General features: G+C 34.7%; 6 protein-coding genes and 1 long non-coding RNA gene across 10 annotated transcripts; 2 read left to right on the plus strand and 5 right to left on the minus strand.

Moving 5' to 3' along the window:
* Nucleotides 1-15,507: 15,507 nt before the first annotated feature.
* On the plus strand, nt 15,508-16,638 carry LOC116023359. Its single transcript, XM_031264355.1, has one exon. It carries the CDS (start codon nt 15,508-15,510, stop codon nt 16,636-16,638), a length of 1,131 nt encoding a protein of 376 aa, XP_031120215.1.
* Nucleotides 16,639-17,821: 1,183 nt separating this feature from the next.
* LOC116022350 (carbon catabolite repressor protein 4 homolog 6) lies at nt 17,822-30,514 on the minus strand. Its single transcript, XM_031263034.1, has 15 exons — nt 30,356-30,514; nt 29,816-30,269; nt 29,187-29,353; nt 28,326-28,391; nt 25,309-25,361; nt 24,414-24,495; nt 24,265-24,311; nt 22,936-23,017; nt 22,402-22,494; nt 22,271-22,303; nt 22,070-22,158; nt 19,799-20,861; nt 19,572-19,657; nt 19,168-19,252; nt 17,822-18,316 (listed from the first exon to the last, which is right to left on the minus strand). Exons 1-15 carry the CDS (start codon nt 30,476-30,478, stop codon nt 18,233-18,235), a joined length of 2,607 nt encoding a protein of 868 aa, XP_031118894.1. The 5' UTR covers nt 30,479-30,514; the 3' UTR covers nt 17,822-18,232.
* On the plus strand, nt 27,204-27,655 carry LOC116022351. The gene is made up of 3 exons (XR_004099171.1): nt 27,204-27,292; nt 27,435-27,498; nt 27,608-27,655. It is a non-coding gene; the product is annotated as an uncharacterized LOC116022351 (long non-coding RNA).
* A 214-nt stretch (nt 30,515-30,728) lies between the features above and the next one.
* LOC116021798 (E3 ubiquitin-protein ligase DA2-like) lies at nt 30,729-35,325 on the minus strand. Of its 4 annotated transcripts, XR_004099069.1 has the most exons (7): nt 34,999-35,325; nt 34,873-34,905; nt 34,525-34,687; nt 33,974-34,193; nt 33,718-33,859; nt 32,224-32,290; nt 30,729-31,555 (listed from the first exon to the last, which is right to left on the minus strand). XR_004099069.1 is itself a non-coding variant. In XM_031262278.1 (6 exons), exons 3-6 carry the CDS (start codon nt 34,556-34,558, stop codon nt 33,629-33,631), a joined length of 393 nt encoding a protein of 130 aa, XP_031118138.1. In that variant the 5' UTR covers nt 34,559-34,687; nt 34,873-34,905; nt 34,999-35,321; the 3' UTR covers nt 33,424-33,628. The 4 variants fall into 4 exon arrangements, 1 of the variants encoding a protein (XP_031118138.1); XR_004099067.1 differs by lacking the exon at nt 33,974-34,193 and having other exon boundaries at nt 34,999-35,315; XM_031262278.1 differs by lacking the exons at nt 30,729-31,555; nt 32,224-32,290 and having other exon boundaries at nt 33,424-33,859; nt 33,974-34,055; nt 34,148-34,193; nt 34,999-35,321.
* Nucleotides 35,326-35,558: 233 nt separating this feature from the next.
* Nucleotides 35,559-37,304, minus strand: LOC116023360. The gene is made up of 2 exons (XM_031264356.1): nt 36,356-37,304; nt 35,559-35,716 (listed from the first exon to the last, which is right to left on the minus strand). Exons 1-2 carry the CDS (start codon nt 37,302-37,304, stop codon nt 35,559-35,561), a joined length of 1,107 nt encoding a protein of 368 aa, XP_031120216.1.
* Nucleotides 37,305-49,807: 12,503 nt separating this feature from the next.
* On the minus strand, nt 49,808-54,453 carry LOC116023805 (DNA-directed RNA polymerase III subunit RPC8-like). The gene is made up of 8 exons (XM_031264823.1): nt 54,199-54,453; nt 52,672-52,928; nt 52,486-52,581; nt 51,427-51,514; nt 50,558-50,642; nt 50,375-50,438; nt 50,197-50,286; nt 49,808-49,994 (listed from the first exon to the last, which is right to left on the minus strand). The coding sequence occupies exons 2-8, from the start codon at nt 52,780-52,782 to the stop codon at nt 49,947-49,949; spliced, it is 582 nt and encodes a 193-aa protein (XP_031120683.1). The 5' UTR covers nt 52,783-52,928; nt 54,199-54,453; the 3' UTR covers nt 49,808-49,946.
* A 14,811-nt stretch (nt 54,454-69,264) lies between these two features.
* LOC116021588 (agamous-like MADS-box protein AGL61) lies at nt 69,265-69,906 on the minus strand. The gene has a single exon (XM_031262020.1). The coding sequence runs from the start codon at nt 69,904-69,906 to the stop codon at nt 69,265-69,267; it is 642 nt and encodes a 213-aa protein (XP_031117880.1).
* Nucleotides 69,907-72,089: the final 2,183 nt, after the last annotated feature.

The following is a 72,089-nucleotide window of genomic DNA, read 5'->3' on the forward strand; positions in this document are numbered from 1 at the left end:
ATTTCATGACCATTTAATTGCCAGCAGTTGACTTAGTTCCAATTTTAGTATAGTTATTGTGTTTTTTCAACTTTACTCTTCCACTTTGTGCGATAGAAAGTTTCTAAATTAGTGAATAGAAAGTAGGGATGGCAACATGGCAGGGGCCGGGAAATAGGGTCCCCGTCCCCGTCCTCGAAATTCCTCTCCATTCTCCGTCCCCGTCTCGTTCTCCGGTGGGGATTTTTCGGGGACGGAGAATCCCCATGGAAATTTTTTTGAATTATGTCAATTTAAAAAAAAAAAAACTAATATTATGAAAAAGAAACTAAGCATTGAATCCTTAAACAAAGTCTAAATTCAACATACATAGATTAATAAAATTAAAATATCCAAACTCTAAAATTACTACAAATATCCAAAGTTTCAAACTTTCAAACAAAAATACATAATCATAAAATGTCCAAACACTTTAAATTGTTTCAAACCCCATCAAAGTCCAAAGTCCAAATATAAGTACATAACAAAACAAATGAACTTCTAGGGTTTTAACTTTTAATTTCTTATATATTTTGTATACATATAATATATAATATATAATACAATATAATATAATATAATAATATACGGGAAATCAGGGACGGGGCAGGGAGCGGGGATCGGGGTCAGGCCGGGGAATACCCTCCCCGTCCCCGGCGGGGATTAGGAGTTTATCCCCATCCCCGCCCCCGTCTGGGCGGACATCGATTTTTCCCGTCGGGGGCGAATTGAATTGTCATCCCTAATAGAAAGGCCCTATATACATGCTAGAAGACCTCTGAAAAGGAAACAAGACAAATTATTTCCTTATGACCACCTACATATATATATATATATATATATATATATATATATATATATATATATATATATATGGGATGAGTTCTGGTGCGGTAACTTGCTCAGGTGCGAAGGTGCAGTTAGATTTGAGTCGTTGATCAAATCTAGATCAACGGTTCAAATCATTAAAAATTTTTTTAAAAAAACACGCGTATAACAACTAGTACTCAAACCTATACTCAATTTTGTACTCAACCCTATACTCAATCTTAAACTCTTTCTATGTTACTTTCTTTCACTATTCCTTCAACAATTGACGCACCTTAAGCATACAAATTACGCAACTTAAGAAGTAAAACAACACACCTAAAACTTTAGACTAACGCACTTAAGTTTTCACAACTGACACACCTTAAGCACACAAATCACGCACCTTAAGAAGTAAAACAACGCACCTAAAACTTTATACCGACGCACTTTAAGTTTCAACAAAATACGCACCGCACCTTAAGTTCTTAACTGCATGCACCTTAAGCACAGAACCCACACACTTAAAGAAGGAACACGACGCACCTTAAGCACAAACCCTACGCACCTTAAGTTTGACCCATATGAAAAATTACCAAATTGCCACTGTGTTTTTTTTTTTTTACGTTTTTAATCTTGGACGTTGATTTTGGCAAGATCATTGACTTTCCTCTCACCGCACAACCGCACCTGAGAAGCCCTACCGCACGCGAACTGAATTTATCTTTTTAGAGAGTAATTAGGCGGTTATTGTCCAAGACTAGATCAAACAACGAAGAGGTGGTCTGAGGGCATTGGGCCGGTGGTACTAAGTCAGGAAGATAAATAAGAGGCAAAGCCAAAACGGGTGCATCAAGATGAGGTCGACGAGAATACACCTGGAAGATAGGAGGAGTAGGAATACAGGACATGATCGTATACATCATGATATCATCTTCCTCCCCCTGACGGATAATGTCTGGAGATGAAGGAAAGAAAAGAACGTCTTCATGAAAAGTAGCATCACTAGATACAAAGTATCTACCAAGCTTAGGAGAGTAACATATACACCCCCTTTGCACACGAGAATAACCAACAAAAACACACTTTAAAGCTTTTGAATCTAACTTGGTGACATTGGGACGGACTGTAACACCCCCAGATTTTCCATCATACTAAAAGGCATAATTAATCATAATTACTAATTTCTCAAAACGGAAGCGCATAAAATCCAGAGGTGCTACTCCACAGCTAAGTTTATTACAAACTTAGATGTTATGGTAGTCTTTACATCTACTATCCTTATTAATACATACTATTACTGTCTTACATCCCAGTAATATACAACCCAAAAACCATAGTAATTTCTATCATCAAGAGTAGATCCATTTTCTCTTCTATCGCTCTCGGATAACAAGATCTACTCCATACCTGAAATTCATTTGGAAAACAGAATTAGCACATAGTGCTAAGTAATCCCTACTCCACCCTGTAAAATCATGGTTTTGGAAAATAGTTTTATTCTTTGTTTTCGAAAAGCAGTTATTTCACATGATAACAAATTTTCAACAAGATTTCTCATATAAGAGATATTCATTTCCTCATTATTGCTTCAAAGAAAAAATATGTATCAATAATCACAATTTCCACATGTATGCACATAATCATACTCATACTCATACTCATACTCATACTCATAATTATCCTCATAAACATATAAGCATTTAAATAGAAATAACTAGCTTTTACCATAATGAAGTTAAAGATATTCCAATTAACACCACAATTTCCTTCTCATTTCCATCATCTCACCACAACCTAGTTATTCCAACTAGGGGAAGCAGATCTAGGACCTTTAGTGTGCACACCCCTTGTCGGGATTCCAAGCCCGTAGGTTAGTCACTAGCTCTAGTAATCCTGGATCTGTTTCTACAAGGTTACTCAAGTGGTTAATACCAATCATTTTGGGGCCCAATGTTTGTGATTCCATTATGAATGTTAAAAAGGAATATCCTCCAACTTCACACCGTGATTTCATTTTGTCTCATTCTTTACTTTCTCACTTTATGCACTTTGAACAGTATAAGTCTACTTTTGCATATATATATATATATATATACCTTCATATATCCATACACATATAAGGTTACACCCACTTATACATATATAGTATTCTCACATACCACTTACACGCATATAGTACCAAATATGTATATATATATGGTAATATAAATACATATACGATAGTGTATATATACACGGTATTAATGTATGTATATAAATAATAATAATAATAATATGCGTATATATGTATTTCTACGGTATAAATATATGTAAGTATATATAATAATCATGACAAGAATATCATCAATATAACTAAATGTATAGGGATGTATATATGTATATATATATATACAATTTATATACGTATATATATATAAGGTTGTAAACACATATACATGTCTACTACATATATTCATCACAACATAATCGTATACTAGTTACTTCATATAATCATCCACATATCTACATATGTTCATGATATACCACAATCACACCAATCTTTCATCTACTAAAATCTTTATATCCATACTTTATCAAGAAATTCATGAATATGATGGTGGAAAAAAGGTTTTGGTGGACATAAAGATTACCTTATCTTCTTGAAAATCTCACTAACTTCCTCTAGATGCTCACTCTTCCACTTCCTTTGGTTCTTCTACACAATCCATAATTTATCCACAATATACATAATATTAGATCCTTGAGAACACTAACTATACTAAAATAATTAGTAAAATAGGATTTTCTTACCCAAAATTTTCCTACAAATCCTAGGAAGTATATAACATCCTAACCACATATTTTAAGAAAACTATACTTGGATTCAAGATCTAGGAAGGAAAATAAAGCTTTTGAACCGATTAGAATAGAAATTTACCGAATATTTGTGATCTTGATGAAGAAATTGGCTAGGGAAGCTCTTTGAACTCAAGGAAGAAGATGAAATATTTTTTTCTTTCTTTTCCCTCTCTCTCTCTCTCTCTCTCTCAGTGAAGAGGAATGGAAGAAATGAAATTGTTCTTCCCTTCTTAACATATATACATATATACGTAATATGATATAATAATAATAATAATAATAATAATAATAATAATAATAATAATATAATATGTGGAATGCTTATCCATCCATATATATAATAATAATATTAATAATAATAATAAAATATGGATGAAGAAATGTGGTAGAGAAAGTGACACTTGTCAAAATCTTGTGGTTCCAAAAATAAAAATCTTCCAACTTATCAGTTGTGGTCCAAACAGATAAAGTTTCGGTGGAAAATAATTTAAATAGGAAGAATTTTGAAACCAAAAATTTACCTCAGACTAAAACTCAAAATTGGGCCAGGTTCGGTACACCGCGAAATTTAGCGATGTACGATCAAAATAAATTTTCGCTGCTATGGGCTGATTTAATTAAATAGGAAATTCAAGAATAATAATATGGTGTCTAATAATCCATTTCCTAGGACAAACGGGTCCGAACACCAGCTTCCAAAAATTTTACGGTTCGTGACCGGTACGTACGATCGCAGCATATTGGGAATATTTATTAAAATAATAATGTTAGGAAAATACGGGGTATTACACTCTACCCCCCTTAAAAAGAGTTTCGTCCTCGAAACTAAGGTTATCATTATTTCGGAGACAAAAGTTTAGCTGGAAAGGAAAGGGGTTGGATTTGATAAAAGGAAAGAGAGATGATGACTATTTCCCAAATACTAAACTCCCCATTTTAATAACGAGCACACCTAGGTTATCTTTTACCTTGCTCAAATAAGGTTGGATATCGTCTTCTCATTTCCTCTTCCAACTCCCATGTGGCTTCTTCCACCAAATGGTTTGACCATAACACTTTTACCATCTTTATGGACTTTCTGCGGGTATCTCGGGTCTTAGTATCCAAGATTTTTACCGGTTTCTCTTCATATGATAAGTTCTCATCCAAAGTCACATCCTATAAGAATTATAATATACTCATTATAACATAACTTTGACAACCTTTATAGTTTAATCCAAAGATCTTATTTACCTCAGGTTGAAGTACATGCGATGCATCATGTACGTACTTCCTTAATTGAGACACATGAAATACGTTATGAACTCGATCTAGCACAGCTGGTAGCGCCAATCGGTAAGCTAATTTCCCAATTCTTTCAAGGACTTCATACGGTCCAATATATCTCGGACTCAACTTTCCTTTCTTCCCGAATCGCATTATTCCTTTTGTAGGAGATATTTTCAGCAATACCTTATCACCTTCTTGAAATTCAACCGATTGCCTTCTTAAATCAGCATAAGACTTTTGTCGGTCCTGTGCAGCTTTCATCCTTTCTTGGATCAACTTGACCTTTTCTGTCATATCTTGAAGATATTCAGGTCCTAGTATCACAGGATTAACTAGATCTTCCCAACATAGAGGGCTTCTACACTTCTGTCCATATAAAGCTTCATACGGTGACATTTGGATACTTGCATGATAACTATTATTGTAAGAAAACTCAATTAGATCCAAATGTTCATCCCATGATCCTTGAAAATCCAATGCACAAGCCCTTAACATATCTTCCAGAGTTTGTATAGTCCTCTCAGTTTGCCCATCCGTCATAGGATGAAAAGCAGTACTAAGTTTCAACGTTGTACCCATAGCTGCTTGTAAAGCTTGCCAGAATTGAGATAAGAATCGGGAATCTCTGTCAGAAACTATATCCTTAGGTACTCCATGGTACTTAACAACTTGGTTTACATAAGCTTTTGCCAATTGAGTCATGGTCCAAGTGTCTTTCATGGCAATAAACCTTGCTGTTTTGGTAAGCCTGTCCACTACTACCCATATTTTATCTTTCCTTGACCTTGTCAAGGGTAATCCCCCCACGAAGTCCATAGAAATAGAATCCCATTTGCCACCGGGTATCTCCAGTGGTTGCACCAATCCCTTAGGTTTACATCTTTCAGCTTTGACCTTTTGGCAGTTTAAACATTTACTCACAAATTCTGCCACTTCCTTCTTCATGTTAGGCCACCAAAAATGTTTCTTGATATCTTTATACAACTTGGCTCCCCCAGGATGTACTGAATAAGGGGTATTGTGTCCTTCTTCTAAAATTTGCTGTTTGATCTCTGTACATGCCTTTGGAATACACCATCGACCATTATAGCGCAGGCTTCCGTCATTGTGNTTGGAATACACCATCGACCATTATAGCGCAGGCTTCCGTCATTGTGTAGTACAAATGGTCCTTTCTTTCCATCAACCAATTCAGTCTTTACTTTGCTCAACTCTTGATCCTTAAGTTGTTCTTTCTTTATTTCTTCAAATATGTTGGGAATAATTCTCATGTGGTATAACTCAATTTCAGCTTTGCTCCCACCTTGCTCTCTTACCTCCAAATTTAGTCTTTGAAATCCCTTGCATAAGTCGTCTGGCAGTACCCAAATAGCATTAAGAGTATGACTCGTCTTCCTACTCAAAGCATCTGCTACTACATTTGCCTTTCCTTCATGATACTGGATTACCAAGTCATAGTCCTTAATGAGTTCCAACCACCTCCTCTGCCTCATGTTCAATTCTTTTTGAGTAAAGATATACTTTAAGCTCTTATGGTCCGTGAAGATCTTGCACTGCACTCCATAAAGATAATGTCTCCGAATCTTTAAAGCAAACACAACTGCTGCTAATTCCAAGTCATGGGTGGGATAATTTATCTCATGTTTCTTTAGTTGTCTTGATGCGTATGCTACCACTCTCCCATTTTGCATTAGTACACACCCAAGACCTTTCTTTGATGCATCACTATATATTTCAAATCCCTCAGTTCCTGATGGTAGAGTCAATACAGGAGCAGTGGTTAACTTTTCCTCTGATGGTAGAGTCAATACAGGAGCAGTGGTTAACTTTTCCTTTAACTCCTGGAAAGCTTTAGGAGCAGTGGTTAACTTTTCCTTTAACTCCTGGAAAGCTTTCTCACAACTTTCTTCCCAACGAAATACATCCTGGAAAGCTTTCTCACAACTTTCTTCCCAACGAAATACAGTAGTCTTCCTCATGAAATTTGTGATAGGTTGGGCTATCCGAGAAAAATTTGGCACAAACCTTCGATAATACCCTGCTAATCCCAGAAAACTTCGGACCTCCGTAACTGTCGTAGGAGTAGGCCAATTCATCACAGCTTGAATTTTGGCTGGATCTACTGAGATTCCTTCCTTAGTCACGATATGGCCTAGAAATGCCACACTATCCTTCCAGAAATCACACTTAGACAACTTGACATATAATTGATTTTCCCTTAGTGTTTGCAACACGATCCGAAGATGATCCTCATGTTCTTTCGGATTCCGGGAGTAGACTAAAATGTCATCGATGAATACAATGACAAACTCATCCAAGTAAGGTCTAAACACCCTATTCATGAGATCCATGAATACTGCTGGTGCATTTGTTAACCCAAACGGCATCACCATAAACTCATAGTGGTCGTACCTTGTCCGAAAGGCTGTCTTAGATATATCTTTCTCAGTCACTCTCACTTGATGATATCCCGACCTCAAATCTATCTTTGAGAAAGTACCAGCCTCCTTTAATTGATCGAACAGATCATCAATCCGAGGGAGTGGGTACTTATTCTTGACAGTCACCCGGTTCAACTCGCGGTAGTCAACGCAGAGTCGCAACCCACCATCCTTCTTTTTCACGAACAATACTAGAGCTCCCCATGGCGATACACTCGGACGAATGTATCCCTTATCTAGCAAGTCTTGAAGCTGTTCCTTCAATTCTTGTAATTCTATTGGGGCCATTCGGTACGGGGTCTTTGAAATAGGAGTAGTGCCCGGTACCAGATCAATGGTGAACTCTACTTCCCGTTGTGGAGGGAAGCCTGGAATCTCTTTAGGGAATATGTCAGGAAACTCCCTTACGACAGGGATTTGCTCAATTCCCTTCTTATCCACATTCAAATCTTCCACCATGCATAAGAATACTTCACACCTTTTTCCCACATACTTCNCTCCTGGAAAGCTTTCTCACAACTTTCTTCCCAACGAAATACAGTAGTCTTCCTCATGAAATTTGTGATAGGTTGGGCTATCCGAGAAAAATTTGGCACAAACCTTCGATAATACCCTGCTAATCCCAGAAAACTTCGGACCTCCGTAACTGTCGTAGGAGTAGGCCAATTCATCACAGCTTGAATTTTGGCTGGATCTACTGAGATTCCTTCCTTAGTCACGATATGGCCTAGAAATGCCACACTATCCTTCCAGAAATCACACTTAGACAACTTGACATATAATTGATTTTCCCTTAGTGTTTGCAACACGATCCGAAGATGATCCTCATGTTCTTTCGGATTCCGGGAGTAGACTAAAATGTCATCGATGAATACAATGACAAACTCATCCAAGTAAGGTCTAAACACCCTATTCATGAGATCCATGAATACTGCTGGTGCATTTGTTAACCCAAACGGCATCACCATAAACTCATAGTGGTCGTACCTTGTCCGAAAGGCTGTCTTAGATATATCTTTCTCAGTCACTCTCACTTGATGATATCCCGACCTCAAATCTATCTTTGAGAAAGTACCAGCCTCCTTTAATTGATCGAACAGATCATCAATCCGAGGGAGTGGGTACTTATTCTTGACAGTCACCCGGTTCAACTCGCGGTAGTCAACGCAGAGTCGCAACCCACCATCCTTCTTTTTCACGAACAATACTAGAGCTCCCCATGGCGATACACTCGGACGAATGTATCCCTTATCTAGCAAGTCTTGAAGCTGTTCCTTCAATTCTTGTAATTCTATTGGGGCCATTCGGTACGGGGTCTTTGAAATAGGAGTAGTGCCCGGTACCAGATCAATGGTGAACTCTACTTCCCGTTGTGGAGGGAAGCCTGGAATCTCTTTAGGGAATATGTCAGGAAACTCCCTTACGACAGGGATTTGCTCAATTCCCTTCTTATCCACATTCAAATCTTCCACCATGCATAAGAATACTTCACACCTCACATTCAAATCTTCCACCATGCATAAGAATACTTCACACCTTTTTTTCAAATCTTCCACCATGCATAAGAATACTTCACACCTTTTTCCCACATACTTCCTCATCTTGGCCATTGATACTAATCTCACATCGGGCTGACTTGCAGCTCCCTTATAGGACACACGTTTTCCTTTTGGGCTCCTCAGTACCACTTTTTGTTTGCTACAAAAGATCTGAGCCCTATATTTTCCTAACCAATCCATCCCTAATATTATATCAAAGTCGTCTAATCCAAACTGTATTAAGGTACAAGGGAAACTTTCCCCTTCTATGCTTATAGGTATATTCTCAAAAACATTACTACAGGTCACCACCTTCCCCGATGCAAGGTTCACTTTAAATTGTACTTGGGAACTAGGTACTAACTTTAATTTCTCTATAAACCTTGAGGATATAAAAGAATGAGATGCTCCAGAGTCAAATAATACATAAGCAGGTATATCACGAAGCAGAAAAGTACCTGCCACCACATCGCTCACATCCGCCTGAGCTTTACTCATCACAAAGATCCTTCCTTGCTGGGGTCCACTCCTGCTGGTTGGTGCCTTGCTTGTGCTCTCAGTGTTACTATTTGCCATATTCACTCCATTCCTAGCCTTCACTTGGATTCCAGATTGTTGGGTCTTTCCTTGACTCTGGCTAGGACGGAATGACCCTTCCCTCGTGCTAGTTTGACACTCAAATGAGCGATGGCCCTTCTTCCTCGTGCTAGTTTGACACTCAAATGAGCGATGGCCCTTCTTCCCACAGCTAGTTTGACACTCAAATGAGCGATGGCCCTTCTTCCCACAATTGAAGCACTCTATCGGCATCCCTATACAATCGACACCGGGATGATCCTTCCCACATCTCTTACAATGGAAATGCCTCTCCTTCATCCATCCTCTACCAGTCATCCCCGCACTTTGAGTTGGGTAATCCCTCCTAGGTCTGGGAATCCCACTTCTTTGGTACTCCTGAACAGTCTCTCCTTGACTCATCTTAGATTTCTTCTCTCCCCCTTTGCTACTACTTTCAAATCTCCTCTTACCCTTCTCACGAACCTCCTTCTGCATCTACTGGATTCGATAATGTTTAGCAGCCTTACTATAAGCCTCTCCAAGAGTCTGACACTCAAACACACAAACGGCTTTTTGAGTCTCGAAATTTAATCCACTTACAAACTTCCTAGCCTTGCTTGGCTCATCCGGGGCTAGGGCAGGAGCAAATCGTGCCAGCTCAAGATATTTAGCATAGTAGTCCTGAATAGATGCCGTCCCTTGACGTAGATGCAGAAATTCCTCATACTTGGCGGACTTAACATGCTCGGGATAAAAACGATCCCGCATTCGAGCCTTAAGGTCAGTCCATTGAAATTCTCCCTCTTGCAGATACATGGGTCCCATCATACTCCACCAATTGTCAGCTTCTTGCTGGAGATAGAATGTAGCTATCTCCACCCTCCTTTCTTCAGGACAATCTACAGCCTCAAACATTTTGTCGAAAGTCCTTATCCAATCTTCTAACACCAGCGGATCTTCCTTGCCGGTGAAGAATGGCGGACGATGCCCGGCTATGATCTTAGCCACATCTGGCCCTCCCCGTTGATTATTGAGAAGCGCATTTCCCAAAGTTTGAGTCAGTTGGGTCAATTGCTGCAAATTCTGCGCTAGCAGTTCCTCGGTAGGAGTTCCACGAGGTTCGGATCTCCTTCCAGACGGAGCCATTATAAACTACTGCAGAATCAATACGAGGTTCAGACAAGCACAAATCACTATCTAACTTACACAGGTGCACACCAAATTGGGTGCAATAGTGACAGTTCTAAGTATCAAACATAATCTTAACCAAGTAAAATAATATCACACCCTCACCACGAGTCCTAAAAAAAAATTTCCTCCCTAGAATTTCATCTTTACCTTCTTAAGATCCAATACTTATTTCTTAAAGTTCCACCCTAAAGTTCATGCCTAGGTCTCAACCTAGTGCTCTGATACCAACTGTAACACCCCCAGATTTTCCATCATACTAAAAGGCATAATTAATCATAATTACTAATTTCTCAAAACGGAAGCGCATAAAATCCAGAGGTGCTACTCCACAGCTAAGTTTATTACAAACTTAGATGCTATGGTAGTCTTTACATCTACTATCCTTATTAATACATACTATTACTGCCTTACATCCCAGTAATATACAACCCAAAAACCATAGTAATTTCTATCATCAAGAGTAGATCCATTTTCTCTTCTATCGCTCTTGGATAACAAGATCTACTCCATACCTGAAATTCATTTGGAAAACAGAATTAGCACATAGTGCTAAGTAATCCCTACTCCACCCTGTAAAATCATGGTTTTGGAAAATAGTTTTATTCTTTGTTTTCGAAAAGCAGTTATTTCACATGATAACAAATTTTCAACAAGATTTCTCATATAAGAGATATTCATTTCCTCATTATTGCTTCAAAGAAAAAATATGTATCAATAATCACAATTTCCACATGTATGCACATAATCATACTCATACTCATACTCATACTCATAATTATCCTCATAAACATATAAGCATTTAAATAGAAATAACTAGCTTTTACCATAATGAAGTTAAAGATATTCCAATTAACACCACAATTTCCTTCTCATTTCCATCATCTCACCACAACCTAGTTATTCCAACTAGGGGAAGCAGATCTAGGACCTTTAGTGTGCACACCCCTTGTCGGGATTCCAAGCCCGTAGGTTAGTCACTAGCTCTAGTAACCCTGGATCTGTTTCTACAAGGTTACTCAAGTGGTTAATACCAATCATTTTGGGGCCCAATGTTTGTGATTCCATTATGAATGTTAAAAAGGAATATCCTCTAACTTCACACCGTGATTTCATTTTGTCTCATTCTTTACTTTCTCACTTTATGCACTTTGAACAGTATAAGTCTACTTTTGCATATATATATATATATATATATACCTTCATATATCCATACACATATAAGGTTACACCCACTTATACATATATAGTATTCTCACATACCACTTACACGCATATAGTACCAAATATGTATATATATATATGGTAATATAAATACATATACGATAGTGTATATATACACGGTATTAATGTATGTATATAAATAATAATAATAATAATATGCGTATATATGTATTTCTACGGTATAAATATATGTAAGTATATATAATAATCATGACAAGAATATCATCAATATAACTAAATGTATAGGGATGTATATATGTATATATATATATACAATTTATATACGTATATATATATAAGGTTGTAAACACATATACATGTCTACTACATATATTCATCACAACATAATCGTATACTAGTTACTTCATATAATCATCCTTTGGTTCTTCTACACAATCCATAATTTATCCACAATATACATAATATTAGATCCTTGAGAACACTAACTATACTAAAATAATTAGTAAAATAGGATTTTCTTACCCAAAATTTTCCTACAAATCCTAGGAAGTATATAACATCCTAACCACATATTTTAAGAAAACTATACTTGGATTCAAGATCTAGGAAGGAAAATAAAGCTTTTGAACCGATTAGAATAGAAATTTACCGAATATTTGTGATCTTGATAAAGAAATTGGCTAGGGAAGCTCTTTGAACTCAAGGAAGAAGATGAAATATTTTTTTCTTTCTTCTCTCTCTCTCTCTCTTTCTCTCTCTCTCTCTCTCTCTCTCTCTCTCTCTCTCTCTNTCTCTCTCTCTCTCTCTCTCTCTCTCTCTCTCTCTCTCTCTCTCTCTCTCTCACGGAATTGCAGTGAAGAGGAATGGAAGAAATGAAATTCTTCTTCCCTTCTTAACATATATACATATATACGTAATATGATATAATAATAATAATAATAATAATAATAATAATAATAATAATAATATAATATGTGGAATGCTTATCCATCCATATATATAATAATAATATTAATAATAATAATAAAATATGGATGAAGAAATGTGGTAGAGAAAGTGGCACTTGTCAAAATCTTGTGGTTCCAAAAATAAAAATCTTCCAACTTATCAGTTGTGGTCCAAACAGATAAAGTTTCGGTGGAAAATAATTTAAATAGGAATAATTTTGAAACCAAAAATTTATCTCAGACTAAAACTCAAAATTGGGCCAGGTTCGGTACACCGCGAAATTTAGCGATGTACGATCAAAATAAATTTTCGCTGCTATGGGCTGATTTAATTAAATAGAAAATTCAAGAATAATAATATGGTGTCCAATAATCCATTTCCTAGGACAAACGGGTCCCAACACCAGCTTCCAAAAATTTTACGGTTCGTGACCGGTACGTACGATCGCAGCATATTGGGAATATTTATTAAAATAATAATGTTAGGAAAATACGGGGTATTACACGGACATTCCAAATAAAGTATACACAACCAAATACATGAGGGTCAATATGGAATAAAAGTTTTGATGGATATAGACTATGGTATGGAGTTTTCCCATTCAAGACCATGGAGGGCATGCGATTGATCAAGAAACAGGCTATGGAAACAACATCAACCTAAAATTGCTTGGGACTCCCCTTTGAAATAGCAACTAGCAAGGCCATCGTAGTCTTGAGCAAATGCCTATTTTTTAGCTCAGCTACCCCATTCTAGGAAGGTATGTCGACACAAGAAGACTAATAGCATACCCTTCTAAAGCATATAAGAGGCAAAGGGGAACAAAAAAATATTCCTTAGCATTATCACTGCGTAAGATTTTAATAAACACTCCAAATTGGGTTTCAATTTCAGCACAAAACCATGAAAAGAGACCATGTAATTCAGAATGACACTTTATTAGATATAACCACGTCATACGAGAAAGATCATCAACGAACGTAACAAAATACTTAAATCCAGGTTTAGACGTCATAGAATAAGGACCCCAAATATTTTAATGTACTAACTCAAAAGGAGTAGTAACACGTTTGTCGACTCTAGGACACAAATGCATGCAATGGTGCTTAGAAAACTCAAATGACTCACAAGGTAAAGAAGACACACTTTGAAATTGAGGACACAATTTCTTTAACAATGGAAGGGAATGATTCCCCAAACGACAGTGAGCATAATAAAGAGTGACAGCAACTGAACAAGCAACGGATTCCAACCTCATGGCGTTAAGAATGTAGAGGCCTCCGGACTTGCGCCCCTTACCAAAACCCCTCTTCGTTGTAAGATCCTAAAACTGACAATGATTAGGAAACAACATAATACAACAATTTAAAACATGAGTAAGTTGGCTAACCGAAATCAAATTGAACGTGAAATTAGGTAGGCTCAAGACAGATGGACTAGTGTGATGGTACCAGACCCAAGTACATGGGAGGTGGATATATCTACTAAGGTCACAAGAAGACTATGTGTCTCGGAAAAAAAAAAAGTGGAAAATAAGCTAGAGTGACCCGTCATATGATCTATGGCACCCGAGTCTATGATCCATTTGAAAGAGGACAGGAGAAGGCATGAGGTTGTGTTACCTAAGTCGACAATAATAGTGACTGAAAATGACGAACGTTTTAAAGAGTCCTGATACTGAGAAAACTTGGTAAACTCATCAGCAAAGATCAAGAACGACTTGGCAGATGTATCATATTTATTTTCAGCCATACCCAGAAAAAAAAACAAAAAAAAATTACAGAGTACAAAAAATTCAAATTGGAATGTGTACGCGACAAACTGACTATGAAGCAAAAGTCACTGATGATGCAATGGTCCAAACCAGGTCAATCAAAACATTTTCCGGTCACTGAAAATGCCGCACGCGTCGACGCATGGAGAGAATGACTGTGGGTGACAGTGGCATGTGAGCTCACATGCCAGGTAAAATGTCGTTAGAAGTTCCAGATCTGATCGCCGGACACCGACATTCCACCCTTGTACGTGAGCAGTGTAAATAGTAGAACGAAAAGAAATTTGATCGTAAAAGCATAATACCATGTTCAAAAGTGAAGAAAATGTTTCTGATTTAGTGAATTTATAGGTGAATACACAACCCTATATATACATGCTAGAACACCTCTAAGAAGAAAACAAAGACATTTTTTCCTTATAACCACCTACCCAAATCCCTATAAATCTCCTAGTATATATACATTCCACAACACACTTGTATTTTGTACTTTGGCCCTGTTTGGTAAATGGCTATTAGCTGATTACGTTGGCTGTTTGGGTTAAAAGGTATGATTTGTTGATAACATTAGCTGATTGTAGAAAGTTGTTTGATAGATTAGCTTTTAGCTGATAGTTGTTTGGTATAATTTCTTTTATCAAAAAGCTAATTCAAAAGGTTGCTTTGAGTAGTCTTTTGAATTTTAGCATTTTAGAATTACAAAAAGCTTATTAACCAAACAACTAATAGTGATCAAATAAGCCAAAATTGGCTGATAGGCTGATTATTTATCAAGCAGGACCGATTATTTATAAGCAGGGCCTTTGACTTTTGCTAGTTTTGAAATCAAATATCAAATTTAATCAATTTTTAAATTAAAAGTGAAAAAGAAAAATAAACTTTTTGTCAATCAATTATACCATTACAAAAATACACAAAATTTTTCCTTTACCTTTAGAATATGACGGAATCTCTCTCTGAGGCGGCATCACCAACGGCGATCGAGCGGTCGCCGGAGGACCAAGATCTTCTGGAACGCAATACCAAGAAGACGAAGAGAGGAAGGGAGTACACAGCATCTTCCTCGTCGATGCCGGCGGAGGACCAAATAAAAGAAACGCCAACGAAAGCGGAGGCAAGGACCCCTGAGTCGAACCAGTGGAAAACTCCGGCGGAGACTCCACACAATGTGTGGGCAACCAAGGAACCCCATCCCCAGGCGGAGGAGATAGTGCCAGAGGACGATACTATGGACAATGGTAGCTTCAAATCGGATTTCCCGATCATTACGGTAACCAAAGCGGAGAAAGAGAGACTAAGACGGCCATGGCGACGGTCGCTTATCATCAGAGTCTTGGGCAGAAAGGTGAATTATTCTTATCTTCAACAAAGATTACAGCGCATGTGGAAGCTTGAGGGTGTCTTCGACCTAATCGCGATTAGCCATGACTACTACATAGCGAAATTTGAATCGCTCAAAGATTACGAGTTTGCTAAATTCGAGGGTCCTTGGATGATTTTGGATCACTATCTTGTGGTTCAAGAATGGGAGCCGAACTTCAGTCCATGGAAGAACAAGACCAGGAAGCTTTTGGTATGGGTGAGGTTCCCGAAATTACCGATTGAGTACTTCGATGAAGAGTTCTTGAAGAAGATTGGACTCTCGATCGATCGTCCCGTCAAAATCGATACTACAACGAGTCTCACCTCCAAAGGGAATTTCGCAAGAATCTGTATTGAAATTGATATAACTAAGCCCCTGTTGTCAAAGTTCGTTCTAAACATGGAGGAATGGCCAATAGAGTACGAAGGAATTCACCTTGTGTGCTTCAAGTGTGGGAAATATGGTCACCGCTATGAGCAATGCGGCTTGGAGGGGCCGGAAAACATGGAATCAGATTTCAACCAGAAAACCCGCCCTATTCCGGCGGCGACGAACAGTAACGCAACCGGACAAGGTGGGTCCGAAGTACGGTGCCTGGATGCTAGTGAGCCGAAGAGACCGGAGGAATCAGACCAGGAGGCCGAATTATCCGAGGGAGGAAGCTCCGGTCGACAGAGGACAAGCCCCACGCAAGAAGGCCGGATTTAATGACATGGGGACTCAATCTCGTTTTACTGCTCTCGAAGGTCTCGGTGACACTACGGCGGACCAGGATCAAGATACGGTGGGGACATTAGCATTGCAACAGTCAGGCAAGACTCTACCTAGAATTAGAACAACTGACCATAATAAACAGAGGGGTCCGGAGCTAGGAGATAATGGCAATAATGGTGTGCCTAGAGAACTGGGATCTGGGTGGTGGAATCAACCTGCGTATCAAGAGGCTTACCATAATTCCAATCGAGGTGGCTACCAGTCTGCCTATCGCGGTGGTTATCAAGCGGCCTTTCGAGGTGGTAGTCAGACTACTTACAAGGGTGGCTACCAAACTGCTTATCAGGGTGATTACCAGACATCGAATTGCGGGGGTCCCCAATTAATCAATGGCGGCTCCCGAGGGCGGCACGGAAGAGGTGGTGGACCAAACCGAGCAGCTGCAGAATCCGAACACACAGTGGTCCGCGGGTCAAATCGCGGGAGGAACATATCAAGTTCGGTTGTCTACCACGAATATGGACAGCCGGATGACTCTATAATGGCTGGGTTCGAGTATTCTCCCAAAGAGGATCCACCTAATCGTGGTGGTCCTTTATCGAATGATTTTAATTTTCCAGACATTGCAATGGCAGAGGGTGTCGGTTCTGATGAACCTCTTGGGGTGGTGGCGCGGCATGGCAGTTTCTGTTAGGTGTTGGAACTGCATCGAAACAGTGGAAAACGAAGATCACGTACTGCGTGTTGCTGATTTAAATGTATGGAAGATCATTCTTCCAGACTTCCATGCTAGGAATAGGGCTGCCCCTTTCTCCAGATGGTTGGAGGTTGGTTTTTCAAACAAGGAGAGTGGTAATCATTAGGCCAGATTTAGGCCAAGTTGGCTAGGATTTTCGCCCAAAGGATTGAATGCAGCTTAGAGGTTTCTTTGTAATACATAAATGCAGCTCTTGTCAGGGTATCACCCCTCCTTCTAATAAAAAAAAAAATAAAATTATACCATTACAATAAGTGTATGATCTTTTTTATCCCTGAATTGCATGCAGGGTGACTTTTTAAATTCAACATGAGATCAGATGGGTGCAATAAACCTAAAAATCAGATAACGCACTAAAATAATACCAATACACGCGCAAACAAATTTCAAGAGATAATAAACGTATATAGTATTCAAAAAAAAAAAAAAAAACGTATATATATTTAAATATTTCTTTATTTTCCATGAATTTCAACAACATATTCCAGACAGTCAATTCTCACTAAAAAAAACGATGTATAAACAAAAACATATTCACGACCCCCCATCTGAAGAATACAGAAAAAATGGCATCACTACTCAAGAGTGTTATTCTGTCATTGGCTTATAAATTTCATGAAATACAAATGAAATGAGTCAATAAATATTGGATTGTTTATACCTGTGGACGATGGAGTTCTGAATTTTCAAGATCGGACCCTAACGAGAGTGGAGTTTGGGAGAAATCTGTATCAGAAACCTCATTGAAGTGGTTGAATGAGTGCCTATTGACGAGAATAGAAACTTTGGAGCTCATAAAGAGCAGAAGCTAAGTGCAAAGTGCAGCACCTGCTACTCAACGTCAATGTCCTTGACAGGAATGTCTTTTGTGAACGCCAATTCCGAAACCAAAGCAATATGATCACTTCCCCATTTCTGAAATAGCATGGCAAACCAATTAGTGAGAAGTATCTGATGAAACTCATGAAAGGCACATGCGCGGTTTTGATAGAAATAGATTACATCTGTAGTCAACTTTATATTTTGGTCTTGGGTAAATTAGCAAAACTTTGGAGTTAATACCATCTAGGATCATAGTGGTTTAGTCACGCTTAGTCCTAAACTTTCAAATTGACCACCGTTGTTCCTTGGACTTTCAAATTGTTACATCTGTGGTCCAAGTTTACCACTCATAGTCCTTCAACTATCAAATTTTAACCACCCATGATCCTTCCAAGAGGACCACAGATGGTTAAATTTTGAAAGTTGAAGGACTATGGGTGGTCAACTTAGACCATGGATGGTAACAATTTGAAAGTCGAAAGACCACGGGTGGTCAATTTGAAAGTTTAGGACTAAACGTGGCTAAACCACTGTACTCGGAGGACCCCATAAGGCATTAACTCGCAAACTTTGAGTAGGTTAAAAAATTCCTATCAAATATAGTGTAAAAATAGTAGAAAATAGCTACAATTTAATGGTTGTAGGCTACTAGTAGCATCATAGCATGTGATTGAGCAATAAACTATCAAAAATGTAACTATTGTGGTACACCTATTGTTCTAGTATGTGCTTTAATGGTCATGCCAACTTTAATCCATTTCACCTCATGATAACAAAACAACTGTACCATCTCCATAGCATATCGCATTTTAACTCTAACATCTCAGCACTAAATTTTATAGCAGTAGTTGAATCAGTATTTCACCAAGTCGCTTTCCACAGCCCGTAAAGCATTCATAAAGTTCAGATGAGCTGTAAACATTGTGTATAGGTTGCAATCATACCTTGGTGGGGAAACCCTGAACCCACTGCATGGCCTGTTTTGGAATTGGAGCAAGTACCCTCACAGTTTGAAGACCTTCAGAACGCCTACATATCAATTTATCATTTATAACAATTCAATCAACACTATGAACAAATATAATATAATCTTAAGCTCCAAAAGGTATATAGATGCACAACATGTAGAGATGTGACTATGTGTGTTTGGAGGAAGAGAGAGAGAGTGGGTGGCCTACAGCTTGACAACTTTTTCCAAACTCAAGAGAATTGAGAAAATTATATATCTTAAGGTCCCTTCAATGAAAGCTAACCTTGCTTGCATTGCAACCCAAATAGGTTCCCACAAATTATGCAGAGGCAACTAGCTGCAACCTAGATCAGTTATGAGGTAAACTCTAAGACTTACCATATGTAATCAACAGTACCCAGGAAGCAGCTGTGATAACTGGTCACTTCAGGTTCTCCAGTAGAATCTCTTGTTCCTGTGACTTCCTGCAATATACAAATGAATGTTGGGATAGAGCAACAAGTTATAACAAGCACAGTACCATCTTGCAGGGTTGTCTTTCTAGGGTTGAGGCATAAAAAGGTATGGAGTATATTTGAAGCTACAATTAATCTTGTAAGAGCTACCTCTACTTCCCGATACACACTTCTTAGCTTCAAACGGTGTTCCATTACTGTGCAATCCACACTGCCTGTTGCAGTTTGTATCTCTATTGGAGTCCAAGCTGATGGATCATAAGTGAACTTCTCCGTATAAACAGCCGGAGAATCTGCATCAAGGTCATCACAGAGAATTTCTTTCCCCAAAGCAGATCCCTGAGACTGCTCATCTAATTTTTCAGACTCATATACTTGCAATTGAGTAGATTCAGATGGAAAGGGATCAGTTGCACCACATAGCTCAGATAAAAATGCTTCACTGTCTTCACCTATAGACTGATCCTCTGCCTCTTCAAAGACATTGTCCAGTGATAAATTATCCATTTTCTTATCCAACAGAGCAGCAGTCTGTTCAGATGTGTAATTAAATTCATGTGGGCTTGGAGCACAACCCTCCACATTACCATTTGAAAGCAGTGATACATCTCTGGGGCTACTTAGAGAAGAGATTACATGTGAATTGGGAGAAAACGGATCAGAGAGTACCTCAGATGAAAATGCATCTACAGGAGATGTAGACACACTGCTAGTTTCTTTTCTAGGATGATTTTCACCTACTAATACGTCTTCCTTGTTGCAGATGGACTCAAGACCTGAATGCATCTCCGAATCCAAATAATTGCTGGATGGGCTTGATATTGCATTAGTGGTGGTGGAATATTCATCATGCCTGCTTTCAGTAGGATTAGAGCTATCTTTCTCTTTAGTTGGTGAGATTATATCTTCATTAGGAGAGACAGGCGAACTATCTTTTGAGACGCTAAGGGGAGCAGAAAGATATCTTTGGGAATCATGGAAATTTTCTACTGTTCCTTCTCTACTTTTATCTTCAAAGTGGACACTCACAAAAGATTCACTGGAGTCATTTACTACAGAATTCTGATTTTGAGACCTGATACCTCTGGAAAGTCCATCTACAGACTCAATTTCTGGGGACCATGTCCTTACATTTGGTGTTGAAGAGCTCTCTCTTCCTTCTCCCTCCTGTGACACCAGGGAATCTTTAACCGAGTCAGCTGAAGACTGGGCCCTAAATAACAATCAAAGCAGCGTGTCAGATCCAAAGGATAGATATATTATGCACATAGAATGTTGTTAATTAAAACAGATGCACGAGAAAAGACTGGGAAAATTAATATTCAATAACACAGATGAAAAAAAAAAAGGGGTGTGTATACCCAAAGCTTTGGCATTGAATACAGGACATCTGCATGCATAATGAATTTAACAGTAAGAAAACATGCTGACATGGAAAAAAGACATCAGATATTGAGGCTACTTTGCTCTAGTAAAATTTAAATGGATTCCAGTAGATTTTTCCGGAACATAGCAATGAGCTTGACCAGCATTACAAGTTATCAATATATAAACTTAAGACAATCAAGAAATCCATTGTACAAGTGGATTCATCCATCTGTTCTTGAAAAATTAAGCAATTTATTTAGCTTTTATCCATCTAAGGTATCATTTCTAACAAATTGGTTGGGGAGGCTCGGACACATTAACTACATCTTATATGTGTACCCCAAATCTTTATTTTAAATGTGGCATTAGATTATAAATTTTTATTGCCATAAATTTCAATGTAGTAGGTTATAACCAAATCATATTTTCAGACACCAGAAGAATAAAAACTGGTAAGGATTTTAATCAATCTAGCCTAAACACGCGCGTGCACAATATTTTTGAAACATGGAAACACCTCATATAGCAAACATGTTAAATCTAATTAGTTTATCAATATTCGATATTAGAATTTAAATGATCAGTAATGCTTACTCAGCAAACTTGATTGGTTGAAACAAGCAATAAGTTTATTGACAAAAGCCTGTCTAATAGTACTCAGCATAAGGCATGTTAGTTGAACTTGTTTCAAAATCAACAGCAGTTCAACTGATTGTATTGACTGCCATATGACAAGTATAGAGCAACAAAACCTATTGGTAACATAATGACCTAAAGTTATTCCAGCAAACCAATTTGAAATGGAGATAATTGATACTAGAAACAAACAAAATACAAGAGAACTAAGATTTTGTAATTATTTACTCGTGTTGAAGAGGTCTGCATTATAAAATCAATAGCCATTATAATAGTGTATGGATGGGATTTCTCATTTTGGCTCCCTATACAAGTTCATCAAACATACTTGAGACGTGCACCTCGGGGCTTTAATTAAAAATTGACTAATCTAAAAGCAAATACAATTTTGGAACTTCAATTACAGTGACTCAATACCTATTCACAGGAGGTGAGGGCTTCAGTAAATTTAGAGTAGCAGACTCCTGCCCAGAAACCTTATCACGAGGCACTTCTAATATGTTCAGCTGCAGAAGAAAAAGAAAACAAGTAGAGCATTTACATTTGTCCAATGCACAATTTGTACAGGTAGTTAGGTAGAGGCAACAAAATGAAAGCAAATGTAAAGAGAAATTTTACCTTTTGTTCTGCAATAAAGTTGTACAATGGACTCTGGTAAAAGAAGGGGAAATGCACAAATAAATTAAGCAGTTTGTTGAGCACAGCAAATGTTTAGAACAATAAATAAAGTAGGATGTAAAAGAACACACCTTGGGCGTGCTGTTAAAATCTCCACAAATTACAATAGGAGCACCATCCCACAGTTTTGAAAAATAATCAGCCCTATCAAGAAGCAGTCTTATCTATTTACAGCAAAATTAAGATGAAAAATACATTTCATCAGTAAATTCTTTCTGCTTAAACATATATGCAACTACAAAATTTTCAAGTGAAAGCACAGCAACTTTAGTGACAGTAACTAAATACTAGAACCATTGATAAATGACATGGACATTTACAACTTGTCCAAAGGTAACAACCAAGGAATAAAAAATTCTTTCCCTGGGTTACAAGCTGCCTCCTTCAAAAGCTAAGGAAAAAGAAATGGAGTGGAAGGCTGTTGGGTCATAAAGGATAGCACAATGGAGAAAGCATTTGAAAAGAGGAAAAGAAAACATGGCCTAAATGATGCACAAAGAAACAAGAATATCATATTGTTTCTGAGTAGATAATACGAAATTACATGGCATTCTTACAAGACTGGTTTCAGCAACCTAATAAAGCCCATTTGTAGAAAAGAATACCTGTCCAAGCTTCATCTCTCCCCTTCGAGGATTGAAGAGTACGTGAATATTACAGATTACAACTTTATTGGTATTTGATGAGCTGCAATAGAATTAAAAACTAAATTACTAGAATTATCTCTTACATATTAAGAAACTGAGTACATTATGTCATAAATTTTGCAGCAATTGATGCCATACTGACAAATATCAAGTATAATTGATAAGAACACTAGTTTGCAATTATGACCCACAAATAATTAAAATAGATCACCATAAAAGTTAACTTGGATGACCAAAACTAAATCAAGGACTAAAGAAAGTAATGAAAGATCATACCACCTGAAAATAATGTTTTTGAGCTCAAGATAAATCTGCACTTCAGAATTACCCAAATAAGCCTTAACACTTGTCTTGGGGAAGGTGGATTGCAGTACACCCTAAGAGGGGACAAGTAAAATGTTCTTAATCCTTGTCTCAACATGAAAGACCGACTATTAGTGTTTTTTTCTTGCTTTCTATCATTCTATGTGTCATACGGTTTGGAAAGAGAGCAGAGAATGTTTGGGGAGAGTGGAGCAGGCAACTGGAAACAATCCTTGCTTTAGGATTATTAGTTGCACCACCAAAAAAATCCTGGAAGTGCCTCTTCTAAAAATTTTAGGTGCATAATATTCAATTTAATTATTCCCTCTTCCCAGACATTTGATCTGAGATTACTTCACCCCTCTTATATCTTTGAACTTTTTAAATCATAACTAAAGTGTGGTGGCACCCTTGAAGTGACCAGTAAACTAAATGAATGAAAAATATGAAGCAGACATTATATATATATATATATATATATAGAAATGGGTTCTTGTGCGGTTGGCCTTCTCCGGTGCGGTTGTTTTAGGTGCGTGGTTTTTCTTCTTAAGGTGCGTAGTTTTCCTTCTTAAGGTACGTGGTTTGTGTGCTTAAGGTGCGTCAGTGGTGAAACTTAAGGTAAGTGAACCTAAAGCTTAAGGTGCGTTGTTTTCCTTCTTAAGGTGCGTGATTTGTATGCTTAAGGTGCATGAGTTGTTGAAACTTAAGGTGCACCATTTTAAAACCTTAGGTGTGTGGGTGTGTTCATAAGGTGCGTGGTTTGTGTACTTAAGCCTTAAGGTGCATCGGCCTAAAGCTTTAGGTGCACGTGGTTTGTGTTTTAAAGGTGCTTTGTTTGTGTGCTTAAGGTGGTGAGGATATGTGGTACAAAAATGTTCTACAGAAACTATTTTCTTTGAAAGGAACAGTTCAGAAATATAAAAGATCACATATTTTACAATAAAAAACAAAAATGAATAGGTATATTTCTAACATAACAACTACCTTGTTGAGGAGGCTGCACTAGCATCACCATTACACTGATCCAAAAACTGTTAACAAGAATTGAAGATTATACAGTACAATACAAAATGACAGAAAAATGGAGAAAAAAATCTGTAAAAGTGGTCAACTAACACTTTGGGATTATATACCTCAAACACACATATCTGGGCAACATTATCCCGAAGACCATGATTTTTGAATTCAATGGAATCTTCATGCAGCAACTTGAATCTGTAAATTATCACAAAACTAGTTCAATGTAAATAATGTTATGTTGCCAACCTCAAATATCAATGCCAGGGAACATGGTAAGTGGTGGTGCAATGATGAGACTAGAAGAAAGTTGTCTTTATCTCACACAATTCATAGAGCAATGAATGCACGCCTTTCATACAGAAGTCACTATCTTTAGTTACAAATCTCAGCTGCTAAGGAATAAGAACAAAACAAAGACAGTACCCAAAAAGAAAAAAAAAAAAGAAAAAAAAAAAAGAAAAGAAAACACACACACGAAGTGTGCGAGCATTGAGTTACATTTCCCCTCATTATGTTAAATAATATTCCAACTTAACTTGCACGTGGACAAAATTTGAGAACAAGCATGTACAAACAGCAAAACAAAACATAAAGTGAAATACTATGACAGGTAAAGGAAAAACAAAGACAACCTTCAGGATGCTATACAATAAAATGTTCTCTTCAATGGCTGAAACACAACTCATGCATGTCATGGAAGAGAGGTGGAAAGAAGGATAAGACAGTACATTACATAAGTAAGAAAGCCATTTAGATTAAGTGCCATTATTCTGTTAAAAGTCAAATATCTAGCTGTTTCCAAATTAGTAAGTTACATACTTCAGAGATGATATACAGTAAAATGTTCTCCTCAATGACTGAAACAACTCATGCAAGTTTACAACTATAAACCATGTTTGTAATTGGCTCAAGAACACAAGAAATTAAACTTGTATTTATTGTTCACAGCAAAAAAAATATAGATTAATTTAATATTTCAACTCAGCACTGTGAAAGTAGAACTTTTACCTAGAACCACGCCAAAATATTGCACACCCATCAACTGCAACACCAGTTCGCATCTAAACTCAATATTGAATATATGATTAGTCCATATTTCAAAAGAATTCAGATGTAAAGTTTATTTCACTAAATATGCAGTATGTTGAAGTGGATTGTTGTGCTCTAACAGAATTTCACATCTATAAAACTGTATACTATAGTATTTATTATTGATAAGTACAGAATCCATTAGGAGGCACCAAAGAGATTCCACCCATACAATAAAGATTGTACAGCAAATATACTATAGTATTAAATCAAAATAATGTTTAAGAAGTTCTGAAATCAAGATTTCTGAAGAAAGGAACTACATGTGATGGATAATCTAGCTGAACCTCTGGTTTCCCAGTGCATCAGTACAGGATGGCAATTTGCTCCTTCACAATAGCCCGCCCCTACTAAACTAGAATGGGTAGACACTAGATAATGAAACAAAAAGGGGAATTTAAGAGTCTAAACTCAGACTTGTAAATCATAATTTAGCTCTATACTACTTTTTTTTTTTGTAAGTACATGCTGAGAGCTCAATTTTGTGCTCTCAAAAAGAACAAACACAAATTACCTGTATTAATTTTTTGATAGGTAAAACAAAATAATTTGATTAGGGAAATAAGAAACAAATTCAATCTTAACAGGTGTCAAGAAAGGTATTTTCACAAACATTTTTAATCTCTTATGTTCACTGTTATAGCTAACAGCAAGTACAGCACTTCCAATTCATGCCATAAATTTATTTTGAGGGAGAGAGAAACAAATTGGAGAATAGGTCACACTCAAAATGAGGACTAAATATTTTTTAATCAACACATCACAATTAGGTATACAAGTAAAAAGTTTTACTTTAACAATAATAATTAGCATGTATATCAATATAAATGCCAAACTATACATTTTGTTAATTTAAGGTAAATGAATGAACAGACAAATGAAAAGCAAAAGTAGAAAAGATTTTAAACCACATGAAATTCAATTAAGCAACTCCTAGGCACCTATCATAACCTTGTCATGCCAGTTCCATGATCACGATTATATTTGACTTTTTGCAGAATAATATTCCTAGGTACAGGGAGGCCCAGAGACACCCAAAAGTTGAACTTCTCAGTGAACCAGTTCACAACCTGAACTATATCTAGTAAAACCAAAACCTAATCAGCTCTTGTTGATTACTATATAACCACAACTACTGAACACTTGAATCAAGAATAAATCTGGTGAAATTTAATGTGAGGCCCCTATTAGAGTACAAATATCAGGTATGCATCATCAACTACACCTCACTTTGTATGCAATAGTAACCTCTGTGTGTATATTTATTTATTTATTGTTAGAGATATAAGGGTTAGTTGAAATATTTACTCTTAGCCCTAGGTTTTAGTGTTAGTAACCTATGGCTAGGGTTAGTTCTAAACTAGTATATATAGCTCTACTCTCCTGTACATTTACACACAGAAAATATATACAAATACTTAGTTTTGTTATTCTATTGTTTAACGTGGTATCAGAGCGAGGTTGAGTGAGTGGGTAGTGGGTTTTGGTCGGAGTGAAGAGGCGAAGCTGCCGGAGGAAGCGGGGCAGCCACCGGCGCGTGTGCGCCGTTCTGGAGGCTGCTCCGGTCGAGGTTTGTTCTGGTAGGCTCGTTTCTGAAAGCCCGATAGATCTGGAGTGGTGGTGTCTCAACCGTCAAGTCTCCCTCTCCCCTCTTCTCTCGCAGGCTTTCCCATAGTCGCAGCAGAATAACTCCAGCAGCAGTGGATGGTTGCTGGTGGTGTTGGCCCTTCGTTTTTTCTTTTGTTATCGCAGACAATGCAATTTACAACACCTGTATGGCCATGGAAGAACCAAGAACCGCAGCGGTGGTGAGCAGTGGTGGTTGGTGGCTGCCAGCAACTGTGGTTGTGGTTGGTGGGGTGTTGATGCTGGAGTGTTGAAAATGAGAATGATTGGGCAGTAGGTTAATGCTGGAGTGTTGAAAATGAGAATGATTGGGCAGTAGGTTAATGGTGGAGTGTTGAAAATGAGAATGATTGGGCAGTAGGTTAATGGTGAAGTGTTGAAAATGAGAATGATTGGGCAGTAGGTTAATGGTGAAGTAGGTTAATGGTGAGGCTGCTGGGATGGAAGCTGACAAATAATTAGTTAGTAGGTTTTTGTTTTGAGGTGTTTGGTTTATCATGTCATAAGTCTTGAAAGTTTATATTTAGTTTATTGTATTTTTCTGGCTTGTTTAAGTTAATTGAATATGAGGTTAGTATCATATTTGGAGCAGTGCCAAGGTGTGAGAGTTGGAGGCAGTCCTTGTACAGGGGTGTTGCAGTGATGGGCAGCACAGGTGCCAAGGGTGATGTGGACCTGGCGGATGTCGCGGCTATTGTGGAAGGCCGGCGGCTGAAGAATGGTTCAGGAGGAACCAGTTTGTGCGCACGCAACAAGAAAACCGGGAAACACTGGTGTTAGGCAGCGGTGATAAGGGTTTGTGGAGTGAGAGGCCGGTGCGCTGCGGTGTTAAGCAGCGGTGATAAGGGTGTGGGGTGTGAGAGGCAGGTGCGCTGCGGTTGTGGTGTTTGGCCTGGTTTGTAGCTTTGTGGAAGCTTTGTTGGTGCGGACAAGGTGCATTGTGGACTGACTTGGCACAGCATGGTTCGAAGGTTCAAGACTTATAGTTCTAGGTTTGGAGTCTTATGGTTCATGTGACACATATGTAACAAGTTGGGCATGTTGAAATCTATGCTCCAACTTGAGGGGGGGTGTTAGAGATATAAGGGTTAGTTGAAATATTTACTCTTAGCCCTAGGTTTTAGTGTTAGTAACCTGTGGCTAGGGTTAGTTCTAAACTAGTATATATAGCTCTACTCTCCTGTACATTTACACACAGAAAATATATACAAATACTTAGTTTTGCTATTCTATTGTTTAACATTTATTATTAGTACTAGTATGAGTATTAGGATTAAACATAAAATACATGTGAATTCTAATTCAAACACCTTCCATATGCCACTGTATCCTCGCAACTGCAATTCAGCCTCTAAGTCCTTAAATCTGTCGACCTCCTGATATGTTTAGAATAAAACAAGAACCAAATGAATATCATCAGGTGTGCAGCAATTTTCAACTGAATAATTAAAGAAGATAAAATATGAAAAGCATCGCATGTACAAAAGTGCTAACGTTTTTCCAGTTTCTCTTTATTTCTTTTCAACTTTACATCTGAGAGGTCAATTTAAATCAAATATAACACATGTATTAAATGGAATATAGAAACTAATTTGTCCAGATGAACAAACTGTCACACAACAAACTCCAAGTCCAACCAGAACGACTAGACAATGAAGACCAGACAAAGTTCAAAACTTTCTGGTATTTCGAATCACTTGGTCCATGAGGACTTAGTATAACAAATGGCAAGCACCTTTTTTTGTAATAGATTCTAACTGAAGCATCACATCAGACAACCCTCCATCTAGCTTACCTGTCTGTACATCCTGTCTTATGTTTGAATTAATCTCATGATATTATCACCACCAAAGGACACACAACAAGGAAATACCCGTTCTTATTTTATTTTTAATCAATTAAACATCCAAAAAAAAAAGGTCTGAAATAGTATTACGAAGTTCCTTTCTTGCTTTTATCAATGGTCTCTTCATTTTAAATGCAATCAATAACACAACACCCAATGGAAACTTCTCCCTTTTTGTTGGGATATGATGGTTGAGGAGAGAAAAACATCAGTGAGTATGTGGTTACAAAAATGGAAGTCACCAAATATTTATTCCACATTTTGTAAACTATTAACCTCTATTTTCAGAAGTCCATAACATGAGCTAATGCATCAGAATGATAACCTGTAAACACAGTATATCAGCTGACCATAGTCCAAGTTCAAAAATAATACTTCTCTTACGCCACTCCCAGTCCAGAATATGCCGAGGTATGTGAAAGTAGAGTCTTCTCCAATGGTCAGTTGCATGGCAATCAGCTAGTATGTTGTATGATAGAACAGTGAATCGGTCTGCAAGAGAAGTGGGAAACTGGACCATTTAGTAATGAACATAATTACACATAGGCTTTCAGCAATCAAATCCACAAAGCCAGCTAGAAATAGGCCCATTTGATCATGAAAATAGTTGAGCAACACTGTTAGAAACCAAGTTATGCTCCATGACATAACATCAAGCTCTTTTCCCACTCTGTGGGTTTTGCAGTGCAGGAAAGTGAGGTTTACTTAACTATGGTATTCTTCCATCACTGAAGGTACCTTTTAATCTCAGAGATATATAGGTAATTAGGTATATTCAATCAATTCACAGTTAAGAAATCCAGACAAGGATAACTTGTAATCTTTCCCTTTTAAATTATAAAATCATGATTTTTTTTCCTGAAAAAAAAAAAAAATCTATGCCAAATATGCAGTGATGACATACAATCGCTAAATGCCAATTTGAAAGTGAAACGGAAAGAAAAAAAAAATTACCATAATGTGGCGGAGGTTCAGGTTTGGCATGCTCCCAAACCCGGAAATTCAAGGCCTTGGGAGGCTGCGGACGCGGCCGGAACTCAGGCGGCGGTCGAGGTGGCCTGAACTGCTGGTTCTGATCAAAATGCGGCCAGCCTGGTCTATTTAACTGCTGGTTATAAAATGAAGGCGGCCGCGGCCTATGAAACTGTTGATTGGAGTATAAATTCGGAGGTGGAGGATGAGCAGAATAATAAGGAGGATGATGACTGAAAGAAGGAGGCGGTGGTCGCGGACTATGCGAACGAAAATTCGAAAACTTCCCACCACGGCTATATGATGGTCGAAACCCTCGATTAGTGTCTTGTACCGACCGGAAATGAGAGTCCCCGGATACCTGCTGCTCTCCACGGCCGCCACCAGAAGGCTGGTCGGAGTAACTTCTCCGACCGCGGCCCCTTCGGCCTCCCAACTGTAAACAGAGTGAATTTTTATATACAGTACAGCGTACTTGAGTGGTTCTCAGTGATGATGTGAAAGTTTGGAATGGGGACTCACGTGCTTATGGTTGTACATGGCAGTACGGGATGCGACAGCGTCAGAAGGCGTAGCGGTGGCTGTGACACCGTCGGAAGACGTTGCGGCGGCGATGCGGTGGAAGGAAGGAGGAGAGCGCTTCATGAGAGCTTGAGATTCAGTGTCCGTTACTCCGTTTGTTTGCAGTAAAGTGATTCTTTAACGTTAACGATCACGGTTACCATCGTTTATAAAACTAGTATTGCACCCGTGCCATGCACGGCCATTAGTACACGGTGAGTTTGAACATATTTAACTAATCGAAGAAAAAAAGAACATTAATAATAAATTCTTTTAATATTCAATGAAAAATACAATTAAAAATTATTGAAAATTTTTTGTACACCACATTTTGAGTACAGTTGACTAAGCACTTGGATTCGTCAGAAATTAAGATTTTGAGGCCATCAGGATTACTCACTCGGGAAACCGCAACATATAATTGTTCATGGTTAAACACGGGTTTCTTTAATAATAACCTCACTTGTGACAAAGTTTGTCCTTGGCTTTTGTTTATTATCAATGCATAGGACAACATAACAGGAAATTGCGTCCTTTGAAATTTAAAAGGAAGTCTTGGATCTGAAGGAGTCAATGCTAGCCGCGGTATCAAGACATTTGTCCCATAATGTGTTCCAGATAATATCTTGGCTTCAATCACATGGTTCCCTAATTTGGTAACAATCAATCGTGTCCCATTACAAAGACCAATAGAATGGTCGATATTCCTCAACAACATTATTGGAGATCCAACCTTTAATGATAAGGAATGGTTTGGTACACCAGAACACCTCAAACTGTTTAAAAATTCAGTAGTGTGTACTTCCGCTAACATGTTATCATTGGTATCAGCCTTTGCAAACAGAATCACAACTTAAATAAGTCTTCGATGAAGCTTCATTCATATTGTTCATGTATTCATTCACTTGATCCACAACATCTAATGTTGGTGCCAAAATTGCTCGACTCTTTAATTGTTCAGGATCTATGTCACCAGTGCCGTATGAAGGAAATGTCTGCTCAACAATCTCTTTGATAGGATCTCCTTTGGTTTGCAATACAAACTGTGAAGGAATATGTATATTACAATCACCATCATTGTTACCACCAAGCTAAGTTTGCCATCACCTAAGTTCGCAATCCACTTGGCAAAAGTATCTAATTTCTCTATTTCTTCTTCACCTGTAATACTACGCAAACTGAGATTTTTTTTTAGATGCAAAACTTCACAATTATTCCCACTAGTACAAAACTGCACATCCGCTACTGTTGTAAAAGACTTTTCGCTACTGTTGTACAACAGTAGCGGATGGGACAGTCTCTAAATGTCACTGACTTTTCGCTACCGTTGTACAACAGTAGCGAAAATTCTGATCATCCGCTACTATTCTTGGCTAGAACGGTAGCGGATTATTTTTTTTTTTTTAATATTCGATAATCCGCTACCGTTCCTATAGAAGAACGGTAGCGGATTATTTTTTTAAAAAAAAAATTAAAATGGGAATCCGCTACTGTTCCAGCTTAGGAACAGTGGCGGATTCCCCTTTTTTTTAAAAAAAAATAAAATTAAATAGAATTAATTTTTTAATAAATTAATTAATTAAAAAATTCCCTAAATAATTTAAAGTGCTCCTATATAAATGTTGTTTATTAACACACTATAATCTAAAATTAACCTGAAGTTATAATAACACTATCAACACAATAATATCAATTAATATATACAATCTTTTCTTTGAATCATCCCATATATACACAAGCTTTCTAATATATATATATAAAAACCTTTCTAAGAAAAACAAAATATCATATTAGTGTTTAGAAGCATCAAATAAGAACCTAATGACCACCTTAGTTATCTTTGATCTGCTTCTGCACCGAGGAATCATGCTTCTCCACCTTAGTATCCAACCCATTCTACAAAGAGCAAATGTTCTAAGCTTGGTGGCTAGCAGTTATACTCGATAATAGATCAGTACACAAAGTTAACATTATAGAAGCCACAAAAACAGACATGCATACACTGCACAAAAAAAACCTAGGGAGCAAATGTTTAGCAGACATACGGAGTATACACACAAGCAGACATAACATTTTAGCAAGCAAATTGTTTGTTTGCCAAACTATGCAATGAACACCCATTAGAAAATTAATATTGTATTAGATTTCTTTTCAAACAAATAAAAAAAAAAAAAAAAAAGAGTCCATGTGCAGAAGGCAAACGGAAGTAGAAAAAAAAACCTTGTCATTTTCTGTTTTGAGAAGGATTGCATATGCCAAAATGGCTTCTTTGTACTGCAAATAAGCCAAAATGTTTCTCAATATCAAGAGATACAGAATGTTTCATTTGTCTACTTTGCATGTTGTGTTCCATATCTTAAAACATATTCACTTTCAACCTTACTGCTATGTTTAAGTGGATGAAAGGGACTAGACATAATGCAGGAAGAGTCCAAAAAGAGACAAATACACAACAACATATAAATATATACACACACATAGGTAGTCTGCAGATTCTGTTCCATTTGGAGTCAAATGATACTTAAGTTCTGCAGTCTTAATGTAACTGGTATCATGTAATGATCAAGTGTTTAAAAGATGAGCTTCAAATACAACATACATTTAAGGGTGAAAAACATATTATGATAATTGTAATTTTCAGTCATTTCAAATTCACACAAAGCATATTATGATAATTGTAATTTTCAGGGTGAAAAACATATTATGATATAGAAAAGTCATATATGCAATTCAAAGCACTAAAGCAATTCAAAACACACACCAAATTAACAGGAAAGCTATATAACTTTAATTTAAAGATGCCAGTCTGGTGAGTAAAATTTTATAGTGAGAAAAATAAAATTGGGTTTTTGTATAGTTCACTTTGAGTGATTATGAGTCCATTGCCCCATTTGATGCCCAGATATGAAGGGCCCAGAATAGGCAAAGACTAAAAACAAGTACCAAACTACATTGTTTTTCAAGTATTATGGTACAAAGAGAGATCTTACTAGGGGTAGGGTGATTCCGGTGTGAGGGGTCAATGCAGAAAACCTTAACCTGTGTGTTTATATAATGCAAAAATATACAGAAGCCTTGGTTGAATTTATAATGAAATGAATGGGGATGAACAGATAGATGACAATTTCATTCACTGCAATTTTCTCTATTTTGCGTTTACAAAGTGTAGAAAAGTGAGACGTAGGGGAATAACAACAAGAAGCAATTGCAAATGTGGGGTGGGGGTACTATGAATCAATGTTCAGTAAAGCGATCGTTATTAATCAGAATTTCAGAAACATTCACACGAAGTGGAGGGTCTACACGTGGAGAAAATTCAGTACCTGCTGTAGAACAATACTCCTCACTCGGTCCATTGCTACTGCTACAAGAATACATCTCTCTTCGTTTCAACATCCTCTCCTCTTCATCTTGAAGTTCCTGGTGCCTCATCCGTATTTTGGCTTCAATAACTCGTTGCTCCTCCTAAAGCAGTGAAATATACAGGTTAAAAAAAACATCACGGCTGAGATTCAAATTCAGCATGATATGCTCAGAATGATGAGTAACAACAATCAAACTATGGCGTGTGAATCATACAATTAGCTCCATGCCTTTTTCTTCCTTTGTTTTTACTCCACGATATTCAACAGCATAATTTGAAGTTTTACAAAAAGGGCATCTTCGGAGGTTAAGAAAGATCAGCAAGAATTGAACATTTGGAAATAGATATAAAACCAAAATAGAAATGGATGCAGAAGAAATCATGGATACTGTGTTGGACGGGTTGAATTAGGTGTCTTCATCTGCAAAAAGCACTCTGCAAGGTAACATTTGATTACCTTACATCATCTATTATCCCAAACCAATCACCAAAATTTTTTTCATAGCAAACTATACCACATAACACAAATGCAGACAGTGGCAGCTAAGCAACAAAAAGGGAATGACAAAATAAAAAAAGATCAAGTCTAGAAGTAAACAAAATATTGGCTGCCTCCTTTCTGAAAGAATAATTTTCTTTCTCAACTTCAAAATATAAGAATGCAGAACTGTTTTCAGAATTGATGTTGCAGCCTGCCAAAATCTATTATGATCTCTCTCAGGCAGTCAACCTTATGAATAAACAAAATATATATCACCAAGCATACCTGCAATCACCAAGCATACCCAGAATTGCTCCATATGCAGAACTGGTCCAAGCCGTGAGCACAGTTCTGATGTATTTCCCAACCTTTCTACTAGTTCTCAAATATCTTTTGCACATATGCTAAGTCTTGATTTTGCACTTTCAACATTATTTGCACGAAATGCCTACACCAAAATTATTCAAAAGTCGAAATGATTCAAAAAAAAAAGATTTAGATCAACAGACGATCATCAAGTATGTTCAAATCTGAGGAAAAAATCCAAAAAAAAAAATTCCAAAATTTTGAATTACTATATAGATCTAACATGAACATCTACATTTTATTATAACAAAAAAATCAGAAGAATACCTTATGTCAAACCTGAAGGCAGAGAAGACAGATCTACGATTTATTTTAAGAAAAAAGCAAAAGAAAAGACAGATCTGAGATTTACTTTAAGAAAAAAGCAAAAGAAAAGACAGATATGAGATTTACCTTTGAGCCTTTGGTCTCGGCCGATTTGAGAGAGTGAGAGTGAGAGTCGGCGGTTGTGGTGCTGGAGGCCGTGGTTGCATCGTGTTAGAGGCGTGAGAGTAAGAGGTGACGGTGGAGCCGTGAGAGTGAGAGGTGGCAGTGGAGGTGTCGCGGTGGCGATGGAGCAGTGAGAATGAGAGGTGGCGGTGGAGCCGGGAAAGGGAGAGTCAAGGCAGATTTGGGTGGAGGCTGCGCCATGGACGAAAATGGTGAGGATCGTAACTGGTGAGGAAATGGTGAGGGCAGATCTGATACGTTTTTTTTTCTTTGGGAATTTTATTATTTTTTTATAATGAATATTTCGCTACACAAGAAACGGTAGGGAAATGGTTATCTATTTTTTTTAATTTACTTTCCGCTACTGTTTCATCTTGGAACGGTAGCGAATTAGTTTTCACTTATTTACAAAATTGCCACCGCGTGTTTTTTTCTAAGAATACACTACCGTTCTTATAAGAACAGTAGCTAAATGTTAGTATTTTATGTGCTTTTTTGTACTAGTGTCCACAAATATGAAGAATTTATACTTGCTTGGACATTGTCTTGTCTTGTTCCTTTGGGAATAACTGGAAGAATCTGTCTGAATCACCCCCTAATACAACAGTTTTACCACCAAAAGTCTTTGTTGAGCTTGAACTATTAGAGAATCTCAGTACGCCTCTCATTGTTTTATCCAATGCTTTAAAACAATGTTTGTGCATCATAGGGGTTTCATCCCAAATGATTAGCTTTGCTTTAACAATGACTACCTTGCTTGATGTTGCATGTTGAGTCTTCGTTTATAGAAATCGGTATTGCAAATCTTAAGTGGGCAGTCCTACCACCTAGTAGCAGTAACGAAGCTATACCACTAGATGCAACATTTAGAACAATTTCTCCCCTTGACCTTAAAGCAGCAGACATTGTCTTCCATAAAAATGTTTTTCCGGTACCACCGCATCCATAGACAAAAAAAATAGCCCTCCTTTATTGTTATCGACATCAAACATAACTTTACTGTAAATCACTAACTGCTCCTCAGTTAGCTTTCCCACCAAAAAATCATGTTCTTCTTTTAATGCTTGCTAATCATATGCTAGTTATTCATACAACAGACGATTCCCCAAAAAATTAGTTACTTAGTCCATCTGGTATAGGCATTGGTGGATAATCTTGTAATGACTTGTTGCAAGAACTCAATAATTTTTTAATCTCTAGCAGAGCATAGTTCTTCTTTTGTGTATATGTAAGAATTGCATCTATGGAAAATATCAAAAGTAATGAAATTAGGAATTACCTTGAACCTTTTTTGTAATGCAAAAAAGTAATATATAGGTACCTGGGAATCCTAACGTTTTCCTAGCTTGATATTCCGCATCTTCAGCTAGATGTATCCAAACAGCGTCCCACACAATTTCTGGCTTTGACATTGAATTTGAGGTCAACAACGTTACAAAAAGTTTCCTTACAGAATAAGCAATTGCCCATAGTGATGCCTCCAAAATTGTGTCCACATATTTTTTGTCGTCATCAATCAATCCTCTAGCGTAGCAGACATCTCTAAATGACGTATATTGTATTCCATCAACCAATTTGATTTCTTCAAAACTTTTGGGGCCCCTAACCAAGTTTAGTAAACACCTCAAATAAAATAGTTCACTACAATTTGGTGGAACATAGAAAATCCTTCCAATTGCAAAATTTCTTTGGCTATGATGCCATTCTCTTTTGTCTTTCTTCCAAACAAATTTCCTAGGCATTTCTGAATAAGTTAACTGCTTGGCATCCTCATACTTCATATTAGCTGCAAACCATGCGGTGAACATACTTTTGGACACTGTGGGACGATTAACAACATTGTCAATATTATCACCATCATCAAATATAATGGATTGCTCATTAGGTAGATGGAAACTCAAACGTTCCACTGAAGGATTCCTAAATTGTATGTCAAAAGAAAATATCCTCCAAGCAGCTTCGCATGGTGAGATATACCTACAATCGTAGTACATCTTGATTTCATCTACAACCTTTCCAGTGGATTCGTCAACGGTGCTATTGTAGAACTCAGCAGTTACTCGATCATTTCCCTTGTTGACGTACTTGAATAAGTACTTGATTGATCTTGATTGATTACACCATTCAACATTAATATGAGCCTTGTACTTCAACAATAAGTACCTATTGTGAGGGACAACATATCTACTGTCCAGATCTATGCCATTCTTCTTTATCGTACGACCATTATCACGCCTACGATAAATTGGATAACCATCGCGGTCCAACATTGAATTCGGCATAAATTTCTTTGGAAAGAATTTAGAACATCGGTCATTTACAATGCAAGGTTAATTCTTCCTAGATGAACCACAAGGACCATGGATCATGAATTCTTCCACGGCTTTGTAGTACTCTGGATCACATATCTCATTTGGAATCTCAGCAGATATCCACATGTCTATATCTTTTGGGGTTTTAGGAGAATCATTCTTTGCCAAGAATACCAAAATGTGCGCATGCGGTAACCCTCTTTTTTGAAATTCAATAGTATAGATCACTAAAAAAAATTAGTTAGGTTTCAAACAAAATGATAATCTTATTAAGTAGAATTTAAATTTGAGAGTATTTACCAGTTGAAACGACTCCGAAAATGTTGCTCTTCCGAATCTCTGAAATAAGAGCGTTTAGCTTCATTTTGAAAACGCGGTATATAATATCTGGCCTATCTTCAACATTTAAACTACGTGCTTTTAGAAACCTTTCTATCTCAGGCTACTTCGGGTTACATGTAAAAATAATAAAGAGGCTCGGATAACCTATAGCTTTGCAAATGGACATTGCATCTTGGTAGTTTTGAATCATATATCTAGCACCTCTAGTAAAGCTTGATGGCAAGATTATCCTCTTTCCTTGAGTAGTAGGATCTACTTCTCCATTTGTTAGAGCATCAGTCAGACACTTATAAGATTCACACCTCAAAGTTTTCTGGTGTGTCCTAATATAGAGTAAACGCCCAGACTCTATCATAGTATAAGCATCAACAATAAATTGTTGTAACAACCTTCTTGCATACAATAATGTCGATGTCTGATCCAACCTATCTTGCAAACGGAAAGAGAAATATTCACGCGGAGTTACACAGTTTCTTGCCGTGGATGCCCTACCAAGAATGTTCGCAAACGGAATGTCTTCTCTATAGCCATCTTCACCATATGGATATAGCAGTGGGTATAGTAGTGGTAGATATGACGGATTCAATTCATTAATTCTTTGAAGATTGCCAGAATTTGTTTCTACCAATATGTCACGTTGTCCCATGTTTGGATCTATATCACCAACAATCAAAGCGGCAACTTCTTGAACTTGGGGCAAGTTATATGTCCGAGCATCTTTTGATCTCTTCCCTATCAATTTGATTTTGATCTCTATTGTCAGATTATTTTCAATATGTGCTCTTGCATTGCGAAACGTCTTTACCAAAGCATTATTTTGATCTAAAGCATCTTTAATATTTTGAACAATATCAAAATGTAATCTTTTGCTACTGTCATTGTCCCTACAAAACTTAAATATATTTTAATATATTTTAACATTTTGACATAAGAATACTTTCAATTGAATGGGTAAAATAAGATGTTTAAATTACCCGACTGCATTCATCCTATTGTTCACTTCATTCTGAGTGTCATAAATATACAATTGGGCAAACTTCGGCCTTTGACCTTGTTGTGGCAGCAAGCTTCCAATTAGATGAAAATTTTGGCCATGCAATTTAAATATAGGTCGGCTTGTGCAAAACATATATTATTATAAGACCTAATATTATCCAAAAAATGTTTGTTTTGATCATCTTGATTGAAAAACAAACCATAAATCTGAGATGGTGGAGTTGCGGGCTTTGGCAATTGAATTTTCCCATGAGTACAACAAAGTGAAAACTTGTGGTTCTTAGTACCAACTGATTTGTTTACTCGTTCTTCCAACCAAAATAACGCTCCACAATGAAGACATAAATATGTGGGATCAGAAAAATCCAAGTATTCACCTAAATAAGTTTCAATAATTAGAAAAATGGCAAGTAAGTTTAAAAACATTTAACAAGCATACCATTGTTTAAAGATGCAATTGTTTCTTCATTTAAAACCGCATCGTCAAAATCATCCATTAAACAACGGGTCATTGAGGATGATGCTTCTTCAAACGTTGGATCCATATACATAGGAATGTATTTAGTATCTAATAACACAATAAATTACTATTATGAGAAAATAAATAAATAGATGAATAATTTTAATCTCTATTACTAATGTAAAAAGAAAATATATAAATCAATAATTTTTTTAAAATAATGCTAGATAACATACTATAATTTAAATATAATTTAAATACATAAGTAAAGACAATGTAATATTAAAATAAGAGTACGGGAGAAATACCTTTGTTGTTGGTTGTTGCTTTTCGTTTATTGCCTATAACACATGACTTTGTTATTTTCATCAAGTGGTTATCTGTTTGGAAAATGATACAACTTGTATATAAACTAACTTAAAATAAAATTGTTACATAGACTAATGGGTAATGCAACTTATAGGAAGAAAAAGAAGATATAGACTCACCATGTGTTAGTTGACTTTTGGGTGTGTTGACCGACAATACTTGGTTGGTCAAAATTACGTCCGGAGTGTTCTTAGTCAACTAATGTCACATGAAGTTGAAGCAACAAAAATAGATGGACGTGGATCTTCATTTTCTAAGTCATAATGTTATCAAAAGAAAAATAAAGTTGATTAAAATCATATAAATATACATATATTTAATAAATTAAATAAAATAAACTCAATTTGTGCTGCTATATTTAAAAAATATAATTAAGAATTAATAAAACCCAATTCATAACATTATGAGAAAATAAATAAATAGATTATTAATAATTTTAATCTCTATTACTAATGTAAAAAGAAGATATATAAATCAATCATTTCTCTTAAATAAGTAAAGATAACATAATTTAATTTAAAACTAATTTAAATACATAAGTAAAGACAATGTAATATTTGTGTAAGCGTACGGGATAAATATCTTTGTTGTTGGTTGTTGCTTTTCGTTTATTGCCTATAACACATGAATTTGTTATTTTCATCAGGTGATTATCTGTTTGGAAAATGATACAACTTGTAGATAAACTAACTTCAAATAAAATTGTTACATAGACTAATGGGTAATGCAACTTATAGGAAGAAAAAGAAGATATAGACTCACCATGTGTTAGTTGACTTTTGGGTGTGTTGACCGACAATACTTGGTTGGTCAAAATTACGTCCGGAGTGTTCTTAGTCAACTAATGTCACATGAAGTTGAAGCAACAAAAATAGATGGACGTGGATCTTCATTTTCTAAGTCATAGCGTTATCAAAAAAAAATAAAGTTGATTAAAATCATATAAATATACATATATTTAATAAATTAAATAAAATAAACTCAATTTGTGCTGCTATATTTAAAAAAAAAAACATTAAGAATTAATAAAACCCAATTCATAACATTATGAGAAAATAAATAAATAGATTATTAATAATTTTAATCTCTATTACTAATGTAAAAAGAAGATATATAAATCAATCATTTCTCTTAAATAAGTAAAGATAACATAATTTAATTTAAAACTAATTTAAATACATAAGTAAAGACAATGTAATATTTGTGTAAGCGTACGGGAGAAATACCTTTGTTGTTGGTTGTTGCTTTTTGTTTATTGCCTATAACACATAGATTTGTTATTTTCATCAGGTGATTATCTGTTAGGAAAATGATACAACTTGTAGATAAACTAACTTCAAATAAAATTGTTATATAGACTAATGGGTAATGCAACTTATAGGAAGAAAAAGAAAATATAGACTCACCATGTGGTAGTTGACTTTGGGTGTGTTGACTGACAATACTTGGTTGGTCAAAATTACGTCCGGAGTATTCTTAGTCAAACTAATGTCACATGAAGTTGAAGCAACAAAAGGAGATGCCCGTAGATTTTCATTTTCTAAGACAAAAGGTTATCAATAAAATTGCGCAAGTGATTAAAATCATATATATATATATATATATATATATATATATATATATATATATATATATATTTAAAACGGGAAAATTGTAATTTTTGCCCCTCCATAATATGCCAATTATCAATGTCACCCATGAATTATTAGTGGTGTAAATGTTGCCCCTCAATTTCTAGTCTCAATTGAAACAATTGTCCCTGAGACAAAAAAAATAACATTCCTGCAAAGTTTAATTACATAAGTATGAAGTTAGGTGTAACAAAGTGCTTAATCAATTACTTAGTAATTACTTATTACTTATTAATTAATAAATTAATACCTCAGCTCTGTCATACAAATCTCTGATTGTGCTTACAACCATAGGAGTTTGGGAATTATTGGCACTGTGACCATAGGACACAACTGAAATACTTCTGAGGGGGGTACAATTACCCTTCAAACTGTTGAATTAATATTTTAGAAATAATTATAAGGACAAAATTTTAGATATAATAAAACTAAAAAATGATTTTAGGGGTATGATCTTACCTATTTTTGAAATATGTAAATTCCTGGCAGTCCAAATTGAATAACACTTTGGTAGCAGTGTATGAGCTTGAAATCCTAACCTCACCAAAAAAAAATACAGAATACTCAGTAAACATAAACAGTGGCGCTAATCTCTGTAATAATTTCATTTATGATGGCAATGAAGTGAACTTACTGTCAACCACCTTGGCATGACAGAGTTGGAGCAAAATGATCAAAGGGCCATCCACATGGTTATTAAAAAATGGCATAACAGAAGGTACCTGTTCATCCCATAATGTACATTTTATACGATTTCCCCTAAGTAAACAGATATAGTGTAGTAAAATAGTGTAAAACATGGAATAAAAAAAATCATCAAATCATCTATACTGTCTGCTAATTTATAAACTTACTTGGAGTCTTCAATCAAAAAATCAACCAACTGTGTGGGGAAACCAGCAATAACATTATCCTTAGGAGAATAGAATTCAACTACTCTACCAATAACATCTAGAATGACATATATTTTTATAAGTTTCATGTATATGAAAATATAAAAAAAAATGAAAAGTAAGACAGTTTGCCAATCAACTGCTTCTCTTCAACTTTTCCAGCTATTAAGTCCTCAGTAGGCTTAATACGAAATAAAAGGCTTGGAAAATCCTTTCTCCTATGTCCCTCAATGGTCGTGTAGTGATTAAACTTCAGCATGTATTTATGCTGTGTAGTTTTATATTGATAGTAGTAAGATACGGCCACGAAATTTTTTTATAGCATAAACCTTACTTTCTTTTAGCAGATTTGAAAATTGGTCAATAAAATCTTTGTGAATACTTGCATGAACATAGGTGCCCTACAAAAATTTTTAAAAAAAAGTATAAGTTTACTAACTATTAGCCGTTTAATTGGCAGGAAGTATGGAATGAAAATTACCTCAATGTCATGGAAAAAACATTCTTGACTCTTGATAGCAGATTTGTTCCTACCTTCAGGTAGGACATAGGTACGAATCAATCTCAAACGAATTACTTTTCTGTAGGATTGTGGGGAAATATCTTTTCCTAAAATATACAACATTGTCATTTTTTGCAAGGTATGCAAACCGAAAAACTGAAGGGATACCTAGCAAAGGTTGGAGGAAGGGGTGTTCCATTTTATAGTAGGTTTTGGGGGTCTGAAGACTTACCATAAGATGCAACCATTCAAGGCATCGGATAATGAAACGCCATACCTGATTAATACGCATGCTTGCAGCATGCTTGCAGCATGCTTGCAGTTTGAATTTCGAAATCCTTATGATATGATTAGTGTTTATGTAATGTATGTAATATGTAATTTATGTAATAGGTCATTTAATATGTTTGAGTCTGATGGATTACCTTCCTATATAACAGTTTAGTTTATAACAAATTCCATAACTTAGGGAAGCCGAAAAGATGGTTACCTATGAATGTAGTATTTAATTACAACTTAAATACTAATTCATTAATTAAATAATCCGTTCCTAACAAAAAAAAGAAGGCTGATTGTTCCAAATGACGTAGCTTTAAGTGGGTGGGAAAATGAAGCAATTTCATTGGCCTTCTATGTTAACAAATCGTTTACGCTAACAAACGATGTGGCTTCAATTGAGCGGGAAAATGAAGCCATTTGATTGGCCAAAATCTTATGGCTTTAATCTAGGGAAGGATACACTTAGAAAAGCAATGACATTTTCTTTTCCCATGAAATATGAATTGCATGGAGGCAAATTTGTTTGTGTAACATTAATAAGGCGTATTAAAAGTACATTATTTGTATATTGAATATATATTATTTAATAGTATATAAAATAATATATTTTTCATAAATATAATGTACATTTTATTAATATATTAAAAATACATTATTTGTGTATCGGATGTACATTATTCAATAGCATACAAATTAATATATTTTCAGTACTTAAATAATATATTTTTCATGAATACAACATACATTTTTAATATATTAAAATTATATTATGTGTATTAAATGTACATTATTTGATAGCACACAAAATAATGTACTTTCAACACTCAAATAATATACGTTTTATTTGTGGATCACATAGTTGTGTAGACCATGATCCATAGAATGATGATTCTTGCAAGGATAGGGTCTTCTGGAATGCAAAAGCCCAGCTTTTCCTTCCAAAATCCAAATGACAATTCCCCGGATACATGGTGCATTTCGATCATCATTCAATCCGCTTTAATAGTATTGTGGGTGTTCCTCCTCCAAGAAAGGCTAGACCCTTTCGGTTCGAGGCGGCTTGGTTTGGTAGGGAAGACTACACTGCCATTTGGGATAAAGTCCGGAGGAATAAGGGGAAGATGTCTATGGAGCCATTCACGAGGTAGCTCAAGAGAGCAAAAGGTGGAATCACGAGATATTCGGGAACATCTTCAAGAAAGGCAACTCCTTCCTAAGCTTTAAGAGACTCTTGATCACGAGGAAATGCTTTGATTTCAGAAATCTAAAACAAATTGGATCTAGGATGGGGATAAGATTACATCCTTTATATCACAAAGTTGCGATTATCAAGCAGAACAAAGGGAGGTGTCACATTTTTAAAAGGTGTCACATTCTTAAAATTGATGGTGAGTGGATTTCCGATCGTTCTAAGCTTTCACAAATCATCATTCACCAATCAATCACCGCAATTATAAACTCACAACATCACCGTGAATTCTTAAAGAGCTCCAAACTCCTAAGACTTCAAACTTAGATTTCATACTTAGGTTTCTCAAAACCTAATCAACTTCTATTTCCAAATACTTATAACTTAAACTCCTATAGTCATGCTCATATATCCTAGGGTCAACCTAGGCTTTGATACTACCTGTAACACCCCCAATTTTAATAGCCAAAATATTTAAAATAAAAGACATTTCTTTATTTATAAGATGAAATTTGAGTGCGAAAGCAAAACAAAATTTAAAAGACGAGGGGTGTCATGCCATGTTTGGGAAACCAACTAAGCCCAAATGCACAAGCTAACAAGGTTCTAATTTACAATTCATAAACATCACATAGTACTTAGGTGCGAGCATCGATCGGTTTCGGTCGATTTCCATTAATAACCGAAATAATCAAAAAAAAAATTACCCTTCGCATAACCGAACAAAATAACTGAATCACTACTCATAACCGAACTGACCGAAACCAAAATTTTCGAGCGGTTAATATTAGTTATTTTTAACCAAACTTAATTACCTAACGGGGTGTAATTTCTTAAAAATATTAGTCTAAACTCAAAAAATTTAACACTAAAAACACATTACTAGTTAAAGTAGTCAATTACATAAAAATTTCAAAATAAAATGTCCATAAGTAATAAAAATTACAAGTCTAATAGTCCATGATTTAAAATATGTTCCAAATGAGCTCACTGCCAAAGTGCTAATCTGCTCAGTCCAAAGTCAAAACATGCTCTTAAAAACATATTTACAAAGTATATCTATTTTCTAAACTAAAAACGTAATTATTTTACGAGGTGGAATAAACCTTACTTAGCATTTTTCGGGACTGGAGTAAGTGGCTAGACGAGATAGCACGTGTAGAGCCGTAGCCACCTTGTAGTAGACTTGGGTGTAGGCGAATCTTTATGTGCATGTTGAAGTGATGTTCACAACATATGTGCATATTATTGTATATGTTGTTAGATTGTTCACTCCTCACAATGAGTTGAATATATATAAATAGGTATGTATATGTTTGTTGTGGGTAGTGCACAATTAACCACGCGGTACGTGGACCTACAACCATTCACTCCATGCAGCAAAGATTTAATCCATTAAATCATCTAATGTGAACATTCATTTTTGCCTTTTCTTTTTCAATTTACGCAATGGACAATCTACGGCAACAATGGACGATATAAAGCTATCGCAAGTATGGTTCCTGAATGGAGCGTTAATCTTTAGGATGATTGATTTTCAGCAAACGATGAAAATACCACTATAACCAACCATGCAGTTTTCCTTTCGCGTTGTTCCCAGATTCCTTCCTTATTTGTTGTAGCTGTATTGTTCTTTGCAAGTCTTTTTCTTACCCCGGCCTGCAGATAAAGGCTTGTGTGATAAAGAAAAATGTGGAAATATAAATTTTACCTTATTGAAAAGTCAAGCTCCAAATTGCTCTTCCTCAATCTTCTGTATCAATCTTGGTGATGGAGTGCTGGGTTTTGAGCTGTATTTATAGGTGATTTAGGAGTGTTTGAGTACAACATGGAGTTGGGGGATTGAGTTTGATTTTAACTGGGTTTATCAGTGTTGTATGGAATTAGGTTTCTTCTATGTGATTGGCGGAAGATTCAGGAGAATTAAACATTTTTTTAAGAAATTTTTATTTAAATCTTAATAATTCAACCACGTAGTTGAGTTTTAATGGGAGTTTGAAATTTAGTAAATTTAACAGAGAATTCTAAAACTAATAACAGAGAATATAATTTTTAACAGAAAAGTTAATCGTGTGTGGGTATTTAAGGGAAGTTAATAATATAATTAAGAATAAATTTGAAATTATCAAGTAAAAATTAAGATCTAGACAATTTGAACCATTCATTTCATTTAATAATTTGAGGACATATATCCATAACAATAACTGCAGAAATATTAATAAAACTAAGTATATGATTGTTACGGATGGGCAATCCTATTCGAGATCACCACAAGAAACCTGCAACCAATCATTAAGTAGCATACATGCAAATATGCATAATTGTGTAGTACATATATATGTTATTAAGTATACATTATTTATTCCAAGGTGAACATACTACATTTGCGTTACGTTAGTACTTGTAGCTATCCATAAGGATCTCGGCGCCACCAACTTCATAATCACCACAGTCCACATACCATTGTCGTCGTCTCTGACATCATGATTCAACATGTGAATAACGACAATAATTATAACTCTAGTAAATTAGGCTTGTTTGGTTATCAACGCGGTTAGCGGTGAGCGGTAGCGAATTGTGTTAGCGGTTATCAAATAACGGATTGTATTAACAGGTTTAACCAGCGGATTGTATTAACGGTTTGTAAAAAAAATGTTTGGTACAATTAGCTGTTTAGATTAACGGTTAATATGTAAATTAAATTAACGGTTCATAATAATAATAATAATAATATTATTATTATTATTATTATGTAATAATAAAATAAAATTTACAATAATAATTACAACAACAAAAATAACAACAACAACAACAACAACAATAATAATAATAATAATACAAAACAAAAAAAAATTATAAAAAAAAAAAAAGACAAAGTGGAGCCGACGAGCTGCGTGACTCCCCTTTGTAAATGATGTGGGATCAAAATGATCCCACATCGAAAACATTTGAAAGAAGAGCACTTGATGCTCCTCTTGAGAAGCAGTAAGGCTCTCATTTATGAAGCCTTAAAGGCTTTTCAAAAGCCTCAAAGGCTAGAACCCTCTTGGCTTCTCAGTTTTTTTTTTTTAATAATTAGAAGTAACGGCGTTTTCGAAAAAATACAAAACGCCAAACTCAAACGCTGCTAACCAAACATTTACTTTGGCATTTTGACTTGGTCAAAACGGCAAAGTTGACGGATCTGCCAAATTTTGGCAAATCCACCAATAACCAAACATGCCCAATGAAGTCTTCACGAGTATATAAATATCAGTATATAAGTATTTATGAAAACTATAAAACGTGTTTAAAAATTCTATAAAAATCTGAATTAAATACCAATAAACGTCATCTAAATTGAATGCCACCAAACTTTTAAAGTTGTTAAAAATATTTAAAAGTTTATAAAAGTTTATAAAGGCATCTCCAACCATGTATATTAAAGGGGAGAAAGATGATTGAAGGGAAGGGAAGGTTATTCTCCGGAAACAAAGTTGTCTCCAGAGAAAAAAGGGGAGAATGCCGCCATAGCGGGTGGCGCGTGATGTTCACGCACCAGTAATGTGGCGTGTGGTTCTCACGCGCCATGCAAAAGTTGAACTAGGTCTTCCCCCACCATTAATTTATTTTTATTAAAAAACAAAAAAGCTCTATAGCATCAACTAGGCTTAAATTAATTTCCATTTCATAATTTCATTTCCATTCAACAGCAAAATTCCGTTGAGTGTATTTTTTTTTTTTTTGGTTTTTTTCTTTAAATTTTTATTTTTATTTATGCTTTTGATTTTTTGTTTTATTTATGATTTTATATATTTCTATTTATGTATTAAATTCGTAGTTTAATTTAATTTTTTAGAGATATTTTTATTTAATTACAAGTTTAATTGCTTGTATTAAATTTATAAATTAAAATTTATTTTTAATTAATTACAAGTTTAATTTTTTGAATTAGAAATTATAAATATAAAGTTGAAATTTATAGAAAAGTAAATAACATAAAGTTGAACTTTTTTTTTTTTGGAAAACATAATGTTGAAATTTTTAAATATAAAAAAGTAAATAAAATAATAAATAGTGTGTAAGAGTAAGAAAGAGTAAGGCCCACAAAATAGGGAGAAAAGAGAAGAAGAGTTGGAGAAAAAATAAGAGAGGAGATTATAAGGTGATGTGAAAAAATTAGACCCACAAAATGGAAGGATAAAAGAGAACCATTGTGGATGCTAAGTGTTGATGAGTCAAAAAAGTTATATTCGTTCATGTAGATTATTTGCATTGTTGAATTTTTTTTAATAAATCTTTAAATTTGTATTGGTTTTAAACTTAGATGATTTACAATGATGTATACTGATAACTTTAGGGTAATAAAATTTAATCATTGGAAGGTAAAAAAAAAAAAAAAAAAANAAAAAAAAAAAAAAAAAAGAGGCTACAATACTCGGATAAGTACACGAGGTTGTATTACATAAATTCACCACAAATTGATTCGTTAAACTACAATGTTTACAATTGCTATAGTCCTCCAAAACGATGATAAACTTAGGGTGTGTTTGGAAACCCAGAAAATGATTTCCTGTTTGGCAACCACTGGAAAACCCAGTCAACGGAAAATGATTTCCGTTGACGGGGGAAAATATACCCATTTTGGCGGAAAACAACTTCCGCCAGGCGGAAGGCGGAAGTCATTTTCCGCCCAGGGTGTTTGAGAGAGGGACGGCCCAGGCAGTCCTCTCTCAGTCCGGCGCACTGGTTTCCGCCAGAAACCAATCCGTCGGCTCTGGTTTCCGGCAGGACCGGCCGGAAACCAAATCCACAAAAAAAATTAAAAATAAAAATAAAAATAAAAAAATAAAAAAAAAAAAAGGNAAAAAAAAAAAAAAAAAAGAGGCTACAATACTCGGATAAGTACACGAGGTTGTATTACATAAATTCACCACAAATTGATTCGTTAAACTACAATGTTTACAATTGCTATAGTCCTCCAAAACGATGATAAACTTAGGGTGTGTTTGGAAACCCAGAAAATGATTTCCTGTTTGGCAACCACTGGAAAACCCAGTCAACGGAAAATGATTTCCGTTGACGGGGGAAAATATACCCATTTTGGCGGAAAACAACTTCCGCCAGGCGGAAGGCGGAAGTCATTTTCCGCCCAGGGTGTTTGAGAGAGGGACGGCCCAGGCAGTCCTCTCTCAGTCCGGCGCACTGGTTTCCGCCAGAAACCAATCCGTCGGCTCTGGTTTCCGGCAGGACCGGCCGGAAACCAAATCCACAAAAAAAATTAAAAATAAAAATAAAAATAAAAAAATAAAAAAAAAAAAAGGTGTCGCGCCTTCACGCCGGCTATTTCCGAATCAGCCTCTCTTTGGGAGGCCAAGCAATTCTTTGGAAAACCCTCACCGACCATTTCTACAAACCCACCACAAGTCTCCATTATCACATCTATCATACTCTCACTTCAACCACGTTTATGCTGCTGTGGTGCCTCACTCTCTGCACCCTCCTTTTGCTCTCATTTCTCTACGCTTTGAGGTTCATTTTCCACTTCTCCTTGGTGAAATCGGAGTTCTGTAACTATGTTGGCGTCAATTACTTCTTTGCTCCCTGGGTTTCATGGCTGCTCTTGCTGCAATCCTTCCCATTTACACTAATTAGGTAGTTGTGATTTTTGGGACAGCGGCACCTTCTTTTCTTTATTAATTTATTTATTTATTTTATTTATAATAAATATTATTAATTTATATATTTTTATATTTTAAATAAAATAAAAATATACATTTCTACTCATTTTCCGGAAAATGAACCAAACACACAAAGACAATTTTCCAGAATGCAACCAAACACTAGAAATCAAACTATTTTCCAGAAATCATTTTCCTGCTTTCCAAACACACATTTAAAGGAAAAGTTCTGAGATCATCAATCAATCCTCTCAAAACACCTTTCCTGTGTCCGTTACTTCACACCCACCATGAAACGGGACCCAAACCATCCGCATCAAGTGATCCCTGCCAGTTTCAAATAAACACTAAAATTAATTCATCATTGACACTTCAACGAGGAAAGCATTATTCCTAGACTATATAGGTTGCATTTTCTTTTTCAAATTTAGACTCGTAACATCAAGTCAGCATACAAAAATCAAGTTTGACAAACACTAAAGAACAAATGGTGGGTGGGTGGTAGTCCATTTGTTCGTAGTTGACATACCGTGATCAACATAGGAGCAAATGGCTTTGCATCTTTATCTTGATTTAAAGGTAATGATGGATAGCTAATTTCGAGAACTCGGAATCTAATCTGTGGCAATAAGAATCAATTTTATTCATGTAAATTCCATAATAAATGAGGGAGGTAAAGAAGGCATCAAATTAGACTGTATCACAACCTCATCTGTACCATCTATAGGATATTTTTCTCCTTCATACTCCCATATCCACCTGACCTGGTTCCTGAAATGGTAAAATGGGAAATGTAGTTTATTATCAACAAAAGAATATTTTATTATTTGATCAGATTTTTGCACTCCAAAGGTCACCCTACAAGATAGTTTCAAAGGATAAATATGTACCTGCTTTCAGGATCAGGCTCAGAATGTGAAGGATTCGGCATCAAAACAGCTGGTACATAGATGTCATCAAAAAATCCAAGTGATACTACAAAACATAATTGTATAGATTACAGATTAGTATACTAGCTCCCTTAGAAGTAATTGCCAGGCTCAAAACATATCTCTAAATAGCAAGGTAGAAAGCATAGGTTAAGACACTAAATATAGACTATATAAGTAATATACTTTTGCATATGTTTTTAAAACAAATTTCCTTGAAAGAGAAAAACATTATCAAATCGGATCAGTGAGTCGATCTGTAAATAAAGTAGCAAACATTTTGTACTTGTGCTTTAGAAGGAATGTGCTCTGTGAAAATGTCACTAATCAACTTAAAGAAACTACTATGTATTACACCAAGGAAATTGTTACTGACTCTATGGAAGACAACATATCGGCCAAGCACAAGCACCTTCATATAGAGGTTGCTCCAAATTAGTCAAAAAGAACTTAGACCAACACAGAAAATAAATAGCCACCAAACTACTTATTCCATAATATGCTAATCTAGAGACTGATTTTCAGAATAATCAGGAAACTGCACTTACACAATGCACCCCCAACCTTCACCCTAGTTGGCATTTATTGGTTATTTGGCATGCTTTAATGTAATTTGGAAGACAACATTAACCTGCAGTGTCTATCATTAGTCAACTGCCTATTCTATGAATGCAAAGGTTAATGATTAACGTCCTATTACTTTTCACTTCACTATAAGCCTGTGTTCAACTTATCACATATTGTCTCCATACAGATATGACTCAACAACATGCATATATCCACATGCAATAAGAATGGAATCATATTGTTAATGTGTTTGTAACCCATACAGCGTAAACCCTGTGCATTGGATTCTTTTAGCCTTGCTGCTATGACCTCTCCCCTAAACGGGCGAAAGATTATCAATCTGAATTTCACCTGCAACAAAACCATGTTTATTTAGGATTTATTAAATATGGATATAAGCGATTCAACTATATGGAATTCGCCAAAGACTTTGTGGTCTAGTGGCACCCGGTTGCACCCCCAAATGGGAGGGGGTGGGTTCGAGCCTCAGTGGAGGCGATATTGGCTCTTTGTGCTTCATTTGGTTGAGAAAAGTAGCTATGAACAGATACTACATTGTAACAGAGTCAATAGTACTCAAAAAAAAAAAAAAAAAACTATATGGAATTCTATACAAGATGCAATCAAAAGTATAGGGTTTAGCTATCAAATATGAGACTTTCTAATCTAATGCTACCTCACATGGCATGCTCATCCTGTGCTCTCAAACATGACTGAAGAGTAGTGCACACTATTTTATACTTCACATGGAAATTTCAGATTCAAAGCTTCACTTACAATTGTTAACTAAGAAATTATATCAATATGTTGTTGAAACTTGAAAGCATAATTATAAAATCTATATACAACTCCACTCCATATTTCTTCTCATTTCTTGTTTTCCTTTTAAGAAGTTTTATTTCTATGCACCTATACATGCCGATATTTAGTAAGGCTGGGTTCTAACTACTCAAGCAAATGATCAAACAATATGGAGCATCACTTATACTTAGAAGCTAAAATAATGTGCTCACAGATTAAAAATAAATAAATAAATAAATAAAGCTATATGGTGAGGACAGAGGATGAGCTGCAGATTGATGATCTATTAACATCACTTATCATCATTGTATATTCCTACTATTTCTCAATATCTTCAAGAATGTATTAACGTAATATTAATTCCTAGGAAAAAATACCTAATGCATAAAACCAAATTGATATAACATAATCAAATAAATTAGTACTTCAATTAATCTAGAAAACTATTATCCAAAAAAAAAAAAAAGATGGAGAAAAATAAAATTCAATCATCACTCATCAACACATCTAACACATAATACCGTATATGTAGAGGCGCCATCTCCTGGGAAAATAAAACCACCATCAATGGAACGAATATCATATACAGATATACAAAGCCCTAACTGTGCAATAACCTGCATCAATATCATAATTCTCAATAAATAAGAAGAAAATAGAATCATGAATTGTGCAATAACCCAGACAAAAGAAGAAGAAATGGAAACCTTGTCTACAAAGAGACCCTCGAGCTCTCCCTTGATAGCTTCATTAAGTGCAAGATTGAGGAGATGCGGGGGTAATCTCAAAGTATGCTCAATTTCACTCAGGTAGAACATTACTTATTCACTTTGATCAGAGAGAAGTTCAATCTTTGCAAACAATGCCGGAGACTAGGAGAAAGTGGCAGTTGTTGCCTTGTTGGCTATGAGAACTTAGAGTGCAAGTGGAAAGAGTTTTTATTGGAAGTAACTCCTGTTGTTCCCTAGTATATTTCAATACATAATAAAAGTCCTTTTGTTATTGTTCTAGAAACAATAAATATACAATGTATTACAACTTTAATTGATAAATGAATATCTACAATTTAATTGATAAATATGTACACAACAATTTACAATACCCCAAACAATGGCAACAAATTGTCCTAAAGGAATGGACTATAACATAATCTCACTAAATTCATGTCAAAGTGTTATGATGCATTCTGGGGGAAGGGGTACAGCCGCAGAGGTAGACCAACACAAGGAAAATTGGACCTAGCCTTTTAGGAATATGACATAACAAAGAAGATGTTCCATACTTAATGCCACCAACAACATAGTCCTTCCCACAACCATTACACCTAGCCTTTTCTTTACCATCAATTATTCCAACTTTAGTAAATGACTTCCAAACATTAAAAGTAGTGGTTTTAGCTCTTTTAGGCTTAGGTTCTTCAAAATTAGGTTGTTTCTTGAATAAAATGAGATGTAGGTTGTTGAGAACTAGGCATTTCGGAGTCTAAATCAAATTCGGCATTATTACCCGTAGCACTACCACTAAAGTTCACACTAGGTCCACTACTCCACTAGGAGATGTTATTTTGCTGCAAAAAAGTTCAAATTTTAATTAAAAACATGAATACATAATACTCATTACTCACATACACTCTAAGGGCTAAGGCAGTGTATTCGCAAGATCACGGTAACACTCTAAGAGCATCCCTATCAGTGATGCTTGGGAGGTTTATAGTACAATCTAATCTTACATAGAGGAGTGAGAAATGGAGAGAGAAGAAGAATTGGATCATCTGCAAAATAAGGGTTCATAGCACAGTAATTTGGCAGTGGAAAAGAAAGCCTTGTTGCGCCTGACACGCGTCAAGCGCAACAAGGGCGCCAAGCGGGCGCGTGCGGTCAGGCGCACCTGACAAATGCATTATTTATTTATTTTAAATCAATTTTGTTTTAATTTGTTTTCCTCCCGTCTCATTTTTCTTTCCTAATCACACTTAATTCCTCAAAAACCTCAAAATATCTCCACTAAAGGATGCTCTAATCTCTAACAGTCTAACAGCAAGTCAGGCAGTCAGCATCAACAACAAATCAACAATAATATGACATACTGACATTCAACTATTCACGCAAGCTTAAGCATTTAAGCAACCAAATCATATTCACAACAATAATCAACAACAATAACAAGTAACAAATGTTTAATTACTAAATACATAAAGATTAAAGGAAACATAAATTACTAAAAAAATTGTTTACCTGGTGAGCCGTGAGTAGAGGCTAGACTGCTAGAGGTCAGAGGAGTAGAAGTGTAGTACTGTAGTCGCGTAGAGGCAGACCGCAGAGTCGTAGACGGCAGTGGACTGGTGGTCCGGTGGAGCAGCCGTCAGGCGAGTGCGGAGCAGCGGAGGTGGAGCAGTGGTCAGTGGAGGTGGTCCAGGTGGAGCAGTGGTTCTCGACTTCGAAGCCTTCGTCCTCGTCCAGCCACCGTCCTCGTCGAAGCAATCGTAGGGCTAGGGATTTTGTTTTAATAGGAAAATACTTGGGACTCTCATTTTATACTCTCAATTTGTACTTTCTCTCGTACTTTTTTTTGTATGTAGACACTATTCAGTGGACCCATACGATGAAAATAATCTATTTTGTTTGCCACCTAAGAGAGTAGAAGTAAGAGCACCCTGATCAATTGAGCTTTTTCGCGGTTTTTGAGGAGTTTTTGTAGATGTGATTAGGAAAGAGAAAATGGGAAGTGATGAAAAAGAAAATACAAATTATATTTCAAAAGAAAAAAAATAAATACAAATTAATGGGTCAGTCGCGCGTCAAGCGAGACTGACGTGCCCAGCAGGCGCGTGCCGCTAGGCGCACCGAGTGCGCCTGACGCGCGACTGGCTGGCCTCTTCTTGAAATTTGGGAATGCCTTTTACTGTTCAAATCTACCCTTCATTGCATAGTAATTTTTTTCTCTCTCTCATTGCTTCTTACTCTTCCAAACCAGCATGCATTGTACCAATATCTACCTATTATCCAATGATGTAGTTGCTCTAAGTAGTGGAGTTATTTCACGGTTATTGAGGAGTTTTTGTAAGTGTGATTAGGAAAGAGAAACTGAGAAAGATGAAAAAAAAAAACAAAATTGAATTTAAAAATAATAATAATTATTTGAATTGCCAGGCTGTGCGCGAACGTGTACAACATTCATTGCTTTGTTTAATATTCTTTTTTTTGGGACCACAAATATCTCCTAATTTGCAGAAGGACTCCACCCTTCTCTCTCTTTATTTCTCTATCATCCATGTGGCACAAGATCTGACATGAACTCCAAAAAAAACTTCTGATAATGATGCTCTAAGGGAGTAAAATTGAGAGTATGCATATAGAACTCGTTCTATATAAGAGTATGTTTGGAAATTGAGAAAATGTCTTCTGAAAATGAGTCATTTTTTAGAAAACGTTTTCTTTTGCGGTATTTGATTACATTCTGAAAAATTGTCTTGATGTGTTTGGTTCATTTTCTAGAAAATTTATAAAATTGTATAATTTTAATTTTAATTATTTTATTTTAAAATATAAATAATAATAATAATCATGGTTGCAGTAGGCGCTAGGTGCTAGTCGAGCGGTAGACTAGCGCCTAGCGCCTAAGCGGTCTAGGCGGCGTCTAGGCGGTACCTAGGCGGCGACTTATAAAAACAAAAAATTAATTCATATGTGTGGATGTATGTCATATATATATATATATATATATATATATATATATATATATACCTCTCTTACTTCTCTTATATAAATAAATAAATTTAAATATATATAAATATAATAATAAAATTAACAAGGCCGACTCACTCGAGTTAACTCGGCTAATCTGTCGAGTTGGGCGAGTTAACTCGGCCAAATTCGATCCAGTCAGCCGCCAACTCGGCCCAGTCGACCGAGTTAGGCGCTAGGCGGCCGGCCACCTAGACGGACGCCTAGGTAGCAATTCGCCTCGGTCTAGGAGCGCCTAGCACCTAGGCGGAGATTTTTGCAACAGTGATAATAATATGTAAAATAATAATATTTATTTCAATAGGAATATAACTCTAAGGAAACATCACATGTTGACTCAAACTCATCACTTAAGAATAGCTTCATTTTACACAAAGATCAGTATAAGAATACTCTAAGGATGTGTTTGGTAACTCGGAAAATTATTTATGGAAATCATTTTTTGGGCTTTTGGTGTTTGGCAACCTCTGGAAAATGTGGTCAACGAAAATCATTTTCTGTTGACCAAGGAAAATCAATGGCATGTTTACTAACAGAAAATTGTTTTCTGTTTTCTAATCTTTCAGTTTTCATTCTTTGTTTTCTGTTTAGAAAATTTGTTTACTATCACTTATTTTTTCAAATTTATTTTTTAGATTAACATTATTTTTAATTCTAATATAGTAATATATGTGAAATTTTGATATCCGATATCTGGACCAAACTTGTATACGATATAACATAATTAAAAATATCTAAACGAATAATCAATTGAGTTCAATCAAAATATAAAACCTGGTATAGATTTTAATTTTTAATTTTGATAATGTGAATGATGTATAATTTTAAGCATAAGCAAATAAGTTGTGTTTAAATAAGTAATGCAAGTAGAAAAGATAGAAGATAATAATGAATGTAATCATAGTAATGAACAAATATGTAAGTAGATAATGGTGAGAATGTGGTTATAGTGACATATAGTCTGATAGATGATAGTTGATTTTGTTTTCCATTTAGAAAATAGTTTTTAATAGTGTTTCAGTTTTCTAGAAAACTAAGAGTTCCATCTTTTTTTTTTTTTTTTTTTTTTGCTAAAAATAAAATATATCGTGCCAAAACCAAACATATTGATGTAAGGTTCCATAAGGTTATAGAGTCAATTGTTCATGGTGAGATATTACTACAGAAAATTCATACTAGTGAGAGCATAGCAGACTTATTGACACTTTGACAATATACGTTCTTGTATGAGCTTTATTTTTTCCATTTCATTTTTCGTACACAATATATTCATTATAGCAACGCTAAATTATCATTTTTGTTACACTTCATGTTCATTTGACATTATATAGCATGCAGTCTTCTATAAATGATCACTTAGTCTTTACATGCTCTTAAGATGAAATTGCAAGGTTCAATTGATGAACCATCGTTATAAAATTAACAAAACTAGTAAATTACCTGTGTGATAAACGGATAAATTTTTTTATTATATATTTAAATAATAAAATTAATGATAAAATTATAAACAATTCAAATATTTGAAAGTGTATATTTATTTGAAATTATAATATTTGTATATTAGTGTTGAAATCCATTACTTAAAAACTATATTAGGAAAGCCTAAACAAAAAATAGAAGGAAAAGCATGGCTAATTGATATTATTTTAAGTAAAAAAATACTATAATCAAATGAAGAGAATCTCTAAGTTAAATTACCGTAAGATTAAAGTATTAAATACATGTTAGTAATATGGACTGTAATATGTGTACGCTTAATTTCCTTTTAATTATGAACGTAATATGTGTATATTTATTTTCCTTTAATTACCCACTGTTATATTTGTATGTTTAATTTCCGATAAGGGCATGAAAATTTATCATTAATTCCAATAAAAATGATGTCGTTTTATTATGATTACTATATCATAATTATGGAGTGTATATTATTCTTAAAAAAACAATGTATATATTTAATTTCGATTAATTATGGGCGTAATATGTTTATGTTTAATTTTCTTTAATTATGTCCGTAATATGTGTACCATTAATTTCTTTAATTGACTATATAAAATCTATATTACGGAAAGTATAAAAAAAAGCGTTTAATACAAGTATAATGTTTGAATTAATTTATTAATTACCATAATTATTAATATTTTATTCAAAGGTAACCATTAGCATAATTTTATATGTGTAATAATTTGTGAATTGGAATAATTTGCATAATTGTATGTACGTAATAATATGTGAATTAGAATAATTATCATAATTTTTTTAATCTCCTTTAATTATGGATGTAATATATGTATTATCAATTTCCTTAACTGGTTAGATAAATTTAACTATATATGGACAATATGTGCATTTTTGTTTTAAAATTTAACTATATATGGACAATATGCAATTATGCTATATTGAGTATTACTACAATTTTCTTGATTACTTACTATGTATATCATCCGTTACATTTCTTACTTTTCTTATAAATTTGCAATCCATCAAAATTAATTGTAGTTCTATTTCAAGCGAATAAAATTTAACGTGACTTACTATTAGCACGTGACTCATTTCTATTGCCTAGTATAATGAAGTATTTTGGCATAACAAATATAAACAGATTTAAAACATGTTATGTTACATGTCATATCATTTGGAAAATTTTGTACTAATTACAAAATGTTTCATATAACATTGTCCAAAAAAATTCCTTTGGAAAATAAATAAGGAAAATTTTTAAATTCTTTTACTATATAAAGACAATTATACTATATTTGGGATAAAATTTTCGTTACAATTAAACAAGCATTTTTGTTTTAAAATTTAACTATATATGAAAAAATATGAAATTACGCTATATTGGGTATTACTACAATTTTCTTGATTACTTACTATGTATATCATCCGTTACATTTCTTACTTTTCTTATAAATTAGCAATCCATCAAAATTTGTTGTAGTTCTATTTCAAGCGAATCAAATTTAACGCTGTTGTATATTAAACATACAAATGGCATCAAAGATTGTTCTCATGTTCTCTCTTGCTTTCTTGCTAATTATGTTGGGTTAGTAGTTTTGTATTCTTCTTTTCTCTCATAGTATACATGTCCCTCACACATACACACACAAGTGCACAAAGATATATGCGAGAGTTTTTGTTTCATTAGTACTAGCTCCAGTAAAAAAAATGAAATTATTTTGACCATATTAGGGGTTAAGAAAAGGAAGAAAAAATAAATTCTATATAACAAAAAATTTTCCCCTATTGTTTATTTATTTATTTATTTTGGCACGGTAGTAGTGAGGAACAAAAACTTTTTCTCATATATTATACATGCGTCTAATATTTGTGAATATATTTCATGTGTGTGTGTATATGTACATAATTTTCAATGTATATTTGAACTTGATACTTGCTTTTTTATTTTTTTATTCTTTCTTAATTTTCAATATGTTGAATTAATTCAACAAATTTGCAGATTCGACAACATTGAACGCAGAGAGTCATAATCCTAATTGCATGCCAGAAGATCAAATTTGCAATAATGGAAATTGTGAATGCCGTCGAATCGTGGAGGATAACGTTGTTGTTAATGAAATAACTATCCTAGATTGTCAAAGCCAAGAAGCGTGTAAACAATTTTGTCCGGATCCTACCTGTAAATATGCTTGCATTGCTGGGACATGTAAGTGTGCATGTTAGGGCTCTCAAATAATGATGATATTGAGGATAATAGATGGGGTCCAGTGTTTGTAGGAATGAGAGTAATATTGTACTGAGAATGTGAAATGATATTTGTCAATTCAAATTAAAAACATACAATTTAGTCATTTACAAATATTTATTTATTTATTTCACTAAACCCCTCAACCGATGTTAAACTCTGATGGGCGGCTGTGATTTATCCTAACGTTTTACATGAAAACCTTATTCTATATTACATGAGAACAGGTCCCCCCCCCCNCCCCAAAAAAAAAAAAATTAAGATTGAATCTCAGCCTTACATCTAAAAAAAAATCTAACATATCGGATTCAATTTTTTTTTAAAAAATGCAATGATATTATTGTAATTATAGTCAACATTACAGTTCAACTTTTATTCTAACATTATACGGTTCACTCAATGTATTTAAGCATACGAGTTTCATTAGCAATGGCATCTAAGAGAGTTTGTAGTGCAAGTTTGAAAGAAAAAACAGGTTCAATGAGGAATATAAAAGTGCAGAAAAATTAAAGAGGAGAGAGAGATTTTTATAGTTCTTCGACAACTGCCTACCCCAATCTTCTACAAATGTACTACTTGTCTTCTTGCATAACAACTTTAGTCCTTTTCTTAAGATCATCAAGATTATTCCTTCATTAAGTCTTCAATATATATATATATATATATTAACAGTTGCGGAGCCAGAAAAATTCCCTAGTGGGGGCGAAACATAAAAGATGTAGTTTAAAAAATAATCACTTAAAAGGAATATAGTCATAAATATTGTTAGATGTACACGAAAAATAAAACACAATAAAACTTTATTAAAATATTAATAACAATTTATAAAACATAATTAATTTGATAAAATAATTCAAATAGAGAACACATTATAAATTGAATCACTTAAAAGGAATATATATTCATAAATATTGTTGGATATAGACAAAAAAAAACACATTAAAACTTTATAAAAATATTAATAACAATATATGAAACATAATTAATTTGATATAGTAGTTCAAATAAAAAATATATTATAAATTACACATCTCATTATTATATATATATAAAGGGAATGAAAAAAGCTTTGAAGAAATGAATATATACAAAGCTTCAGAAGGAATGGGAAAAGCATTAAAAAAAATGCTCTGAATATAATGACGCCTACTGCTCGTAGGTGTTGAATCCTCACCCTTTCTTGGGTAAAGGAACACATAAACCAACTCTTCCAAGTAATTAAATGTTTATTTATATCTATTTTCGTATACTTATATCTAAAACTATACTACACATACATATATATATATACAATGGCTATATAGGGGGTGCGGGTGGGGTGAGTGGGGGCAGGTTCCCCCACTTCCCCATGCTGGATCCGCCCATATATATATATATATATCCAATGAACCTTTCATTTCTTTAACATAAACAAAGGACTAAATAGAAGGCAAATGGAGAGTCTCGTGATTTAATGGCCATCAATAAAATATTTATAACATATATCTCTATAGAAATTTTAATTGTTCTAACTTTTAATGAGCACAGTCCAAAATACATATTTTGTTATATCGAGTACTATGAGAGCATTTGTGTAATTTTAATTTACCACTTAACTGTTTTCTGTTTTCTAATTTTTCAGTTTTCATTCTTTGTTTTCTGTTTAGAAAATTTGTTTACTATCACTTATTTTTTCAAATTTATTTTTTAGATTAACATTATTTTTAATTCTAATATAGTAATATATGTGAAATTTTGATATCCGATATCTGGACCAAACTTGTATACGATATAACATAATTAAAAATATCTGAACGAATAATCAATTGAGTTCAATCAAAATATATATATATAAAACCTGGTATAGATTTTAATTTTTAATTTTGATAATGTGAATGATGTATAATTTTAAGCATAAGCAAATAAGTTATGTTTAAATAAGTAATGCAAGTAGAAAAGATAGAAGATAATAATGAATGTAATCATAGTAATGAACAAATATGTAAGTAGATAATGGTGAGAATGTGGTTATAGTGACATAGTCTGATAGATGATAGTTGACTTTGTTTTCCATTTAGAAAATAGTTTTTAATAGTGTTTCAGTTTTCTAGAAAACTAGTTCCATCTTTTTTTTTTTTTTTTGCTAAAAATAAAATATATCGTGCCAAAACCAAACATATTGATGTAAGGTTCCATAAGGTTATAGAGTCAATTGTTCATGGTGAGATATTACTACAGAAAATTCATACTAGTGAGAGCGTAGCAGACTTATTGACACTTTGACAATATACGTTCTTGTATGAGCTTTATTTTTTCCATTTCATTTTTCGTACACAATATATTCATTATAGCAACGCTAAATTATCATTTTTGTTACATTTCACGTTCATTTGACATTATATAGCATGCAGTCTTCTATAAATGATCACTTAGTCTTTACATGCTCTTAAGATGAAATTGCAAGGTTCAATTGATGAACCATCGTTATAAAATTAACAAAATAATTGTTGCAATTACATAACCCAAAATTCACCAAATAATATATATAATTCTTGTCAAAATGTATTCACAAATTTGTACTTCCTTTCAATAAACAACTTTTGGATCGACTTCAAGCTAAGACATCTTCTTTCATTTCATTGACTGATATAATAAAAAATTTTGCTGTTCTAAAACTTCGAAAGGTAACAATTGTGTGTTGAAGAAGCCAAAGGTGGGTTGTTTGTTTTAATATTAAAAAAAATAATGCAAATAACTAATACGTTATTGGTTCACAGCAACAACAACCTTTTCTTCTAAATAAAAGAAATGGGATCATTTGGACCATGGTCCACACAGTTGTGTGGACCATGGTCCACCATATAACAATTGATAATGCATATATTATGCAATTTAAAATAATTTTTTTTTCTAAATTTGCAGAATTAATTCCGTTTTTGAAATTTCATTATGTGCAGAATTTAAATATTAACTATTTCCGATGCATAATTTAATATAGGTATGGTACATATAATTACCTTACTTTTTTTTTTCCCATCCATATATTTCAACCATTTCCAAATTGCTCTATATTGACCACCAGCATTATAACACTTCTATAACAGGCTTCCACTTTGTGACGTGTAAATTTTATCATTTCGATTTAATAAAAAATAAATTCCATTTTATTATTATATATACAACATTTCAACAACAAAAATTCCAGTACAAACTCTAGCATTGTTTTTGTGCTACTTAATTATCTCCTCGATTGTCATTAGCAAAATGGCCACCTTAAAGCTTACGTTTTGCTTCTTTTTTGTTCTTATGTTTGCATCATCAGGTAACATGTATCTTCTCTTTCACTGTATATTAGCCATTCCAATGTCTTTACTTCACCTTGAACAATGTGAAATTCTATCTATTGAGAATTCTATTAGTGCAGATTGTGAGATGTGAGAGGCATGTTTTGTTGGTAGATTTTTAAGTACATATCATACTTTTTATGTTACTATTACTCATTTTCAAAATATTTAAATATCACATCCAACTTTGTAAAAAGGTTATAATTTTTTACCTTTTGTGGAACTAGAAAACTTACATTTTCCACCACAATATAAGTTATCAAAACCCTAGGGTTTATGGGTGGAAATAGTCTAACCAATTAACTTCCAACCACTTTAAAAATCTAGAAAATTGTTTCATTACTATTACTGGCTACCCTCAAAAGTGGTCAATAATATAATATCCACTATCAATAAGAATCATCAAAAAATTTATTCAATTAAGGTATCATATGTATCCGTAATTTTTTTTTTTTTTTTTTCCAAACCACCTGTGGTCCGTGACCAGAAAGGTAGAAATTGGGGTTATGCTTGACTACTGGGTGTTCAGTAAATAGCCCTTAGTTTATGGGTTGGTGGATTTGATTAGTTGATTGTAGGAAGGTGTTTGGTAAATTAGCTGTTAGCTAATAGGTGATTACATGCAAAATGACTTTCTCAAAAAAGCTAAGCTGATTAAAAAAACTATTTTGAACAATTTTTTTGAATTTTAGCGTCTTGGAGCAATAAGCTATTACAAAAGGGTCACACTTGTGTGAGATCGTCTCACGGATCGTTATTCGTGAGACGGGTCGGGTCGGGTCGAAGCAACATGCAAATGTCATACTTATATGTACAAATATCATACTTATATGTGCAAATATAATACTAATCAGGAATACAATGTTTGTTACTTAATTATAAGAGAAAAAGTATTACATTTTCTATAATAAGTAATGTTGACAAATGCTCCTTACTTATAAGGGAAAATATAATACTTTTGAGGATTTTCAAAAAAAAAAAAAAAAAAAACTTTTGAGGAAAAAATGTAATACTTTTAAATCGAAATGTAAAAATATTGTATTTTTTCCCTTAAAAGTATTAAATTTACCCTTGTAAGTAACAAAAATGTTATTTCTGATTAGTATTACATTTGAGCATATAAGTATGACATTTGTGCGTATAAATATTACATTTTCATCTTGACTCGACCCGACCTGTCTTACGGTGAGACGGTCTCACACAAGTTTTTGCCATAAATAGCTAAACACTTATATTAGTTGTTTAACCAAGTCAAACAGAAAGGTGTTTGGTAAATTGGTTGTTAGCTAATAGTTGATTACATGCAAAATGACTTTATCAAAAAAAGCTGATTAAAAAAGCTATTTTGAACAACTTTTTGAATTTTAACGTTTTGGAGCAATAAACTATTACAAAAAACTAATTAATCAAACACTTTTATTAGTTGTTTAACCAAGTGAAACAACTAATAGTGGTCAAATAAATCAAAATTGACTGATAAACTAACTATGTTATTAAATGGGGACATGTGTTTAGACCACCAGTGGTTGATGGAACTCCATTCCCATGCTGGCAGAAAGAATGAAATGATATTCTTTAAATGTTCATCATATACGAAGTAGAACCCTAACAATGTTAATTAGAATGTGTTATTTTACCATTCATCAAAATTATACTTCATATGTCTCATTTTATCTGTCCTACTACTCTTTATTGGTCAAAACATCTTTCTTCTTTGTTTATTTTCTTTAATATTTTATACTTATTTTCAAATTTGATTTTTTTTTTTTGTGTTTAATAGTATTTTTAGTATAGTTTTTAAATATACATAAATTTCGTATACTAATACTAACCTTAATATTATGAAAAGTTGGATTAAAAATAATTTCAGTCAAGTCTCGTTAACCAAACCAGATACATAAAATAGGACGGAGAGAGTAACATTTTTGTAAATTTAGAATTACAACATTTTTCAATTATATAAATCAATCTTGAAATACTGTGTGTTGAATTGCGTATAATCAAAATCCTTCTAATACTTAGAGGATATATAGAATATCTTATATCGCATGCGATTATACCATGAATGGTATACATCATCACTTATGTATGGTATGCACATATATGATAATAATATATTGATTTTCAGGCAATATGGCAGCGGGCAGAGGCGAGTGGTTGCCTGCAGCGGGCCCACCGGTAGAAAGGAAAGGAAGTGAAGTGGTAATAGGGATGGATGCACGAATTAATGAACCAGATTGCGTTGCAAATTTAGGTCCATGCAGCATAGCGTCGTGTGATGAAGCATGTTGCGATAGGATGTGCAACAATTACTACAGTGGACTCCATCCATATGCACGATGTACCCCAATTCCTGGGACTGGCCTTAGTCTTTGCGACTGTTGGCATGATTGTTATTAACTTCAATCAATCTCCAAGGATTGAATTCCGGCAGCCAGTTGTGTTAGAATTCTCACATGTTAATTGTACTGATTGTAGTTCGAGTCTTGATCAAAGTTATGTAATCCCAAATCTCGATCTAAAAGTCGCTGTTATATTTTAAAAATTTCATTAATAATATATTAACATATTCCGTCGTGTTTCAATTCGTGCATGTTTAAATTGAAGCAGGAAAAAGTATACTTTTTTAGCCTATCATATCAATGATTCATGATTTGCGTCATCCAATTAATAGAATATTTTTATATTTTCTTTTTACATTAGAATTATCATTAAGTAGGGATGGAAACTGAAGTACATAGAATATACATTTTACTACGGTGGGTGGTCAATTTATGTAAGTCTAAAAAAATGATGAAGTAAAAATCTAATTACAAAAGGTTCTTAACAATGGTAACACAAAGAGGAATAGAACCTAATCCAGAGAAAATAAGAGCTGGATATGCAACCACACACAAGTCTGCTAGAAGTCCAAAAGTTGATCGGTCGGCTGGCGGTCATCAGCCAATTCTTACCCAAATCTGCTGAACGGTCACTACCATTTTTTTGAAGTAATCAAAAGGAGCAAAGGATTCGAATGGACCCTTGAATGCAGGCATCCTTCGATGAATTGAAGAAGTACCTGCTCTCCCCTCCCTTGCTAGCCAAACCCAAGGAGGGCGAAACCCTATACCTTTACATGACAGCATCGGAGCAGGCTTTGAGCTCCGTTCTGGTACGAGAAGAGGAAAAAGTGTAAGACCCAGTTTATTACGTCAGCAAACTTGGATACCTCTACTTATTTAATATAATATATTGATATTTGAAAAATATGATTTGAAGTCCTCCCTATCTATAATTATTGACATATATGCCTTTGGGAATGACTTACGAGAAAGTCTATACTAGAAATGATTACTCGAGAATATCTATATTGCTTCAAACATATTTAATATTATATTTGAGAAAGTGTATATCTTGCTTACCTTTGGTGTTTAGTTAAACATCATTTTGAAAACTACCATCTTGGATGGAAAGTCCTTTAGAAACACTCTTTTTAAGCTTTTGGCTAAATGGTTTATGGATTATGGTCTATTTAAGTATTAAAATCTATTTACAAAGCATATATATTTTCAAAACTATTAATGTATTACTACCTCCGTCCCATTTTGGTTGTCTGGTTCGTTTAACGAGGCTTGACTGAAGTTATTTTAAATTCAATTTTTCATGATATTAAGTTTAGCATTAATATATAAAATTTATATATTTAGAAACTACATTAAAAGTACTATTGAACACAAAAAACTAAAGTTAAAAAAATAAAAAATTACTAAAGAAAATAAGCAATGAAGAAAGAGTTGGTTTGACCAATGAATAGTAAATAGGACAGGTAAAATGGGACAGAGGGAGTATTTTACAGGGCGGAGTAGAGCTTACATAGTAATTTATGCTAATCCTATTTGATTGTATTTTCCAAACCTTACTGTTTTTAGGACTTGATGTATGTGGCGCGTTTTGAGAGCGTGTCGTAGAGCTAGTTGCCTTGGAGGTTACTTTGGTATAGTGGTTTAGTTAGAATATGAATTTTTGTATTCTAGTTGATTTGTAATTCGAATAGTGAATTGTTGTAATATGGATTGTAATTAGAACCTTAGCATGTGCGTTTGGGTTTAGTGAGTTGGTCCGAGTGTGGTGTGAGTTATAGCCTGTGCGTTTGTGTTTAAGATTTACATATTTATGTTTAATCTTGTATTAGAAATTGGGAGAGTTAGGGGGGGGGGGGCATGGGCCCTCCCTCTCACACCACTGCTTCCCACACCACTGCTTCTTGTGGTAGTGACTGGCGAGCCTCCTGCCTCTGCCACTTTGCATTGTTGGTATGTGGTTCTGCTATCTAGTGTGTATATTGATCTCTTGTGCATATATTGTTTGTCTACCTTTGGCTCAAGTTGAGTTGGTTGTGAGTCATTTTCCTCGGTTGTTGAGCATTATTCAATTATGAATCTTTCATACTTTGGTGTCAAAGTTGTATATGTGTTGGAATCCCTGTCTTGAATCTCATATTTATGCCCTTGGAAGTACTAAACCCAGATATTTGTTCATATATAGATAAGTTTGTGTAAACCTCTCTTGGAATTGATTATGATCCTTTGATACCCCTTGAGCTTGATTGGAACAAAGCCCCTTAGCCGTGACTCTTAGATAATTATTCCTTGTAATTATTGAGCTTTGGCTCCTGTGAAACTATTGAACTTTGGCTCCTATGAAATATTATTTGAACTTTGGCTCCTGTAGACTAACTTGAGCTTTGGTTCCTGTGGAGAAACTTGAGCTTCAACTCATGTGGACGGGTGATTCGGTTAGAAATAGTATAAGGATTGAAATAGACTTAGCCCTATTCTTGTTATATACATATATATGTGAGATTCCTTGTGGTTATGCATATGGTTATGCCTTGTTGGTTCGTATATTTAGAACTTGAATTGTTATGGCCTATGTCTTGGTTCTAAATTCTTGGCTTTGAGATTCCCTATCTTGTTGTGTATTAAGGTGGCTCCTCCAGTATAGGCTTTTGAGTCTATATTGATGTATGTAATGTTCTTGGTATCTCTCTTGTTATGGGTTTGATTCGAGTGTTTTATGTGAGTGAGTCCTTGACCTTGAATTGAACTATCTTGATTGAGTATGAGTCTTTTGGAATTCTTTTGATGAATTGTTCTATTGAAATATATATATATATATATATATGTGTGTGCGCGCGCGTTGAGTTGGGAAACCTACTTTGTATATCAAATGTATACTTATATATAACTTTACAAGTGAGAGTGGGATCTACTTATCATCCTTTGCTAACTGTTTTAAATGTAATTTCAGGTATGGAGTAGACTCCGGGTTCAAGAGCGCGCTAGTATGACATTAGATCTATTCCTCCTTTGAGCTAGTTTATGTTTTCTGTTGTTAGACTATTGGGCCTGTGAGCCTTTTTTGTTTAGATTATTGGGCATGTGAGCCTTTATTGTTTAGACTATTGGTTTGTAATAAATTAACCTTATGAGTAGTACTGGATCGTGTTTTAAGGATTTAGACTCCGCCTTAGTATTTAGGCTTAGTTGGCCTATATGTGGCATAACACACCTCCTCGTGAGATTTGTTTTGCTTCCGCTTTTATATGATAGTAGTTTATGATTGTTCCAGCTGTTTCTATCTTTTCTACTCTATAGTATTATCCTATAATTTGGGGGGGGGGGAGGGTGTTATATCAAGAAAGCCCAAGAAACACACTAGCAATTTAGAAGTTAAATATGATTGGGCTTCGTATTCACAATGTAATAAGAATTAGGACTTATTATTCCTATTGTAACAATGACTCCAATATGAGACCATCTACGATTCGGCAAATTATTGTGTGGACCATTGTCTACGGAGTGCTATGTGGACCATAACAAAAAAAAATACATTTTTAATGTACTAAAAGTACATTATTTGTGTATTGAATTTACATCATACAAAATAATGTATCTTTAGTACTCAAATAATTTGTTTTTCCTAAATATAATGTACATTTTTAATATACTAAAAGTATATTATTTGTGTACTGAATATACATTATTTGATAGTATGTTCCACATAGTTGGTGCACCATGGTCCACACAATAATAATTGCTAGGATTTTTATAGGGTTATATGTAAAAAATATGTATAGATAGACTCCATACATTGGAGGGGGATAAGCAATTCTGAACAATACAATACATATATATTCTCTCCATATTTTCCGATTTCTTAGATTCTCTTTATTCTAATGGTCGTGTTGGCCATCATATTATTATTATTATTATTATAGTAATACTAGTAATAATAGTAGTAGTAATAGTAATAGTAATAATAATAATACCAACAAATTGGTTTATATTATATTTTTCAGTATAAGTATTACAATAGACTCGACCTGACACATCTCTTTAGGTTCCGTGAAGTGTGACCCTTTATTATATAAAATTATTCCGTCTCATCAATAAAACAAGAACAAATTTGATCCAACGTAACGGTGAATAATAACACGTACACAATGTCATCGACCGATGAAACCAGTCCATCCATCCAATAGCTCGATCAGGAAAATGTAAGATCATATCCAAAGTCATGTAGTGCATGAGTATAGTTAACCATAATCCTCGTCGGTTTTGTCTCCGGATGATCGAATACTGTCTTCCCGTCCATACCCAAAAACGTACAAGTATTGATCTTCTCCGCCTGGGCAGTAACATTCTTCTTCAGCTCTTCCATGGCGTCTCTCACCTGCTGGAGCTCCGGCAACCCAAGCTCGCAAACCGGAGCTTCCCACCAGTGCTGCCTCCGGCTCTCCTTCCTCATCTCATCAAGCGCCTCTCCTCTCTTCCTCTCGATCTCCGATTCCGCCATCATCTGGCTCAGCTGGAGATTCAACTCGCGGACGGTGGCGCTGCGGTGGGCCTCCACCAGCTGGAGGGTGGCGTTGTTGGACGACAAAGGGTGTTGGTTCCCGGAAAGGAAGCGGTCGATGATCAGCTCCACGTTTGGGTGGCCGAAGGAGAAGACTTTTCCGGCCGGCGAAAAGACTATGATGGCCACCTCCACTCCGCACAGGATGCACAACTCGCTGGCTTTCTTGAAAAGCCCAGAACGCCGTTTGGAGAAGGTGACTTGAAGGTGATTCTTCATCTCTATTTTCTCAATCTTGATCTTCTGTCTTCCCAGGCTAGGCCTCTTTGCCATGGCTAAAAACCCTTCAATTTTCTTAACAGAAAAAACTTAAAAAAAATACTATAGTGGAGGATTGAAACGTACAACTCAAACAAGGCATACAATTGACTATTTCACTTGTGTGGAGAGAGGAGAATTTATAGGCTTTGAGACAACTAAGACAAGTCTTGCAACAGTTAAAAGCTGATTTTCCTATTCAATTGATGTTGCCATTAAGTTTGTATAACTTTGGTTATTTTTTATTCCCTAATAACTCTTGAATCTTGATTTACCAACCATGGAAAATATGTTGTCTTAATACTATCTAAAATTATTTCTTCAAAGTATAACGTTCCCGGGCCGGTCTTTTTCTGTTGGTTTAAATTTTTTTATTCCCTAATCCCCTCTCATTCCTAGAGGCACATGAGCTGCTAGGCTATCTCGGAGCTTTTTTCCACAAAGAAGCTCATTTGTCACTTGAGCTACTCATTTGAGTTATAACTGTATATATAATAACAATATGTCAATGCACCCGTAAACATCCATCCCCAACAAGTCATTGCTAGAAATTTTCAATTTTTTATGCTTAGCAATTAATTAGAAATAGGTGATTTTATAGTTGTATCATATAACATGCATATATTCATTTTGGTTTGTGGTTTGGAGATTAATGCTTCCTTTTAGTAACCGTCAACATCATTACATCTATTATATAAAGTTATCTTGGTTTTGCATTGATTTTGTAGGTTACAACTTACATACAATAGCCAGGTTTATTACTCATTAAGTTATCATCTATGATTTAATATTAGTGGCTAATAAATTAATAATGAATAGTGGATAGGAGTAAGCCTTGTACAAAACTGCCTCACTTAATATATAGAATATATCAATTAACCATCATCATATATAACTTCTACTATCTACTATACTAATAAGAGCGAAGGAGAGTTAGGCTTAAAATGGTTAGAAAAAATGGCGGTCAAATTATTTAATCAAATGGATGGTTCAAATGAATTATTTAATCAAATAGATGATTAAGATAATTCAGATTAATATTATTAATAGAGATTACCTAATTTAATCTTACTTTTATGATTATCCGTTAAGTTTTCAATTAAATATTCTCTTCTCCGTTAATATTCCGTTAACTTTTAACTTACCTATTAATTTCTATAAGAAAGGTCTTAGGTTCGAACCTCATCTCAATCAAATTTGACATAATTAAGTTTCTCACTCTATTTACTCTTATTAAATTACTAGTTTTATACGCACATTGCGCGAATGGGTCAATGCCCAATGTTTATATTTAAATAAATATTTGAAAGTATATCAATGCAAGATTATATAGGAGAAGTTTATACATGGGTAATTGAATGTCGAATTTTTTTTATTTAAATATCTAACTCAAAGTATATGAATTCAAGATAATATAGAGAATTCATTATAATTATTATTAAAATAAATGTTTGCAACTTTGTAAAATCGATAGTCTAAATATTTGGTCTAAAAATGATAGTCTAAATAAATACTACTTTTTATTTGAATTTTTCTAAGTGTTCTTAATTCTCTTTTGAGTAACATTGTCATTTTCTTCATCTTTACTATTTGTTCTCTTCCTTTTCGTTGGTAGTGTGTTATTTGCAATTCGGTTATTGTTGGTAGCATAGATGGCAACGTCATGCAATGAGATTATGATATAGGAACTATGGACTTTCCTTTAGGTGTTCTGCTTGGTTCAACCATTATTGTTGAATGAGTTATTGTGGATAAAGAAATCCCTAGTTTAAGAAAAAAGATTAAATAAATTAATAAAAATTTGAAAATTTAAAATATTATATATTCCAAAGATATTAAAAGGTAGTTTCTCGCTTCAATTTGTTGGGTAATGGGTTATTTGAGTACTTTCATTGTCAACAAATCCCCCAAGTAGTTAATATGATTGGTTTCAAACTATTCTTTTTTATTTTTTTCATGGTATTAAAGAAATACATATGTATCATTTTTTTGTGTAACTACTAATTTATTTAATTCAATAAGAGTAAATATAGTGAGAAACTTAATTATGTCAAATTTGATTGAGATGAGGTTCGAACCTAAGATCTTTCTTATAGAAATTAATGGGTAAGTTAAAAGTTAACGGAATATTAACGGAGAAGAGAATATTTAACGGAAAACTTAACGAATAATCATAAAAGTAAGGTTAAATTGGGTAA

This window comes from Ipomoea triloba, chromosome 6 (assembly GCF_003576645.1).
Source record: "Ipomoea triloba cultivar NCNSP0323 chromosome 6, ASM357664v1".
Lineage (NCBI taxonomy): Eukaryota > Viridiplantae > Streptophyta > Magnoliopsida > Solanales > Convolvulaceae > Ipomoea > Ipomoea triloba.

Excerpts from the sequence above, each read along its gene's own strand:
- LOC116023359 (XM_031264355.1), top strand. The coding sequence starts at position 15,508 with ATGACGGAATCTCTCTCTGAGGCGGCATCACCAACGGCGATCGAGCGG.
- LOC116022350 (XM_031263034.1), bottom strand. The coding sequence starts at position 30,478 with ATGAAGCGCTCTCCTCCTTCCTTCCACCGCATCGCCGCCGCAACGTCT. Across the intron at positions 24,496-25,308 it reads ATATTTTGGCGTGGTTCTAG|ATTCAAGTTGCTGCATGAAG; the intron begins GTAAAAGTTCTA and ends GATAATTTACAG. Across the intron at positions 22,495-22,935 it reads GAGAGATGAAGCTTGGACAG|ATAAGACTGCTTCTTGATAG; the intron begins GTATTCTTTTCT and ends TGCTGTAAATAG.
- LOC116021798 (XM_031262278.1), bottom strand. The coding sequence starts at position 34,558 with ATGGAGCAATTCTGGGTATGCTTGGTGATTGCAG. Across the intron at positions 34,056-34,147 it reads AATTCAACCCGTCCAACACA|ATGCCCTTTTTGTAAAACTT; the intron begins GTATCCATGATT and ends TAACCTCCGAAG. Across the intron at positions 33,860-33,973 it reads AAAAAGGCATGGAGCTAATT|GAGGAGCAACGAGTTATTGA; the intron begins GTATGATTCACA and ends TCACTGCTTTAG.
- LOC116023360 (XM_031264356.1), bottom strand. The coding sequence starts at position 37,304 with ATGTTGGACCGCGATGGTTATCCAATTTATCGTAGGCGTGATAATGGT. Across the intron at positions 35,717-36,355 it reads GAAAACGTTAGGATTCCCAG|CATTGGATAAAACAATGAGA; the intron begins GTACCTATATAT and ends ATTGTTTTAAAG.
- LOC116021588 (XM_031262020.1), bottom strand. The coding sequence starts at position 69,906 with ATGGCAAAGAGGCCTAGCCTGGGAAGACAGAAGATCAAGATTGAGAAA.
- LOC116023805 (XM_031264823.1), bottom strand. The coding sequence starts at position 52,782 with ATGTTCTACCTGAGTGAAATTGAGCATACTTTGAGATTACCCCCGCAT. Across the intron at positions 50,643-51,426 it reads CAATGCACAGGGTTTACGCT|TATCACTTGGATTTTTTGAT; the intron begins GTATGGGTTACA and ends TATGTTTTGTAG. Across the intron at positions 50,439-50,557 it reads GAGCCTGATCCTGAAAGCAG|GAACCAGGTCAGGTGGATAT; the intron begins GTACATATTTAT and ends TTACCATTTCAG.